The sequence below is a fragment of the Amblyomma americanum genome, chromosome 1 (genome assembly GCF_052857255.1).
Source record: "Amblyomma americanum isolate KBUSLIRL-KWMA chromosome 1, ASM5285725v1, whole genome shotgun sequence".
Taxonomy (NCBI): Eukaryota; Metazoa; Arthropoda; class Arachnida; order Ixodida; family Ixodidae; genus Amblyomma; species Amblyomma americanum.
In genome coordinates, this window is record NC_135497.1 from 528,280,033 (window position 1) to 528,340,980 (window position 60,948).

Below are 60,948 nucleotides of genomic sequence, written 5' to 3' on the forward strand. Positions count from 1 at the left end.
CGTAACGCAGGAAAAGTAGAGGGGGGGGGGGGGTCGGAGGAACCTTGGCGTGAGCATGACATCGCTCGCTCCGGTGTGTCGTTCGATCTTGCATCTACAATACAACAACGTGCCGACGAGGTAAACCTTTACTATGTGTTTCACGGGATCTTACGCCCCCTCGTACATTCCTGAAAACCCCGGATCAGCCACCAATACCATGGAACCAGTGGAAGGCACTGTTTTCTACCTACTTAGAGGCGTCTGGCGCCTGAGTTTCCTGCATCCCGGCGCAAAGCTATAGATGCTTCTGCATTCGCGCGGCGTCGGAGGTCGGCGTCGTTCCGGAACGCCTCCCGCCACGAGCGCAATTTTAAAACGAAGGAGACCTCAATTAAGTGAAGTTACGAAACGCGAAGATGCGTCGAAGGTGCCTCCGCCCGCCTTCCGTCGCGGAGACAAAAAGAGGGCTTCTTCCTAAAAACTGAGAGAGAGGGGAGAGTAACAGAAAGAAAATGGGGAACGAAGGCGCGAAATCGCCCAAGTGTGCGTTATTGCAATGGGTTACTGTCCTATATGGAGCATCACGCTCTAATATCTGCAAAGCAGGAAAAAGAAATAAATAAAATATATAAAAAGTTGAGGGGGGAATAGGCAATATGCTTTGCTCTCAGAACTGTTTTCTCTGGTCATGAGCAAGAAAGAATGGCAGGGGGAGGAGAAGGGCGGCATGTGGAAGCAAGCACGCAAATTGGCATGACCTCAGGCGATGCAGTCGGGGTGCTGTGAATTTCAGTAGGGCTAGGACTATGATCGCTGAAGTGTGGAGAGAGTACCAGAGTTTTCATTTATACCGGCCTGCACAGTATTAAATTGATATATAAAGTATGACTTTCGTTGCTCACGCTCACGGGTATTTTCGAAGCCGCTCTGTAGCAGCGTAACTTTTAGTTTGTGAAACTCGTGACCTTCCTGGGAAAGATGTTTCGACAGGGGGAGGAGAGAAAGAGATCTGGTGTGCGCGCGGTGGTTGTTGAATCTAATCCGGAAGTAATTCTCTGTTTGGCCAATGTATTGCATCTGACAATCGCCACACTCGAGCATGCATACTACGTTACTACTGTCACAGTTCACGTTTTCACGGATGGAGTGTTTGAAGTTAGAGTGTATGCTTTGAGCTAGTGTTGTTGTCCGCATGTGCTGGCAAACTTGACAGCGATTCTTCCTGCAAGGTAGGCAAACCACAGGGTTTTACTTATTGACAGTAGAGTGAACTACATAATTCTGCATGTTTTTTGGTAGTCTATAGGTAACCTGTAGAACTGTTGGAAAAATTTTCGACAGTCGATCGTTTTGTTCGATTATGTTGAAATGTTTTTTTTAGAGTTTTTTTGACATTAGGAAGGTTGTTTGCGAAGGTTAAGACGAGATTAGAGCGGTGTTCATTTGCTGTTGCTAATGGGGGATCCCCAAACATTTCATTACGATCTGTTGCTTCCGCTTTCGTAACGGCCTCATCAATAATGGAGGCCGGAAAGCATTGGTCCCTCAGAACCTCCCGCATACGGCTAGAATTTTCTTCGAAGTCTTCTGGTCGTGAGCAGATCCGTTTGAATCTGATGGCTTGGGAATATGGAATTGAAGTTCTGCAGTGGCGTGGGTGGCAGCTCTTCTAATGAAGGTACTGTTGACTATCCGTGGGCTTTCTATAGACACTGGGGATTAAGGTACCCTTCTCCATTCGAATTGAGACGTCCAAGAAATTAATTTGACTGGTGGAGTAAGGGTGTGTGAAACAGATGTTTGGATGTACGTTGTTAAATGCTGAAATAAACTGGATGAATTGGTCCTCTGTTTTCATCCATACCAATGAATATGTTGTCTAGGAAGCGTTTCTAAAAAGCCGTTTTTGTTGGGTATGAGCGGATAAACTCCGATTCAATGCTATGCATATATATGTTGGCATAGTTTGGGGACATTTTCGTTCCCATAGCGGTGCCACTCGTTTGTAGGTAAAAGGAGTTGTTGAATTCAAAAAAGTGGAGCTTGAGGACCAGATCAGTAAGTGCCGCGATGGTACCTAATTTGGCTAGGAGCATCATCGTTTTTGTGTTTTCCATAGGATGCGACCAGAGCTCGGATGCCATCATCATGCGGTATGTTTGTGTACAGAGACACTACATCAAGGGTAACTAAATATATATATATGCAAAGTTGAGAGACGCTTCATTTAGACAGATTTATTTTGAGTCGTCGTTTCGGACAGAGCCTGTCCTTTCTCAAGACTGAAGTTACAGCGATCTTCCTCCCGTTCTTGAGGAGTTGTAATTGGCACACATGTACGCCACATGAAAATAGCAACAAGCAGTCGGGTGCTGGAAAGAAGATGGACAGAAAACAAAAATACTAGAAAAGGGAGAAAGAGTAATAAATAGAAAGAGAATACGCGCTGTCGCACCCTGTCCCCCGAAAAGCCGCTGGGAGCGTGCAGAAAAAAAAGAGAAAGAAAAAAAGGAAAACGAGGTGCGGGAGGGGAGAATGGTCGCCCCTCAAGGCAGAGCGGCGGCGAGTACAGAAACAGACGGTGGCGGATTCGCGGAGATGCGTGTACTCGCGTGCCCCTGGCCAAAACGAGCAAAAAAAAAACAGAATAAAGCGCAGACATGGCAGTACACTTCCCTGGAGCCTCTTCGGCAGGAATAGTCTATGCGCGGAATCAGCGGCGCAGTTAGCTTAAGTAGAGACACGTGCACTGTGCATGCTAACACAAACACACAAAATATAAATGAAAAAGGCGACAAGACATCCGAGTTCGGGAAAGTGTCGTGGGGGGGAGGTGGGGGTTTGTTGGGAGTAAACGTGAATGGCGGGAGCATTTAGGCAAGGGTTCTTCAACTGCACCCCGCTCGGCAAAGTGGTCGAACTGGGTGGGGTGGAGGTAAAGATGCGCTTCTTTATCCCGCGCACACTGTCACAAACGTGGGGAATTCCGAAAAAACTCTAGGGAGAATGTGTCTTTCCCAACCGGACATGACGTCATTAAAAGTCACGTGACCATGACGTTACATACGTGACGTCACTTTTTTGGGGCCAATCAGCGTTTCCAGCCTACCGATTCGCAATCGCTTGTGATTTAGCGTTTGCGGGTCGGTAGGCTGGAAGCGCCGATTGGTAGGTGGGATGCGTGTCTGCGTGACGTTTTTTCGCTTCGCCCTCGTTCTCAACTGGATGTGGGGTCGCCGCGCCTCTCTCGGCCTGTCCCTAGAGTGCCTAGGGAATCGCTAGGGCCGGCCGACCGGCCGCCGGGCGACAAGCGATTGCGGGTCGGTAGGCTGGAAACGCTGATTGGCCAAAAAAAAGTGAAGTCACGCTTTGAACATCATGGTCATGTGACTTTTAATGACGTCATGTCCGGTTGGGGACTGACACATTTTCCTTAGAGTTTTCTCGGAATTCCCCACGTTTGTGACAGCGTGCGCTGGATAAAGAAGCGCATCTTTACCTACACCCCACCCAGTTCGACCACTTTGCCGAGCGAGGTGCAGTTGAAGAACCCTTGCCTAAATGCTCCCGCCATTCACGTTTACCCCCCGCGTCCCCCCACCCCCCACTACACTTTCCCGAACTCGGATGTTTTGTCGCCTTTTTTATTTTTATTTTGTGTGTTTGTGTTTGCATGCACAATGCACGTGTCTCTACTTAAGCTAACTGCGCCTCTGATTCCGCATTGACTATTCCTGCCGAAGAGGCTCCAGGGAAGTGTCCTGCCATGTCTGCACTTTATTCTGTTCTTTTTTTTACTCGTTTTGGCCAGGCGCACGCGAGTACACGCATCTCCGCGAATCCGCCACCGTCTGTTTCTGTACTCGCCGCCGCTCTGCCTTGAGGGGCGACCATTCTCCCCTCCCGCACCTCGTTTTCCTTTTTTTCTTTCTCTTTTTTTTTCTGCACGCTCCCAGCGGCTTTTCGGTGGACAGGGGTGCGACAGCGCGTATTCTCTTTCTATTCATTACTCTTTCTCCCTTTTCTAGTATTTTTGTTTTCTGTCCATCTTCTTTCCAGCACCCGATTGCTTGTTGCTATTTTCATGTGGCGGACATGTGTGCCAATTACAACTCCTCAAGAACGGGAGGAAGATCGCTGTAACTTCAGTCTTGAGAAAGGACAGGCTCTGTCCGAAACGACGACTCAAAATAAATCTGTCTAAATGAAGCGTCTCTCAACTTTGCATATATATATTTAGTTACCCTTGATGTAGTGTCTCTGTACACAAACATACCGCATGAAGATGCCATCCGAGCTCTGGTCGCATCCTATGGAAAACACAAAAACGCTGATGCTCCTAGCCAAAGTATCATCGCTGTACTTACTGATCTGGTCCTCAAGCTCCACTTTTTTGAATTCAACAACTCCTTTTACCTACAAACGAGTGGCACCGCTATGGGAACGAAAATGGCGCCAAACTATGCCAACATATACATGCATAGCATTGAATCGGAGTTTATCCGCTCATACCCAACAAAAACGGCTTTTTACAAACGCTTCCTAGACAACATATTCATGGTATGGACGAAAACAGAGGACCAATTCATCCAGTTTATTTCAGCATTTAACAACGTACATCCAAACATCTGTTTCACACACCCTTACTCCACCAGTCAAATTAATTTCTTGGACGTCTCAATTCGAATGGAGAAGGGTACCTTAATCACCAGTGTCTATAGAAAGCCCACGGATAGGCAACAGTACCTTCATTAGAATAGCTGCCACCCACGCCACTGCAAAACTTCAATTCCATATTCCCAAGCCATCAGATTCAAACGGATCTGCTCACGACCAGAAGACTTCGAAGAAAATTCTAGCCGTATGCGGGAGGTTCTGAGGGACCAATGCTATCCGGCCTCCATTATTGATGATGCCGTTACGAAAGCGGAAGCAACAGATCGTAATGAAATGTTTGGGGATCCCCCATCGGCAACCGCAAATGAACACCGCTCTAATCTCCTCTTAACCTTTGCAAACAACCTTCCTAATGTCAACAAAACTCTAAAAAAAACATTTCAACATAATCGAACAAAACGATCGACTGTCAAAAATTTTTCCAACCGTTCTACAGGTTACCTACAGACTACCAAAAAACATGCAGAATTATGTAGTTCACTCTACTGTCAATAAGTAAAAGCCTGTGGTTTGCCTACCTTGCAGGAAGAATCGCTGTCAAGTTTGCCAGCACATATGGACAACAACACTAGCTCGAAGCACACACTCTAACTTCAAACACTCCATCCGTGAAAACTTGAACTGTGACAGTAGTAGCGTAGTATGCATCCTCGAGTTTGGAGATTGTCAGATGCAATACATTGGCCAAACAGAGAATTCCTTCCGAATTAGATTCAACAACCACCGCGCGCACACCAGATCTCTTTCTCTCCTCCCCCTGTCGAAACATCTTTCCCAGGAAGGTCACGAGTTTTACAAACTAAAGGTTACGCTGCTACAGAGCGGCTTCCAAAATACCCGTGAGCGTGAGCAACGAGTCATACTTTATATATCAGTTTAATACTGTGCAGGCCGGTATAAATGAAAACCCTGATACTCTCTACACACTTCAGAGATCATAGTCCTAGCCCTACTGAAATTCACAGCACCCCGACTGCATCGCCTGAGGTCATGCCAATTTGCGTGCTTGCTTCCACATGCCGCCCTTCTCCTCCCCCTGCCATTCTTTCTTGCTCATGACCAGAGAAAACAGTTCTGAGAGCAAAGCATATTGCCTATTCCCCCCTCAACTTTTTATATATTTTATTTATTTCTTTTTTCCTGCTTTGCAGATAATAGAGCGTGATGCTCCATATAGGGCAGTAACCCATTGCAATAACGCACACTTGGGCGATTTCGCGCCTTCGTTCCCCATTTTCTTTCTGTTACTCTCCCCCCTCTCTGTTTTTAGGAAGGAGCCCTCTTTTTGTCTCCGCGACGGAAGGCGGGCGGAGGCACCTTCGACGCATCTTCGCGTTTTGTAACTTCACTTAATTGAGGTCTCCTTCGTTTTAAAATTGCGCTCGTGGCGGGAGGCGTTCCGGTACGACGCCGACCTCCGACGCCGCGCGAATGCAGAAGCATATATAGCTTTGCGCCGGGATGCAGGAAACTCAGGCGCCAGACGCCTCTAAGTAGGTAGAAAACAGTGCCTTCCACTGGTTCCATGGTATTGGTGGCTGATCCGGGGTTTTCAGGAATGTACGAGGGGGCGTAAGATCCCGTGAAACTCATAGTAAAGGTTTACCTCGTCGGCACGTTGTTGTATTGTAGATGCAAGATCGAACGACACACCGGAGCGAGCGATGTCATGCTGACGCCAAGTTTCCTCCGACCTCCCCTCCCCTCTACTTTTCCTGCGTCACGTATACGCGGTGTCAAGCAACATGCATGTGACTGAAACTGAAACTCTGAAGAAGAGAAACTGAAAGTAAGAGAATTGAATTTGAAAATAAGAGAAGAGAAACTGAAACTGCCGCACAGTTTATTACCTGATGGACACAACAGTATCACGTATTACTTAACGTCTTCATAAAACCGCTGTTTTTTCATCTATAACATTAGCAGCATTAGCATATGTTTGCTATTAATGACACCCAGGTAATGAACATGATTCACCAACTTAAGTAGTGTTAGTTCTGGTGTAACGCACGAATAATTTATAGACATGCCTTTGTGTATACGCCAGAAATTAAATTGTGAAACAAGCCTTGAAACTGCCTGTGCATTTCTCATAAAAAAGGAAAAACATTAGCTTGCTTTCATAGCATGCGTGTCATCTATATCAGATGTCATTGTAATCTTGAGCTATAACTTGAAATGACCCATGCTGGCTGCCATGAAAAATCACTTTTTTAATTCTTCAACAAACCTCATAACTCATTTATGTCACGAAAGGAATGAAATGCTTCACTTATGTCTCATTGGTTTGGTACAGTCATGGTTCATTATGCAATGTAAAATCTGATTGAGGAATATTTTGTTACTTGTTGCATGGTTTGTTCCTGAAATTCAGCACATCCGCCAGTGTTGCGTTCCCGCGTGGTTTTCTTTTTTGTTAATTGAGTACAGATGAATAGCCACCGGATTCTTCGCCGATCGCCCAGTGTGGGTATGTGCGATCTTTTGATGGGCTAACAACAACAGCAACATTGGCCAAGCTATCAGCTTCCGCAAGTTAGGTTCACGCAAGCTCCGCTTCAGGTTGATCTGATCTCCTTGCAACGAGTTGCTGATACGCAGGCTGACCCCGTCTTCTATTACGACCATATTTACCCGTTCCATGCGAAACATATGCCCGCAAATATCCTAAATGGTCTTCTTTCTGAACACCTACACAATTTTCCTCATCATACTGTTCTCTCCACTGATGCCTCCGGCAGCTGTGAGAAGGCGGTGATTGGGATATATTCGCAGGATCTGGCTTGGAGCTATTCCGTTCGTATCCCTGACTATACTTCTAAATTCTTCGTAGAGTTTTTGGCTATTGGTTTGGTTCTTCTCAAAATTCCCAGACATGTAGCACGGGTTCTTATTCTTGCAGACTGCCTTTCAGTTTTAGGCTCTCTCCAAAACTCCGGAAAATCTTTATTGAATCGGCCGCTTATGTTTTTTTCTTCCGTGCACAGTGCATGAGATCCGCTTTGTCCGGGTACCTGCAGGCATTCGGGTGTCTATTTTAACGAGGTGGCTGATTTATTGGCAAGGTCAGCTCTCAGCGCTCCTGTAATCTTAATCTATCCCGTCCCTCACCTCATTCTGTTGGAAACTTCATGTTTCCAGTGGTTCCAACATATTTAGGCCAGTTTGAGTGATCCGTTGCTCAATACCGTGGATTTTCACCACTTAAAATACCCATGGGATGTCCGGTGGTGTAAATCAAGGCGTTTTGAGGTGTCAATGACGCTTCTGCGATGCAGAATCGCTCACTTAAATTTGTACTTACGCAGATACGCGTTCCCTGCGACAAACCGTGTGTCTCATGTGGGCAAGTTGAAACATTAGACCATTTTCTCCTCTGTTGCCGGCGGTTGTTCAAGGAAATCAGTATTTGGAGGTCCCTCTTCCAGTCTTTTCCAGTTCTTCTTTCGTTCGGTGCGAGCGCCAAGGAATTCCCGCTAAGCAGTGTTTGTGGCTACCTTCATGATTACATAAGTGCAACTGATCGGTTACCTTGTTAGCTGTATACAAAATTCTGTCTCATGTCTGAAATGCTTGGTTTTATTCCTGGTAATTCATATTTCTTAAATTTAATTGAATTTTCCTATCTTTATCTTGATTCAGTCTTCTACGCTGCCGCCTCACGTCTTTTTTTTTTCCCCGTGCAAGTACTTCATTGGCAAATCTCCACCGTACCTTGGCCAATCCCCCAGCGTGGGTATGTGCCATATTTACTGAGTTGAAGAAGAAGAGTGTGGACTACAAACACTATCTGTACTTGTGCTCTGTGTTTTTTTTTTGTCTGTTTGCATTGTAAGCCACAAATAGGTAGAAAGGCATTCACGTGATGGGCATACCCTGTGCACATGAATGCGGAAAGCTGGCCATGGTTGTCCAAGCATTGCCAACAAAGCAACGGGACCTTCAAGAAACAGGATAGGGTTGTGACCATTCACATGCAATGGTTTTCATATAATTTGAAAATGTGGCAATTTACAGCAGTCCCGTGGTTATATTGTTGCAAAACAAGCCAGCTCACTTAGGCGGAAACATTTTTAGAGGCTGCCAAAAAGGAACATGTCAAAAAGTTACACATAGCATCCTGGTTCATTGATGATGTTTATATGTGTGGTAAACGATTTGAACAAGCATCTCTTTGTTGGTTAACTGCTTTGCTATCCACGCACTGTCATGCAGTACATACACAATCACAGTCCAGTGACTGCAGAGCGGTCTGCAACCAGTAACTTGCAACTATACTATGCAGCAAGCTTCTTTGCACGGTATTTGTTACATTTATCGAACGATGAGATGGAATTGGTATGGCTATTTCTACACAGTGCATTTCCTAAAGACTCCCTTCTACCATACTGTACTTTTTACCCAAAAAGCTTCCTACATAGTCATTTAAATTGCTACGTATAAAGATGTTTGTAGCAGGTGTGTGAGCCCGAACAAAAAAAATGTTTTAATTTTCCTTAGTTCTTCAGTATTCCTGATTACCACGACATGGGCATCTATATGTTGGTACAACTTTTTTCAGGCATCACAACTGATGCACCGATGTGTTTGGTACTAATCCATCTTCAGACCTTTCATGTCTGTTGGGTAAAAAAAAAATACGAATTAATAGTTGGCTGCATTAGTTTTCACTGAGATAACTAGCATCACACAGCATCCTCTTGAAATTCCTCTAGCTATTTGTAATTGGCTTCATTGTATAGCTTTATACTTGTTTAATTTAAACTCTGCACACTGCTCTTTTCACCACACATGGCGACATGGCACGCGGAGCCCCGTGAGAATGGGCGAGGAGGATTCAGAGGTGGGCTGCTACTTCTCTGGAATCCAAACACAGCTATAGGCACCTGCAAGTCACGGTTAATTTCGGAAAGGCAGCTTTGCCCGCTTCCTTTCGTCGTCTTGTCCATCGTGCGTCGCGTGTCGCGGCGAACCCGACCAAGGGGAGGCCATCAACCCCCATTCCCCTCCCCCTCCCCTCCTGAAGCAGAGGAAAGATTCCGCAAATAGTTTCCTAGAGAGGTCCTTTTTTTTCCGTGCGGTCAACGAGGGGTCAAACGACAGGCCCAAGCAGTGTGAGGCAACGTTCTCTGTTCATTCTAGAGACGCAAGCTTATACCCCTGTCACACGGGCATTTCGAGGGCCCTCGAACCGATAGTCTATCGACTCAAAGGCGATCGAGCGCTGCCACACGGGCAGTTTCAATGGCGATCGAGTCAATAGCCTATCGAGTCAACGGAGTAGCGCAGAACTCCATCGAGATTTCGAGGGCCTTCGAGCGCTGCCCAAGGTTGCTAGCGTTGCTTCGAGCGGCGCCAAGCGCACTTTCGTACACGACACATTCACGGTGCAAAAACACGAACAAACATTATTCGCATAAAATTTAATGCAAGCAGTCTGTAAAATTATTTTAAAATTATATTAGACTGGTTTTAAGCGCATTAAGCGCATTGATTTTGCGTTGCAGTCTTTGCGTTGCTTGCGTACTTAATGTTGACAACATGGCGGCACCCTGCCCGCCCGCTTCACAGCGATAACAGCTTCGTCGCTAATCCCTCAAAGCAATATCGTGTTCTAAGCTGTTGTATTCGCCTTCGATTTGTCCATTCTTACCCTCGCATAAGGTTTCCAGAGACAAATAGCTCTTGCTTTTCAGATATCATGGCGATTTCCCAGGTCTTAAGCCTGACGAAGCAGCGCTCCGACAAAGTTGGACTGGCCTGGTTTTGGCTCGTCTTGTATTAGAGTGGCTACAGCAGTGTAAGCATATGTCTCTCGCGTACGTGCAATTAAAAGGGTTTTGAACGACTTTCGCGTATGCCTGTATTTCAGCATTTAGTATACATTTATCAAATAATTTTGTTATTTTTGCAAAATCCAAAGTAGCGATTGTGGCGCCACACATCCGTGGTGTAAGACACGAGAACCATTTCAATGGCCATTGAGATTTGCCGTGTAGCAGCGGCGATTTCGATGGCGATTGAGAATCTCGAAGACCCTCGACTCGAGGGTGATTGAAACTGGCCGTGTGACAGGGGTATTACACTGCGAAATGAAACCTTGTCTTTCTCTTCCAAATGCAATTTCATTTCATTTTACAAAATGCAAGTTACATACTACAGAGATGCAAGGGCTAAAAGCTGCTAAAAAGCAGCTTGACTGGGCCCAAGCGCCTCTGAAATGGCAGTACACGACAAACGCACTTCAAGCAAAAAAAAATGTTTACATATACGTATAAAAAAGCATTAAAAATGTTTACGTGCTCTTAACGCAGCGCTATCCACGTTCTTTTATTGATGACGCCATAAGCAGAGCTTCAAATCTGAACCGTAGTCAAATACTCCAGGGGCACCGAAGAGATAACCGAAATGATTACACTACAAACCTTATTCTCACATTTAACAGTAACGCACCGAACATAAACAGAATTCTTAATAAGCACTTTAATATTCTCCAGCAAAGTCAACGACTATCGAAAATATTTACATGCGCACCCCGCGTGATTTACAGGCGTGCCAAAAACATTCAGAACCATCTAGTCCACTCCAAGGAACACAAAACCCCAAAATATGGATGCCAGCTCTGTGGAAAAGGTCGCTGCAAAGTTTGCAAGCACATGAAGACTCCGTGTTCCGCAACTAGTACGAGGTCAGTTTTCCAGCTTTCAATCAACGGCAAGTTTGACTGCGCCTCATCAAACATTATTTACCTTCTTGAATGCACTGTGTGTAACCAGTAATACGTAGGAGAGACAAACACAGCATTCCGCATTCGATTTAACAACCACCGAGCACACACCAAGTCTCTCCCCAATCTTCCCCTATCCAAGCATGTAAACTCAGGACACCCATTTGAACAACTAAAAATAACAATTATTCAAGGGGGCTTCAAAAATAGGCGAGAACGTGAACAACGTGAATTCTATTTTATCCGCAAGTATAATACTATTCAAGAATGTCTTAACGAAAAGCCTGGTATCCTTTCTTTTATTCACGACCTCCAAACAAAATAATACTGCACCTCTCGTTAATTGGCTAACTCAGATATACCCTTTATAACTCCTAGTGTATATCCCAGGCAATCATACGCCTCCTTACACTATCCTGCCTCGTGCAGTATTGATAAGCTTTGACGTTCTTTCCTTACTTTTTCCGACAATTTGAAATCTTTGTACACAGCTAGCCCAGCCCTCCTCCACTACAACCAAGTATTCCCGACGAAGTGGGTTCAACGACCCGCCCAGGGAGAGGGGTGCACCGTTCAGTGAAACCCAGACCCCCTGAGTAAGTTCTTACACATGTGCTCGTTAACGTAGCCCACTCCTTCCTTAACATTCTAGCCCTCGGCTCACCGGAAATTAGTGAGACCCCCCAAAAGGCGCCTGGTTTGGCCTGTTCGCCGCTGCCAGTGTCATTTGCGCAGCGGCGCCTCTTTGGCCACGCATCTGCAGCGGCGCCCCATCTTTGTATTTGTGCATTTTGTTTGTCTTGTTTGCACGTTTTGCTTTCGTACGCCTGTGGTTGGCGCGCTGCCCATGTCCCCCGCACCGTCTTCCTCTCCCTTTCTCTCGTTTCGCCATCTCCTTTTTTTACCCCGTCCTTCCTTACTATAATAGTCCCCCCCCCCTTTTTTTTCTTTTCTTTCTATTTTTTGCTTCCTCCCCCAATTTTGTCCCTGTCTGATCCCCACACCCCTATCTTTATATTTCTTTGCTGTTTTGTTTATTTTTTGAACTGTTGTTGCTATTTGCTTGTTACACTCCTTTTGCCTTCCTCTGCAGCTCACAAACTTAAAACGTTCATTTGACGCGAGGCCACTACAGTCCTGAAGAAGACCGCACCGCGGTATAAACATTGATAAATAAATGTGTCGCTGTAGAAGTGCCCACTTCTCTTAAATCTCTGTCTCTCTCTCTCTCTCTCTCTCTATATATATATATATATATATATATATATATATATATATATATATATATATATATATATATATTAGAACAAACACAGAAACAACGAAGCAAGTGACATAAAGATTAAATGCAATGAAAACAATGAGCATGTATGTTCACTAACAATAGTTTACAGACGCATGAAAATAAAGAGAAGACCCGAGAAAAATAAAGAGAAAAGAAACACTCAATAGGCATACATGGCACCGGCAGACAACAGAGGAACATAAAATGCAACCTGGCTATATATTAACAAAATACATTTTTAACTTGCTTGGTTTAACACTATCCAGAACTTTGTACTTATTGAGAGTGGTCGGTAAATTGTGTTCAAGCGTTTGTAGTTTAGAACTAATTCGAAAATATGGAATATACCAGAGATCGGTATTTCAGGTGTAGAGTCGATTCGAAGCGGTCCTTAAATGTGTAGAACGTATTAAGAAATCTCTATAAGCAGGAGAAGAATGGTAAAAGAACCTCAAAATGCGAAAAACATATATATGTTCAAAACGAATTACATTATAATTTCTAAAAGCAGTTTGCGTTGGAGAGACAGATAAGGAAGGTTTGCAGTGTAGCAGATCATTTTCTTCTGCAGAACCTGTATTTTTATCACTTTTGTTTTTGTGGTGGTTGCCCAAACAGAGTCACGGAACCGAAAAGAGCATGATAAATTTGAATTTTCACGTGAGTGGGAAGGAGCCATCGACATCGTGTTAGAACACCTGCTACTGAAGAGAGCTTTTTGCAAATATTTTCCACATGTCGATCCCACCTGAGATGCGACGAGAAAGTAACTTCAAGGATTTTGTGGCTGTCTACAATTTGAATTTCTTGACCTGCGTATTTAGGAGCGCGTTGTAGTTCGACTGGCTTGTTCCTTGTATGGAAATTTATTACCTTAGTCTTTGTAGGGTTTATTTGGAGGCAATTAGAAGAGGACCAGTTCCCTAGTTTCGTAAGGATTACGTTGCACTCTTCAATTAACTTGTTTATGTCGTGACCAGGGATTAGTAAACTGCTATCATCGGCGTATATAATAAATTTCGCTTTGTCATAAATATGCACAATGTCATTTATATAGATGTTAAAAAGCATCGGGCCCAGAATGCTGCCTTGAGGCACACCATTTCGTACCGCCAGAAAAGAAGACTGATGGTTGGGGATATGGACCTCCTTCACCCCGCGACGTCACGAAGATGCGGTGGCGCTGATGTTAGCAGCGACTTTCACATGGTAGGCAAAACAGGTTCCGCTTGCCCGTGCCTACCGCAGCTGCCGCAGCTACCGGCGGCTGCTTCAAGCCTGTGCACTGCAGAAGCAGAATGTATTGACCAGCTGCATCACTGCTGGATCCGCGTAGTAGCATAAAAATATTAAATTAGCCTCGATAGGTTTCTCGCGCATAAATGCCGCATTCGGAAACTGGCTAACAGGCATTGGGCCACGGTAGTAAAGCGCGAAGTCTGGAAGTCGATAGGCACTGCCGCTCAATGTACTTAATAGCATGCAAGTTACTGCGTTCATTCACCTGAACTTCAGGATAGTAGGCTGATAATTGCTCAAGGAAAAAAAAGACATATGCAGCTGCACAAGTACTTACCATCTTGAGCCGGAGTGCACGGGGCGCCGACAGGTTCACTCGCCCCCAAGGAATGCGTTCTTTTGTTAATAGCACACCATGTTTTAATGGCGCGTTTTATGACATTTAATATTTACTTGAAACTGTTTCTCGATATGACGACGTAATTATTTAATTCGAGTAGAAAGAAGTCTGGTAAGTTGGTCAGTCTTGCGTGGTCGCGTTGGTATGCTTAGAATAGCGTACCTTAAGTGTGCTAAACGCCATATGCTTTTTCACTGCATCATGCATGTGTCATGTTTCATGAGGTAGTACATGATCGTGAAACTTGTTTAGAAAGAAGCAGCCGAAGACGTGCTACTAACAGACACGTGGCGAGATTGAGAGAGGACGCAGCAATGAAAAGTATTTTCGTTATTCATGCATGCGATATGTAACTAAACTTGGTGCAAATATGAAATTCCTACGCTAGTTTCAGTAATTCCTTTTATTTATAGCCATACCTGGTGCAGTTCAGGGTAATTATAATTAACACCGTTGTCAAGTCCCCCAAGGTCTAAATAATTGAGTAGATAGTGCGCAGATTTTTTTATGCCAGCATGTACATAAAGCCCTGTTCTGTAGGATGACGCGATTAGTTCTTTTTCTATATGATCAGTATTTATGCATGCATAGTTACATGAAAACGTTTCTTACAAGAAATAACTAACACAGTACTGCCCGTGTAGGGAAAAAAATCGAGATTTATTACGCTGCTCAACGTCTCAGGAATATTTTGCGACAAATGGTATCATTTTATTTTCATGCGAATTACGAAGGTGAGTGATCCAGTCGCAGAAAATGTGAGAGGTCGCAAAACGAACCTTAAAGTTTATTCCCTCGTTTATGGCATCTTCGCTTTCGCTTTGGTCAAAGAAATGCGGCACTGAAATCAAAGAAATTACGTCACAATTTTTGACGACCACACTTCTAAAAAGCGTAATTTATAAATTTGTACTCAATATTTTGCTATAATTTTTCGTCACGAAACTAGACTTCAGGGCTAGGAAAGAAAATAATTCTAGAAATCAAAAATTTTCACCAAATCGACCAGCTTAACAAGAGGACAAGTCGGCCTGGCTGGTGCGTGGTCATGCGGCTAAAAACAGCGCTAAGCGAGACAGGAGGCCAGGGACACGACGCTGTCCCCACTTTTCGCACAGCGCGACACGTACGTATGTCAGCAGACGATGAGCGCATGTCTGCTCCGACGAAACAAGGTCAGCACTGCCCCTCACTATTGTCCCGAAGTAAAATCATTCCGGCTAGTGCAGAGTGTCAAAACTTGTTATATTCAATGCCTAGCGCATAAATAAACGGCAGGAACGCTTTCTACATGTTTGCTACTAACCATATATACAATACAGTGCGAACTATTTCTCTTCATAGGCCGCACGTGGCCTACGCGAGCTCGTGTACTTCAACAAATTACTAAGTTGGAAGCATCGACCATTGCTATGATTCGCAGAAACTGGAAACGCGCCTACAAGCCTTGAAAACCCGCGCTCAACACTTATCCGCGACGCCACTCCCCGACCTTTTGCCTACCACGAGCTCGCTAGCGACTGCAGCGCAACCTCGTTTGTTTACAAACATGCAGGAGGTCTATAGACAGATTGTTTTCGATTTTGCAGGTATGATTTCATGAGGTCTAAAGGTGTTCCACGAACTCCGTTTTGAGAAAGTTTGAGTTAAAATTTGATGGTTTAGGGAATCGAAAGCCTTACTAAAATCAATGAAGAGTCCGACAGTGAGAATACCTGCTTCAGTGTTTTGCAGGATACATTCCTTAAGTGATAACAAAGCCGTTTCCGTCGACTTTCCCCTTCGGAAGCCAAATTGAGCATCAGACAGGATTTGTTTTGCATTAAAAAAGTTCACTACACGAGAAAAGATTGCTTTTTCCAAGCCCTTTGAAAAGACTGGAATCACAGATATTGGTCTATAATTGGACACTACATCTTTATCTCCCGCTTTAAACACAACTGTCACTCTTGCTTGATTCATTTCTTCCGGTTAAACTCCTGTTTCAGATAACAAATTGAAGATGTATGCAAGCACAGGTGCAATATATGATAGTACATATTTGACTGGTTTTATCTGAATATTGTCAACATCTAAGGCTTTGCTGTTATTCAAATTCATAAAGGTCTCATTGGTGGGCTCAAGGAAAAGGCTTTCGAAAGGGCTACAAGATGAAGGAACTTCAGGTAGATGCATCATAGGTAAATGGGTAGTTAAAAAATCGCTCTTTAAATGGCCAGCAAGAGCCTGACCGGATAATTCAGAGCCCTTATAGATTATTCGTTGAGCTGGCGCATTTTTCGTATTGCCACGTAACAAGTTATTTACAACTTTCCACACAGCGTCTGAATCTTTCATTCTAACATCAGAGAACAGTTTTTGATGATACACAATCTTAGCACGCTTAAGCTCAGCATTTAGATTATTTCTTGTTCTTGTTTAATAAGAGATTCAAGAGAGCGATTATTTAAAAAGGCATGGTATTTGTTTTTGCTCTTTATCATTCTTCTGAGCTCTGGCGTGATCCATGGTTCTCTTATTCGTTTAGACTGCTTTATGTTTTTTATATATTTCTACAAAAACCTTGATAAACGCTGAATATGCATTATTTGAGTCTTATATAGAATAACTAGGACTCCCGCCCAAAACCATATCAGCTTATCTGGGTACCTCCAACCTTTTTTATTTGCGTGTAACTCCAGCCCCTCTTCATCTTTGTTATTGTAGCCGCTATTGTTTCTCAAGTACCATCTTGATATTAGCAGTTTCTAATTCAAGCCTTCTGCAGGGTTTGAAGGACCTATTTAATTGGAAATGAGAACACGTGCGCAGGTTGGAAAGCGTGTGATCTGCCAGGAAACACTGAGGCGGCCCCGAGAAGGGTCTTTATTAAGGTTGACAGCCGTTTTGTGCCTCTTCACTTGGCAGCGACGACACAGCGTGTGCGGTCCCCATGGTTTTGCCCCAGCTGTCGAAGCAATCCTCGGGCACGACCTTCGACATCTGATGTTTTTATTTAAAAAAAACACATGGACCAAAGTCGTGCTGTATGCAGTGCGATCGCCATGTGGTTCCGAACAATCATCCACCTAGCCCGGCTCTTTGGACAGATTCAGGAAACGACTGAAAAGAACAAAAGTAACGAGCAAACAAGTTAGAACGCAAAGAAACGAAGGCGCTCTGCGCTAATGCTGTAGCGAGGTCTAATATGTAAATTTTCACGGCTGGCGTCGATTTCTACAAATCGCGGGTAGTCGCTACGGAAATAAACAAAGGCGCACTGGAGCTGGATAAGTCTGCAGCTACAAGCACGAGTTTTTTGTCTCTACCGTCGATTTCCACACCGCGCGATTGTCATAACTTTTCTTGGACTTGCTGTTGAAGCTTACAGCGATCATAAAAATTAAGGCCGCCGACTGTAGTGACAGAGGCTTGCCATTGAAAGGAACAAAGCCGTGCACTTTGTCAACCAGGCAACGAGGACTAGCGCGAGTTTTAGAGCCGACTTGGACAAAGCGCGAGACGGCGCGCGCTTCTAACGCTTGCCGACGCAAACAAAGGCGCGCTGCGCTGGGATAAAGCCGTAGTGAGGTCTAATATGTAAATTTTCACGGCTGCCGTCGATTTCGACAAAGCGCGAGAAGTCTCTAAGGAATTAAACAAAGCTGCACTGCACTGGGTGAATGCTGGACACTTAGGCCAGGCGCGATTTCCACAATGCGCGAGTCGGAACTTCTGGACTTACCGTTGCAGCTGATAGCGATCCTAAAGGGCAGATTGTAGTGGCAGAATTATCGTGGCCACTTTTACCCTGGACTTGCCACTGCAAAGGAACAAAGGTCGATGCCCCGGCGTCTCGCCACGTGGTATCGGTCCGCGGCAAATAAGGACAGCATCGGCTCGCCAGAAGCATCCAGGAAACGATGCTGCAAAAAAAGTTACGTTACAAGCGCCGCAATTTGGCGAGTTCTGCACGAGAAAACTTTCGAAAACGTTGTTCAACCCTTACCTCGGGACTGAGAACGTGCACGCCCGACAAGCGCTTCATCGTGGCTGTCACGACGGCGGTTCAGATGGCGACGCCGGCGGTCCTCAAACCGCACCTTATTTGGGTCGTCGTAATGGAGTTGCAAAATTCTGAACACCAGCACGACACTAGCCACGTGCTCCTGCAGCAGGAAAACGAGGTCCTGGAATGCGCAAGGCATGTAGGTAAGCGGTACAGCACTTCATGAAGCGAAATTTGAGATAAAATGCGTACCTTTATGTCGCTGGCGATTGCTCACGGGTCAGCGCCTTTTGGGGGTCGTCGCAATGTCGTGGAAGCAAGAACTGTACAGAAATTTCAGCTGGCTGTCGCCGACGAGCGCACCACGCAAAAAAAGCCATACCTGGACAGCTCCCGAAACGCGCGCGTCGCCGCCTACGCTCACGAAGAGAATGCACGCAGACCACGCACGCCCGGCGGCCGGCCGGCCTTAGCGATTCTCTAGACCCTCTAGGGACACAAGCGATTGCGGGTCGGTGGGCTGGAAACGCTGATTGGCCCAAAAAAGTGACGTCACGCCTCTAACGTCATGGTCACGTGACTTTTAATGACGTCATGTCCGGTTGGGGACAGACACATTTTCCTTAGAGTTTTCTCAGAATTCCCCACGTTTGTGACAGCCTGCGCGGGATAAAGAAGCGCATATTTACCTCCACCCCACCCAGTTCGACCACTTTGCCGAGCGGGGTGCAGTTGAAGAACCCTTGCCTAAATGCTCCCGCCATTCACGTTTACCCCCCGCCTCCCCCTGCCCCCCACGACACTTTTCCAAACTTCGATGTTTTGTCGCCTTTTTTATTTTTTGTGTTTGCATGCACAGTGCACATGTCTCTACTTAAGCAAACTGCGCCGCTGATTCCACATTGACTATTCCTGCCGAAGAGGCTCCAGGGAAGTGTCCTGCCATGTCTGCGCTTTATTCTGTTTTTTTTTTACTCGTTTTGGCCAGGGGCACGCGAGTACACGCATCTCCGCGAATCCGCCACCGTCTGTTTCTGTACTCGCCGCCGCTCTGCCTTGAGGGGCGACCATTCTCCCCTCCCGCTCCTCGTTTTCCTTTTTTTCTTTCTCTTTTTTTTTCTGCACGCTCCCAGCGGCTTTTCGGTGGACAGGGGTGCGACAGCGCGTATTCTCTTTCTATTTATTACTCTTTCTCCCTTTTCTAGTATTTTTGTTTTCTGTCCATCTTCTTTCCAGCACCCGATTGCTTGTTGCTATTTTCATGTGGCGGACATGTGTGCCAATTACAACTCCTCAAGAACGGGAGGAAGATCGCTGTAACTTCAGTCTTGAGAAAGGGCAGGCTCTGTCCGAAACGTCGACTCAAAATAAATCTGTCTAAATGAAGCGTCTCTCAACTTTGCATATATGTATATTTAGTTACCCTTGATGTAGTGTCTCTGTACACAAACATACCGCATGATGATGGCATCCGATTCTGGTCGCATCCTTTACCCGAAATTTACCCGAAATTTGATATAAAATGCGTACCTTTATGTCGCTGGCGATTTCTCGCGGGTCAGCGCCTTTTGGGTGTCGTCGGAATGTCGTGGAAGCAAGAACTGTACAGAAATTTCAGCTGGCTGCGCCGACGAGCGCACCACGCAAAAAAAAAAAAAAAGCCATACCTGGACAGCTTCCGAAACGCGCGCGCCGCCGCCTACGCTCACGAAGAGAATGCCCGCAGACCACGCAGCCCGGCTGCCGGCCAGCCGGCCCTAGCGATTCCCTAGGCACTCTAGGGACAGGCCGAGAGAGGCGCGGCGACCCCACATCCGGTTGAGAACGAGGGCGAAGCGAAAAATCGTCACGCAGACACGCATCCCACCGACCAATCGGCGTTTCCAGCCCACCGACCCGCAAACGCTTCTCCCGCTTCACAGCGATAACAGCTTCGTCGCTAATCCCTCAAAGCAATATCGTGTTCTAAGCTGTTGTATTCGCCTTCGATTTGCCCATTCTTACCCTCGCATAAGGTTTCAAGAGACAAATAGCTCTTGTTTTTCAGATATCATGGCGATTTCCTAGGTCTTAAGCCTGACGAAGCAGCGCTCCAACGCAGTTGGATTGGCTGGGTTTTGGCTCGTCTTGTATTAGAGTGGCTACAGCAGTGTCTGCATATGTCCGTCGCGTACGTGCAATTAAAAGGGTTTTGAACGACTTTCGCGTATGCGTGTATTTCAGCATTTAGTATACATTTATCAAATATTTTTGTTATTTTTGCAAAATCCAAAGTAGCGATTCTGGCGCCACACATCCGTGGTGTAAGACACGGGAACCATTTCAATGGCCATTGAGATTTGCCGTGTACCAGCGGCGAGTTCGATGGCGATTGAAAATCTCGAAGACCCTCGACTCGAGGGTGATTGAAACTGGCCGTGTGACAGGGGTATAAGCAACCAAAGAAAGATTTCTTCCGCTCTGCAGCACTCACGCTACCACAGCTGCCATCACGGTCTCTCGCATTCGATCCTCTCGGCGCTGCAATTCTGAATCACCAGCTGGGTAACAGTAGCCACTCTCGCTCAATACTCAACAAGTTCACGATAGCTTCTGCTGTTAACCAGAGGAGTTGATAAAACTCTGCGCCGCTATTACTCCGCCATGTTGGTATTCGTTTACCGGATTTGTGCTAGGCTTGTGGCTAGTCTTGGCCCTCGATGGATGTAACTTTGCAACGAGATAGTGCATTTTTTTCTTTAAAGTAATGCAAAAACGAGCTTTTAGCAACACAACTTCAGGCCCACTGCAAGGTTTTTTTTGCATTTCTCCGATACAATACGCTGGTTACTACCGTTGCCTTTGAATGAGTGATACTTGCGGGTAGACGGAGAAAAAATGAAACATCTTCCCGTGTGATTACATGACAGTCGCAAGACAATTTTGCATGTCTAAATGAACAGCTTCTTTTGCGCACCTCGAATTCTGCAAGTTCTTTCGCCCTGCGACCTCCACGTCATTTGGGTAAAACGACTGCCAAGAAAAGCACATTGATTTATGTAGCAAACGCATGGTGCCGTTCGTACAGCTTTCCAGAAAACCAATGCTGGTTCCTGCGCGACACGCAAGGTCGCTGTGTAAAACGCGATGAACGCGACGTGGCCGACAAGGAGGGAAGAGACGTAGCCTTCACAATGCCATTTACTTTATTAGATGTAACTGTGCAATGCCAGACGAAACAAACAGCACAAATGGGAGTACACAACATGTTTGAAGAAAATGCATGAGATAGGTTTAGTTTGCAGCCATGCATACTTTCGAAGGGCTGCATGTACACCTCACCTTTTTAGGGTAAGTCGAAGACAGACACACAGGCACACACACTCTACAAGGCAGTAAACGTTGTGCAATACTGGCTTCAAGGAGGTAAAAGGAACAGCCGAGACTCCATGGCAGACTAGCAGCTAAAATCTCATGGTTGAGGTGCAGTTCATACTATTCTGTCCTCAAAAGCATCCACTGACTACCTCTCCAAAAGGTCTACTTCCACTAGCTATCTATATATGTTTGGTCATACCCATGCGTATCGTTTTTTTTATTGTTCATATTCGACACCCTGTTTCCAATGTACCCTCCATCCCTCATTACTTAACCAAACCAATGAAGCGGTAACCTCTGCTGCTTCACGCCTGTATTTGCCACCGTAACCATACTCCTTATCATGATCTCAGTTCGTCATAGTCACCCCACAGATCTAGGCATTCGAACCAGACACCTCATATAATATGATAAATACATCAAATTCACAGTACATTGCAAAACTACAATCGCACATTGCACCACCATTTTTCCTTTCAGGAGATGGAGAAAATTATGAGGAGGTACAGTGAATTATCAATTCATTCCAAAAAAAAAACTAGCCGAATTATTGAATTTTGAACTCTTGTCATAAAACAAAGCGACTGCAAACATAAAGCATAGTACAAAAACGAGCATCTTCATGAAGGGGGCACCAACAAAGTCGGCAATTCATGTCACAAGAAATTTCACTTCCATAAATGCAATGCAATACAATACAATACAAGTGCTAAAATTCACACACTGTCCTCACAAGGCACACATTCCGGTTTACCTCCAAGTATAACTATTTTAAAGCATGTAAAGCCATTTAAAGTTTGACTATGCTGACAAAGGCCCAGAACATTTGCTTGATTTATTTGTGTAACACCTCCATCATCTTGCACCCTTTGAAAAGAAGCGAAAACAGAAGTACTGCTCCTGTCAATTTCGGCACATCACACAACGTGACTGGGAGCAGAAATCATAACAAAAATGTGTACATATATGACAGAAAAGCAATACGAGGTTGACAATTCATACCAAGTAAGGGTCTCATTTCTATACACACAAGTTCTAAACCATTTCACATTAGTAGCACCAGGCATACATTTCAGTTTACTGCTAAAAACCTTTTTAAAGGATGTCGAACTGTTCAGGTTTTACTAAGCTTACACAAGTCATGGAACATCTTAACACACCCATTTTTTTTACACAAGCAAGGAAGGCAGTACTGCAGTTCGTCCCTTTTGGGGACACTTTTTCTGCATGCTATGCCCTAGTAAAACAATGGCTACCAGAGTGAGACGTTGCGTCCGTTGAAGCCGTACAGTCGAAAGGCAGAGTTGCATGGTATGCCCTAAAGTCTATGTGATAAGTGTCCACAAGAGAAATCTACGTGGCCTTCAATAAAACATTAAATAGCAACAAAACGGTGGGAGTCATCGAATGGGCAGTCCCATCCCAAGTGGCTTAGCAGTGGCTTCCCGAGCTTTCCAAGCAGAGGAGTCGGTAGCCACGACTACCATGACAAATGTGTAAAAACTGGCACATGCTATAATGGTCTTCGTAGGGCTGGTTATGCAATCCAGCGTCTCGGTACGGTAACGAAGCAGACGTGCTGAGCGGTGTGTTTGCAACATCAGCTAGCCACAGCTGTTTTCCTTGTCGCAGGTGCCTGATGGTGCATGAACTTCGTCCAAGGAGCACTTAGAGAGGCAGTTGGAGGTCCGCTGCTGGCCCACCCTTGTAAACTGAGGAATGTGAAACGAAACCACGTGGGCACACAAAGCGCACAGCCGCGAGGGACCTCAAAACGCACCGAAACTCAGCTGGCCACCTGTTGTGCAACCAAATACAGGCTTTCTTTGGCTTACAACATTCAGGATGTCTTTTTCACCATCTTCCCCGCATGATAAAGGTGCATTAGCGGTTTCAGAACAAAACTTATACACTTCGATATTTATCAAAAACGTAACCTTCACGCATGGTTGTCAGCCTCAGTGATTCGCGACTCCATTTTGCTTATTTCGTCATGACACTTGTACTTGCAAGACTGGCCTCTAAAGAGGATGTAGGCTGTGTAGCTCTACAGGTATCTGCAATTAAAAACGACCTCTGTGTTTTCCCTCTCAAATCACACACTAAGCCAGTTTAAAAAATAATGGGACAGAGCAGCGCCCTGTACAAATGCCTCGCACAACTTCGGGCTCCAACAGAGCTGGTCTGAAAGATTGTAGTCAAGCAAACCGATGATGAAATAATCTCGGAAGAAGCCTATCTTCAGTAGCAGATGGTGCGTACTCTTAGTGCTTAACCACTGTATGGACAGCACTGCAAAAAGAAAAAAAAACAAACGGTCTCGCCCAGCTGCTCCATCCGGCGGTGGAAACAGGCAGATTCATATAGCTTGAATGGATGTACGAAGTGGTCGGTGAATGCCTTCTCGACAACTGATGTGGCCATAAAGTCTACTTCAGCCTGCAATGTCAATGCAAGAACTGTTCTTGCGTGCAGCCCCATGCAGTGGAGCATGGACTTCGAAACCTTTACTGCAGGATATTCGTCGTGTCGACCTTTAACATCCAAGGCATACTGCACCTTTATTGAGAGCACTCTTGTAGAGCCCTTTAAAAACGATAAATGTATATTAGCTTCGTGAGGCATTCATGTCACGAAGTGCTTTACATATGAATACAATAAGCTTTATAAGCCAAGTGTTGCACCAAGCAGAAATGTTATTAATGTCACACTTAAGAAAAATAGTATCGGATGGGGTGCACAGGTCTCAGGCTGTTTGCCAATGATTGCGACATACTAATAGATGATGTTATGACATCACGATGATAATATAGATTATGAAGAGAGGTCCTAATACAGGCCGTTGAGGAACACCTGATGTTATGATGACAGATTAGTTATTGTTATTAGCTGTAGTGCATGCGATCACACAAAAACAAGCCTTTTTAATAGGTCATTCTATACATTTAGTTTAATAATTCTTAAAGGGACATTGAGGAGAAATCGAAGGTGGCTTGCATAGACAGAATACCAGGGTCTGTATTCAGAGTTTGTGTCACAATAAAAAGCGTCATATTCTGCCGCAGCGGCCACACCTGATTAATTGCAATGCCTGCAAGATGTCCACACTCCCTGGCCTGGCAATCCCGCCACCAAAGACTAACCTTCGTCAGCGTCGTCGCAAGGAAGGTGAGGACAACCCTTCCCATCAAGCAGCACTGCCTTGAGTGGCTGAAAGAATCCCAAAAATCAGATTGTGTGTGCTTGTATCTCCGAGAACTCCGCACAAAAGAAAGGCCTTCTCGACGAGATTTACCCCTTGAAGTGAGATCCTTCTACGAGCGTCGTCAACAGCTCACAGTAGAGGACGATCTGCTACTCTACGCAGCCTGTGTTGTTGTCCCACTCACGTGCAGGAAAGAAATTTTGGGCCTTTTGCACGGTCATTTTGGTCACTTTACTGACATGCAAGTTCCAATTCCAATTCTCCACCGGGTTTAAAAAAAAATATCCGCGTGTCGATGGAATTGCATAACCAGGCCTGGGGTGCGGCCTGATCTCGGTGACCAGAACCGACAACGCACTCTCTCACCAGAGCAGGATTTGGCCACCCTGGTGTAGTACTTGGCCACAACCTTCTATGATCAAACCAATTAACCCTCGGCCCTCATTCCCCAGCGGCTGCGGAGCAACTGACCACGGCGGCGGTCAGACCTGTGACGCAGCGGAGGGTGCTAAGAATCTCTGGCTCCGGACAGGCCGCCATTGGAGTCTGAACCTGGCAACGTTTAACGCTAAAACTTTAGCTAGTGAGGCTAGCCTAGCAGTGCTGTTCGAGGAACTAGCGGGAATTAAATGGGATGTGATAGGGCTTAGCGAAGTTAGGAGGACAGGTGAGGCGTATGCAGTACTAAAGGAAGGACACATACTGTGCTATCGCGGGTTAGAGGATAGACGAGAACTAGGTGTGGGATTCCTCATTAATAAGGATATAGCTGGCAACGTAGAGGAGCTCTACAGTATTAACGAGAGGGTAGCGGCTATAGCAATTAGGCTGAATAGGAGGTACAAGCTGAAAGTGGTGCAGGCCTACGCACCCACATCCAGCCATGATGACCAGACCGTTGAAAGTTTCTATGAGGACGTAGAATCAGCAATGAATAAAGTAAAATCGCAGTACACTGTACTGATGGGCGACTTCAATGCGAAGGTGGGCAAGAAGCAGGCTGACGACCACGTGGTAGGTGACTATTGGATAGGCTCTAGAAATAGCAGGGGAGAGTTATTAGTCGAATTCGCGGATAGAAATAATTTACGGATCATGAATACCTTCTTCCGCAAACGAGAAAACAGGAAGTGGACCTGGAAGAGCCCCAATGGTGAGATTAAAAATGAAATCGACTTCATACTATGCGCTAAACCTGGCATCATTCAGGATGTGGCCGTCCTCGGAAAGGTGCGTTGCAGTGACCACAGAATGGTAAGGTCTAGACTTAGCTTAGACTTGAAGAGGGAACGGAAGAAGCTAGTGAAGAAGACCATTAACGAGTTAGCCATAAGAGGGAAAGCACAGGAGTTTAGGATAGCGCTGCAAAACAGATATTCGGCTTTAACTGAGGAAGATGATCTTGATGTTCATTCAATGCACGATAATCTGACATCAATAATTACGGAGTGCGCAGTAGAAGTAGGCGGTAGGACAGTTCGAAAGGATACCGGGAAGTTATCTCAGGTGACGAAAGATCTGATTAAGAAGCGCCAAAACATGAGGGCATCTAACCCTACCGATAGAATATAACTAACGGAGCTATCAAAGTTAATAAATAAGCGCAAGGTAGCCAACATAAGGAAGTTTAATATGGAGAGAATCAAGCATGCTATAAAGAACGGAGGTAGCCTAAAACAGTGAAGAGGAAACTAGGCATAGGTAAAAACCAGATGTATGCATTAAGAGACAAGCAGGGCAATGTCATTAGCAATATGGATAAGATAGTTAATGTAGCCGAAGAGTTCTACACAGACCTGTACAGTAGCCAATGTAATCAGAGCATTAATGAGAAAGACAACAGTGCACAGCAATGCGTCATCCCGCCAGTAACGAAAGATGAAGTAAAGAAAGCCTTAGAAGCAATGAAAAGGGGAAAAGCAGCTGGGGAGGATCAGGTATCAGCAGATCTGTTGAAGGATGGAGGGGACATCGTGCTAGAAAAACTAGCCACCCTGTATACGCAATGCCTTATGACCTCGACTGTACCAGAAGCTTGGAAGAATGCAAACAGTATCTTAATTCATAAGAAGGGAGACGCCAAGGACTTGAAAAATTACAGGCCGATCAGCTTACTATCCGTTGCCTACAAAGTATTTACTAAGGTAATCGCTAATAGAGTCCGGGCAACGTTACGACTTTAATCAACCAAATGATCAGGCAGGCTTTCGTAAAGGATATTCCACAATAGATTATATTCACACTATCAATCAGGTGATAGAGAAATGCGCAGAATATAACCAACCTTTATATATAGCTTTCTTTGATTACGAGAAAGCATTCGACTCAGTGGAAACCTCAGCAGTGATACAGGCATTGCGTAATCAGGGGGTAGAAGAGCCTTATGTCAAAATACTGGAAGGTATATATAGCAACTGCACAGCTACTATAGTCCTCCATAAAGTCAGCAATAAAATTCCAATAAGGAAGGGCGTCAGGCAAGGAGACACGATTTCGCCAATGCTGTTCACCGCGTGTTTACAGGAGGTATTTCGGGGCCTGAATTAGGAACAGTTGGGAATAAGAATAAATGGAGAATACCTAAATAATCTGCGATTTGCTGATGACATTGCCTTGCTGAGTCATTCAGGAGGTGAACTGCAAATCATGATCAATGAGTTAGACAGGCAGAGCAGATCAATGGGTCTAAAAATTAACATGCAGAAAACCAAGGTAATGTTCAACAGCCTAGCAAAGGAACAACAGTTCACAATTGGCAGCGAGAGCCTAGAAATTGTGACGGAATACGTCTACTTAGGGCAGGTAGTGACAGCTGATCCGGATCATGAGAGGGAGATAACTAGAAGGATAAGAATGGGGTGGAGCGCATATGGCAAATTCTCGCAGATCATGAGTGGCAGTTTACCAATTTCCCTCAAGAGGAAAGTGTACAACAGCATAATCTTACCGGTACTCACCTACGGGGCAGAAACGTGGAGGCTAACGAAAAGAGTTCAGCTTAAGTTAAGGACAACGCAGCGAGCAATGGAAAGAAAAATGGTAGGTGTAACGTTAAGAGATCGGAAGCGGGCAGAGTGGGTGAGGGAACAAACACGGGTTAATGACATCCTAGTCGAAATCAAGAGAAAGAAATGGGCTTGGGCAGGGCATGTAATGCGAAGGCAAGATAACCGCTGGTCCTTAAGGGTAACGGAGTGGATTCCAAGAGAAAGTAAGCGTAGCAGGGGGCGGCAGAAGGTTAGGTGGGCGGATGAGATTAAGAAGTTTGCAGGCAAAGGGTGGATGCAGCTGGCAAAGGATAGGGTTAATTGGAGAGACATGGGAGAGGCCTTTGCCCTGCAGTGGGTGTAGTAAGGCTGATGATGATGATGATGAAGTTCCAATTACGCTTCACATGCCAAGTACAGAGCACGCGTTTCAGAGGTGGAATGTGTGAGTACACACAAGTCAAGCAACACTTCACAGCCTATTACAGAAGTTTTCGCTTTCATAAGCACATACGGCAACAACCCGAGAGCATAGACGCATTCTACTTTGCCCTGCGTTCGATGGTAAAGAAGCTGTAACTTTGGGTCTTTAACTGTCGAGGACAGGCTGGAAATTGACGGCTTTGTTGTTGGCCTGCTCGACGCCAAGCTTTCAGAACAGCTGTGTCGCATGCCAGATCTGACTCTTGACAAAGCATTTTTGCATGCTTGCTTGCACAAGGACGCGCAGAAGGAAAGAAAGGAAAGGGCACAAGATGGGTCTCTGACTGTGCACGCAGGCACGTGCATCACAAATCCATTCCAACAGAGACACGTCAAAAAACATAGAAGAAGCTTTGCAACTTTTGTGGACCCGAAACTCATGTGCATGCCTTCTGCCCTGTGCACAATGCTGTATGTAGGTTTTGCAAAAAGAAAGGACCTTATGAGAGCGTCTCTGCAAACCTGTCCGTCTCGCCAAGCAACACTTATCTCCAAGACACTTGCACGCAATGTCTGTCCCACCAAGGCGGAAAAGACTTGACACGAAGTTTGTGCGCATGAAGGTCAACAGACTTCCTCCCAAATTTAAAGTGGACCAAGGTGCAGAAGTGACTGCAGTTCCCGACACCTTTCCAGGCTTTCCGTCGCCGCTGGGTCCATAATCCTCATCCGACGTCGTCTTTACCTTTGCACATCCTTTAAGGCTTTAGGCATATCACCAGCAGCCAGATTCCCACAGTCAAAAGCTGAGGTGGACAGGATGGCGTGGACCGTCAAGGACCTGGTGCACAAGGCGGACAATGTTTTCCTCGCACTGCTTGTCTACCAGAAAATTCCTGGCGTCAGTGAACTAAGCACAGCACAACTTCTCATAGGCAGACGCACACCAGAGTTCCTAAAACATCAAGCAGCTTGAACCAGGCTGGCCCTTGTCTAAGTCTTTTAATCTGAGCGATCAAGCTAATAGGAAAAGGAATTCACCTCAGGTACAGTGCCCACTTCAGACGCGTGGGCAAGTTCGGGTGCATGGCACATAACCCTGCGATGGTTCTGGGACCAGTTCAACATCCCCCAGCCGTATGTAGTGGAGGACCTGAATAACGTTCTTCAATGCTACAGGTTATTCCTCATCCCACTGTTCAATGTCCCAATGTCCGAGGGTCATGCCAAACGTGTTACTGGAATGAACCCGAGAGGAAGCCATCAAGGAGTGAGACTAATACAGCAGGGACGGACGTAGTTCTTTGCCCAACTTCATGGCTTCACCCCTGTCACAACCTTCAAGTTCACCCTTTTGAGTGTCAAGATTTGGACAACTGATTTGGAGACCTATAAGACTGAACTTGTGCTTGTGTAGTGCTGAGCATAGAGCGCATTTTTGTTCCTTTCTTAAACAAGGGGGGATGTAGTGTGTGTTGCACTAGGTGGCCTCACTGCTTTCTCGGCTACATATGCCATGTGCAATAAAGCTTTGGGCCTTTTCCCCGCTAACCAGCATGGTGTGTGGTTCATGTTTGTGGAAGCACATCCCCTACAATCACATCAGAAGATGCAGAAGAGAGAAAGCACAAGTGCTCCAGTCACACAGGGGGCAGGCAAAGCAATGAAGCTGAGTCAAAGCGTCACTGCATCCAAAAATTTGTCCGGGCACTCATTCAACCACTGGAGAGGAACTGGATGTCTGCTTCATCCTTCAGATAGCAAAAAATGCAGTCAAGCCTTGTTAGAACGAAACGATTTATGATGAAATGATGGATTTAATATAGCAATGGCTTTGAACCCTCTTTGAACCAGCCATAGGAATCCACGTATCTGGCGCCAATTTTTTTACTAAGTGAACTTTTCCTACCATTGCACACTGTAGTCCGCTGCGGTTGCCTAGCAGTTATGGTGCTCGACTGCCGACTCGAAAGGCGTGGGTTCGACCCCGGTCGCAACGGTTGAATTTCGATGGAAGCAAAATTCTAGAGGTTCGTGTGCTGTGCGATGTCAGTGCACGTTAATGAAGCCCAGGCGGCAGAAATTTCTGGAGACCTTCACGACGGCAGCCCTCATAGCCTTAGTCGCTTTGGGACAAACCCACAGCAAACCAAACCATTGCACATTGTGTTGAAAAGCATTTGTAATACATACGGAACCTGGTATAGTGGCAACGACATTTGTGAAAACGTATTGCAAAGTTCTGCGCATGCTATGGCTGCATGAAAAGATTCACCTTGTGCTAACACACAGCATTACACGGTTGTGAGGCACTGCTATTTTAGATAAAGATGTGGCCGCACTACACATTTAAAAGCCAGTTTGTCATTCACAGGGACACAGCTTAGAGGTTTCACAGATTCTTCATATCATTACCAACTATTTTTTCCTTTCATATAGTTCTGGCTCACCAATGCCTGGCATAATGAAGTAGGCCAACAGTTTAATGGATGTGAATAATGCCTGCCACGAGGGGTTTGTCACGAAGGTACAAATTGGATATAAGTGATGCCAACGAGGAAAGCTTTCAATTAATTTAAGCCACACCAATGGCAAATTCAATGAAGTCTAAATGGAAAAATGCCTCGGTGCTGGGCAATGTCAATGAACACGCACTTGATGCTGCAGACTCCACAGAGCAGATGCAGCTCAGAAACACATCAGGAACAGGTCTCACTGCCACCAAGTTACTCATCAAAACCTTGCAATCCCTGCACTGCCCATTGCTGTAAGTACTGCAGGCTGTAGTGCAGGTCCTATGGCCTGCAGTACTCATAGCATCCCCCATGCCGGTGGCCCTTGGATCCGCACTGATGGCACTGGTGGACGATATACCTGGCAGGTGCACCTGAGAACGGTGCCAGGATGCCCGCGCCATAGAATTTTGCGAGGCCCCTGACGAAGACCTCCGCCAGCTCCTCGATACCTTCGCCAGCTGACAGGTGATAGCCATCAGCGGCGAAAAGGTGCCTCTTGGGTGCCTTCACTGCATCCAGGAAGCGATGCTGAAAACAAAATGAGATATGTTGATAAATAAGGCAGCTTGAGCAAGCATGACATCCTAACAGCATAGAGCTACAATAAGTATTTCGGCTTTCTGGCACAGCTTTCCAGTAAACAATGCATAAAGAATGTAGAAAGAATGCATACACACAAATGCAGTGCTCAATGAAAACCAAATTACAATGCCGTAATTAATCTATGGCAGGTAACCAGGCACACACACAAGGATAAGAACAGACCCGGATGTCCTCCTGCGCTAGGAGTGCTTTCTGGCAAGACACTGACATATATTGATACCTTTATCGCCTCCTACTGCAGTCTTCTCAGCTTCTATAGTTTCCTACTTATGTTTTTGAGAATGAGTCTGAGCCAAGGCATGAACCCACTGGAGCTACAATGTGCAACCAAGTCCTACATGGCCAGTTTTCATCCTGCTAGCATGCCACGCGAGTCTTTCATTATGACGCTGCCCAGCCTGTCTAACACACTACTTGCTGCAAGAGAAAGGTTTACAACACACCGCACCTTCTACGCAATAAGGGACCTTAAGGCAAGACCCGGCTTTTAAATCAGAAAAAATCGGCTAACCTCCACAATGTGGGCAAGGCTCTGGAGGTTCCCACAACTCAGATAAAGGCCTCCGCCATCTTCTCAGGACTGCGAAAAGTGGCTGAGGTTTCAGTGTATGTAGCGAAGCATAGGGCCAACATTTAGAGTTTATGAAGCATGTTTGCTTCCCTTAAAAAGCTAAAAACATCAGGCATATCGACCAGTGTATCTGCTCCTAAAATCACGGCTGGAGGAAAAGGAATGTGTTCTTTATAAAATGGGGTAGAATATTTTTTCCCAGTCATTAAAATTTTGTGCATGAAAATAAAATGTGGTTTGCTGTAAGCTCATCTCCGCATTTTCTGCAAACAGGTTTGTCTTCGCTTGGCAGTAGGAAGTTATGTGTGAGATGTGCATGTCCTATACGAAGACGGCAGATAGCCACTTCCTCAAAACCTTTCAGGCAGGTGCAAGACTTCCATTCATCTAAAACTGGCATAGCAAAGTGAAGTTTGTTATTTGCTTCATTTTTCATTAAAGGGGATATGTGCGTTTTTATTTCCCTGCCACGAGCTTGAGCAGCGCCGACATCTGCTCTCTCGTTGCCTTTAATAACGACATGGCTCAGCACCCAGCACAGTTTTGTTTTGTCCTTGAGCTGTGGCTATTTTATGTTGTGTATGATGTCGCTAAGAAGCGGAGAGATTACATTTTTAAATTAAAGAGCCGAAAGTACACTCAGAGTGTGTGTGTAAATAATACTGTCTGTGAGGTTATTGTTTATTTTTTCTACAGCTACACAGACGGCTTAACAATCGGCAGTGAAAATCAATGCATAATGTGGAAGTCTTGCTATTTCTTTCCCCATTTCCTTTCACCACTGCGCTTCCAACATAAACAAGTTTTCCAGCCATCCGTATAAAAGTCCGTGAACCACTGTATTTTTCTTTGAGTACAAGAAATTCTTCTATAATCTGTTGTAGGGTGTGCTTCTTACAGAAGTTAGCGTGAAATCGCAGATTGCTGGAAAATTGTACCATGCAGGAAGTGCGTCTCGTCTTTGAGCAATGCCGGGTAGCGAGTCTAATATGCCGAGATTTTTGCATATCTCTTCAAAACATAAGAGCAGTGACCTGCTAGCTTGCAGTGTTGAACAGTGTAGCATTCAAGCGATGCCTTCATCGGTTCGAAGAGGCTGAGAGCTGAGTGTATCTCCACGACATGCAGCCCGATCACGTATTCACGCCTGAAGTGATCAAATTGTGGTTTTAAAATGTTCTTTGAACCTTTAGCCTTATGCTAGTGTCACCTTCCCACTCCTTTACAACCATATCAGCCAAAACACTGGCTATCTGAGCCAAACCTGCCGAAGCAGCAGCCGTTGGGACGAGGCAGGAGCTCAGCGGTCGGGAGGCATGCAATGGCAGCGTGACCACGTGATCAAAGATGGCAGCCTCCATGACATGGCACTGTAAATAGTGTATAGGCAACAAATTTCAAAATGATAAGCAATGTGGTTGGAATGTCACTTTGCTGCTTGCTTAAGAGATTTTTGTTTCCTTCGGTCCAAGCTATAGTCTGCTCTGGACCGCAGCGGCGGCCTAGTGGCTGAGCATCCACCTCGCATGCGGGAGGTACGGGGTTCGATCCCAAGTGTTGCCGGGTACCCACCGGTGATACAATGGGTACAAGCTTTCCCCTGCTTGGTGCTCGGCTTATTCATGGTGAAATGCTTGGGAAATGGGTCTTTGACTCCACCTTGAGCAAACGAAAATATCTTGTGCCATGGCGCTCTTTGGCCGCAGATGCCCTTGCACCATAAACATTCACTCTCATAATGATCAGTCTGCTCTGTCTGCCAGTGCATCAGTCATTGCCACCTTGACTTTGCGAAGGGAAAAAAAACTACGTCACTAGCACATGCAACCCCGCATATTTTGTAACTCGCTCTTTGCTGCTTTCATTAACAACGTGTATAATTTCCCAGCAGCACACACCATGGTGTTTGGATGTCTTTTCTCCTCTGTTTGCACGAGTTGTCACATTCAGTGCCATAGACTTTGCTCTTGGTATGAATGACAGGTATGATTCTGGTGGTCTAGAAGGTCACTCACTCACTTTTGTTCATTCCTTTGATCATGGTCTTTCTCCTTAAAAAAAAAGATGTCGCATTTCTTGCAAGTGTGCGCTGATGTTAGAACTTACAAAGCCGTGGCCAATGCACATGCAAAGCGTTTTTTTTCTGAGCCACCCGCGGCGGTGGCTCAGTGGTTAGGGCGCTCGGCTACTGATCCGGAGTTCCCGGGTTCGAACCCGACCGCGGCGGCAGCGTTTTTATGGAGGCAAAACGCTAAGGCGCTGGTGTGCTGTGCGATGTCAGTGCTCGTTAAAGATCCCCAGGTGCTCGAAATTATTCCGGAGCCCTCCACTACGGCCCCTCTTTCTTCCTTTCCTCTTTCACTCCCTCCTTTATCCCTTCCCTTATATGAGACAGATACTGCGCCATTTCCTTTCCCCAAAAATCAATTATTATTATTATTCTGATATTAGCTTTGAATCGGGACACACAGACACACAACAGCTTGCGTTTTGCCATGCTATGATACTTAGCTAGAATCTGAGCTGCCAAGAGGTGGCCAAGGTAGTTGACCAAACACTGGAGTGTGTGCAGTACATTACAAACAGTGACATGTTACTCGTTCCTCAACCCGGTATGGAAAGCGCACACGTCAATACTATGTACCTGCCTCATTCAATAGTTTGCCACCTAGTGTATTTCGCATGAATACTAAATAGACCCTGAAAAAAATTTTGCAGCCTGTCTCTGCGTTGCTTCCTGCCCCTTATTTCATCTGATGTCATTTTCTTAATTTCAAATTACTGTCATCCCTCTTGATGGCGTAACAGTTGTGTATATATTCGTCTCTCTGTGTTGCTGACTTTTTTTTCCAAATTCATTAAGTCTTTATTTTCCTTTGCTTTACATTTCTCACTGTCTGCCAGGCACTGCCACTCATGCCGTTTGAGGCTTTAGTAGGCATGATTTATGCTGTATGAAAACTGACATGAAAGTGGTGCCCACCCGAAATCAGCTCACAAGACTAGCCAATCACAGCAGCATTTGCGAAGGAAATTTTTTTTAGCATGGTTTCAGCAAAGAAGCTGCTAATGCTCGCTTCATCTGAGCTATAGCTCGGTGAAATAGTTAAGCGAAAACTTGGTGGGCATAATGAAGCAAGGAAGGTCATTTAGGCTATTTACTATTAACTATTATGGTAGTGGGAGACTAAACTCACTTCTTGCCAAATTTTTGCAACACTCACAGCATCCCTTAGAAATACAATATATTACCAGAAGATTTTTCATTAGTACTGTAGTCATACTTTATGCTGCTGAGTCTTAAGAACGGGGAGTTAGTATAATTACACTTCTTCAATGCCGTGAGGCGAACGAACAAGGTGACGAGTGACAGGCGATTGTGTCGCGGGGCACACCACCAAAGAACATTAGTTCATGCTTAAGAGTTTGGCAAGTGTGTCTGGTATACTGCAACCCCTCCAGTGCAGCAAGCAATAATTAGAATGCTTTCAAGAGTATGCCAGCCACCTGGAAATTGGACTTGGAAGGATAGCTGCATTGCAGTATCTGTGGGTACACACCTCAATTCGCGGACGCTCTCTGAAAAACAAAGGTCGATTGACGCAGGAAAGTTCAGGCTCTGAGAATAGCAAGGGGACTGTGTCACTGTCCGCTCGCCTTCACTTCTATCAAAACAGTTCGCAAATTCACGGTAACATGCAGGAGTTAACTTTTTCTACACGACAGTTTGTTTCCCCACGCACAAATATTGTTGCAAGGTACCACACCACTATATTTGTTGCATAATGTACAGTACAGTCGTCAGCACAACTATGTAAAGCGCTACAACGCCACCAAGTACCACAAAGTGAAAGTTTTGAACCTGTACTCGGTTGTCAATATTATGCTGGTGCTAGACCGAAGGCGCACTGGCACACTGTGCGTCCTGTCGACTGCACTGTACCAGTTTAGAACAGCTGAGCCAATATTTCACTTTTATGGTTCTTCGGCAAACCGCTCCAGCGCCCGCCAGGCTTGCTGCGAGGAAACTGCCTGCTGACTGCACTTGCCTCGCACACGGTGAAGAGAAGCATGAATCGGTACTCACGTCTGGGTTCAAGATGCCCACACACGGCATCCGCTTCAGCGCAGCCGTCAACTTGCGGTTAAGCAAGCGAAGACTTGCCTCGGCGTCCGTCGAGGCAAAACACCGCGGCAACACCTTTGCCACAAGCACGACAGGTGCCACGTCGCTCAGCAGAAGCAGGACAAGGGCCTGTGATACGAAAAGATGTACGAGAATTCCGTACTGAAATCGACAGCAATTGGAAGTGCTCAGCAATTACGTACTACCTTGACGTTAACGCATATCGCTTGCGGACTGGCATTAGGCCTCGCAAGGTCATTCCCTCCTACGTAAAGGATCCTGGACTCCATGTACGCGAAAACTCACGCGAAGGCGACGGCGGCGGCGACGGCTGGCGTTCGCTCCGTTACAGTGCTCTAGAATATGGGTAGTGGGCAGTGCTGCCAACCTCGAAAGCCACTTCTCCCCCAAATTTTCACTCAAACTTCCCTAGATTTCCCTAGATGCGAAAAAAATATTCAGGCATGGAAAAAAACGTGCGTAGTTGAATTGTGAACTCTTTTATTTCGCAGAGACCCTCTTACCACACTTTGGTAGCAACTTTGATATAAATAACACATTGATTTCCCATGCAAACTCGCGTACCACGTGATCACGGGTAAAGAAAACATTAGTTAATATCAAAGCCTAATAAATCCTGGCCTAAGCCCTGAAATGAACGAAAATCTCGCAGTGAACACTTACGCTCACCGGCTGCAGTCAAAGAGCGAGGGAAAATCCACTTTGTGCCCAAATGTTGGCGTGAACAAACAAACGCTAAAACATAGGACACGTCATTCGGGTGGCATCCCGACTGAGTTTCACTCCTGCATACACATTTATTTTTTCATGAGGCCAATTAAGCGTTCTTTCACTGCAAAGTCATAAAAGTTGGCCCCTCTTAGAACCCGCTTGGCGTGAAGCGTAGCTGCCAGGGTTTGCGTCATCAAGCTGTTTCTGGTCTTTGTTTTCATCAGGTTGATCTGAGAGAAAACTCTCTCCACTGTTGCACTGGAGTGCGGCAAACAGAGAAGCTTGTAGACGAAGTCGCTCAAGAGAGGGAACATTGGGCTCCCATCTCCTTGCCAGGCGTCTCTCACTCGTTTCCAAAAGCGTTGAACGCTCGCATCTGCCGGCAGGTCCATTTCTCTATTGCGGAGCAGTCTCCATTCTGCTTCAATTTTGTTCATTTCTCTTTCTGGCACCACAGAAGGGAATGATGTGGCAAGTGGGGCTATTGAATAAATCCGCTTTTCGATGACAACTTGCGGGTCGATTGGCTCCAGTCTCTTGATCTGGACGTTGTCCAATGGGAATCTGGTTAATATCTGGCTTGCCGCTTCAATATAAAATTCCAAACATCTGAGGCGGAAGTTATGAGTAATGGTTCGGTCTATGCCGTGAGGTTCCGACAGTGCCGACATCACTTTTCCGCCGAGGTATATCTCCTCAAGAGGTATGAAGTTCTTTGGGTCTCTGTACGGTACACGCTCCAACGGTACATCCCGCAAACAGATCGGCTTTATGTCACGCTAAGTCGAGGGCATCTCCTTTGTGACCGAAGTGGTGACACACGCCTGCGAGACTTCATATGAAGTCGCCTAAGCTGTTGTGAAAGACCAACGACTCTTTCTGCTTGCATCCGGGTCGACTTGGGCCCCAAAAAGACTAACCACTTCACCTTCAACTGGCGAGTCACGGGGACTGGTTCTAAGGAGACTCGTCACGAATTTTTCTACGTAATTTCACCGGAACCCAGCCAAGAGAGTCCAACCTAGACCAGCCCTTCCAACAAGCAGCTCACCCTTAGATTAAAGTGCTGAAACAATTCGTTTGTAATTTCCTCTCTCTGCTCGATTGAATTTTTTTAACTGTTCTAATTGTGTCTCATTTGATGTTACTGCTTGTATCGTTGTCCTAGTTTCCCTCTTTGTATGTTTATATATGTTTTACTAGATCTGTTTTTTTTAAACCTCTTTGGCTTTGTTCTTGTATTTTCCTATGTACGAAGCCCTCCTTATGTAATACCCTGTGAAGGGGCGGGGCCTTAAGGGAAAAATAAATGATGATGATGATGATGACGTGGTGACGAAGAATGTGCGGTGCAGATTGACTGGAGTAGCAAAGTCAATCTGCTCCTCTGAAGCGGAGAAAAAAGCAGAATCCGCCGTTCTCGCCGGCCTACAGAAGAATGGCTACACACGTGGCTTTATTCAGCGCGTTGGTCGCCAGTCAAGCTCAGAGGACAGGGGAACCAGCTAACAATGAGACAACGAAACGCGCGTGTTGTGCTTCTATATGTGAGGGGAACCAGCGAGGCACTCGCACGCATTCTGAGAAAACATGGAATCGACATAGGCTCACAAACCTGTTTCGACAACAAGCCGCTTCTTGCCACGACCGAAAAACCATGCCCCAGAGAAAAACAACCAGGTGTCGTTTACAAAATCTTATGATCAAAGTGCCCGGCACCATACATTGGCGAAACAAAAAACCTCCACCAAAGAATAAGGCAACACAAAAATGACATCCGGCAAATGAATTCAGAATCTAACTCCCTCGCCGAACTCTGCGAGCGCGCCGACCACAGGATAGCCTTCGAGGAGGTGAGCGTCTTGGCCGTGGAGCCAAACCGGTTCAAGAGGCGACTGCGGAGTCATGGCACATCCGGCTGACAAAGGTGTCGATGAATAGCACTCCAGCAACACTCTCCTCCGCGTACGTTAGTGCATGGAGTGCGCCACGCGCTAACAAACGGAGAACGAAGGCAGCAACCCGCTGCTGCTGGCACACTTTAGTCACCCCTGAAGAAGAGACCGCGTTGGTCCAGAAACCTTGGCTAAAGTTAAAAATATTGGTTGGCGTCAGTTTCCTCTAAACACACCCAACTACCTTCAGCCGTGATTTCGAGGAATCGTGCTTCTTGGACAGCGTGCTTCTGGTACTGCTAAAGCTAGACTGTTCCAGGAACCGACCAGGAAATTCGAAGCAAAGGAAGCGTCCCAACTTTTGCCTAGGCAGATGCGCCATCGACTCTGTTCAAGGGCGGTGGCCAGACTTGTTTCTTAACGGGTAAAGAAGGCGGGAACCGGAGGCAAACCCTATTTCAGGGCGCCCGTCCGCCTTACCCATCGAGTCTCTACCAGCGCTTCCCTCATCATCTCTGTACAGTCCGTGCATTTCCTTCACCATGTAAATAGAATGTCTTGTTGTCCCCCCAAAGTCTCTCTGAGTCCCGTCATCCTCGTACCTCCTCCCGGCCCGACCACGCCACCTCGATCCCAACAACGCTTTCCCCTCGTGCACATGGCGCATAGCCAGATTCTCAAAATCAAGGTGGTGAAGAAACAGTGAATAAGGAGCCGATTCACATCGAAAAATAAAAAAGACACATGCGGAAAGTAAAATTTCCCTAGATTACAACAAAAATCCCTTTCCCCCTAAACAAAGCTCAAATTCCCTAGATCTAAGGGAAAATCCTTAGGGTTGGCAGCATTGGTAGTGGGTTCAGGAGCCGGCGCGCTCCATGCGATGCAGTGAGGCGGCGAGTGTCGACAGGTCCCGGATGTAAGCGGTGGCGCTGTTGTAGCGTGGGCTGGATATTAGGGGAGCCTATGACAACGTTACTCAGGAGCATTTGTGGGACATATTGGGCACATTGGATGTGGAAAATGGAGTAATTAATCTTTTAAAAGATATATATAGAGGTAACAGAGTGCTCATAAAATGGGAAAAAAATGTATCAGGGCCTGTAGAGATACAGCGGGGGCTTAGACAAGGATGTCCTCTGTCCCCTTTGTTGTTCATGTTGTACCTGCAAGGTTTGGAGGCCAAGCTAGAGGGGAGCGGACTAGGTTTCAACCTATCTTTTTTCAAGCAAGGGGAATTGATTAAACAGACATTACCGGGACTAATATATGCGGACGATATAGTGATAATGGCTGACAACAAGGAAGACCTGCAGAAGTTGTTAGACATATGCAGTACAGAGGGAGATAGATTAGGCTTCAAGTATAGTAAGGAAAAATCTGCAGTCATGACATTTAATGAAGAGGGCGGCGAGCATAGAATACAGGAGTTCGTGCTAAAGGTAGTGAATGAGTACAAGTATCTTGGGGTGTGGATAAATAACAGTGTTGAGTATCTGACAGAGCATGAAAAATATGTAATGAATAAAGCTAGTAGGAATGCAGCTGTCATGAAAAATAGGGCACTGTGGAATTACAATAGGTATGAGGTGGTAAGAGGGATCTGGAAAGGGGTGATGGTCCCTAGCCTGACCTTCGGGAATGCGGTCCTGTGTATGAGGCCAGATGTTCAAGCAAGGCTGGAAATTAGGCAACGGGGAGTAGGGAGGTTAGCTTTGGGAGCACATGGCAATACACCAAATCAGGGGGTACAGGGTGATATGGGATGGGCGTCTTTCGAGAGCAGAGAGGCTAGCAGTAAGATAGCATTTGAGGAACGATTGAGAAGGATGGAGGAAAAGCGGTGGGCTAGGAAAGTTTTCAGATACCTGTATATAAAGAATGTTGACACGAAATGGAGAAAGCGAACTAGAAAATTGACAAGCAAATATCTGGACAGCAGTAAGGGGGCAAATCAGCAATTATCGGTTAAGAAAAAGGTTAAAGGAACAGAGAGAGCTTTGTGGAAAACAGGGATGCTGACGAAATCGGCACTAGAAACATACCGGACCTTTAAACAGGAAATTGTCAAAGAAAATATCTATGATAATTGTAGGGGAAGTTCTTTGTTGTTTGAGGCCAGGACTGGAGTTTTGCGGACTAAGACGTATAGAGTCAGGTACCAGGAGATAGACACTTTGTGCATTGCGTGCGGAGAGGAGGAGGAAACGGCTGAACACTTGATACTTTTCTGTAAAGGGCTTCACCCTACAGTGGAAGGCAGCGGGGCTGACTTACCCAAGGCATTGGGGTTTAGGGATAGTGAAGGGAAAGTGGATTTTAAGAGGTTAGAAGTAACCAAGCGAAGGTTATCTGATTGGTGGCTAAAAGCAAGACAGGAGTAAAATTTCACAAGACATGGCTAGGTGGCTTGAGCCACCGCCCGATGTAAAGGGTTCAGCCGTATCCATCCATCCATCCATCCATCCATCCATCCTTCTGTAGGCTCGGCGCGCCCGCGCGCGTGGCTAGCAGTCCCGCCAAGCTGCCTGCAGCTGTTTGTTGCTTTTTGTGCGGTGCATTTTTCCTCTTTGTGAGTTCGCGGCGTTAAGACTACGGTCATGCCGAATCGTCGGCGTCAACGGCATTGTTTTGCTCCCGGGTGCAAAACGGGATACCAGTGGACGAAAGGCGATCAGCCGTCGCTCTTCGCTGTCCAAAGGATGAGAACCGACGGAAGCAGTGGGAACGCAACCTTCATCGAAAAGATAAGGTTTTGGACGAAAACTGCTGTGTGTGTGAGCTACATTTCGAGCCATCATGCATTGTGAGGGACTTTATACACATCATTGACGGCAAAGAAGTCCGCATCCCGCGTGGAAAGCCGGAACTTTTACCCGATGCGGTGCCAACTTTGCTGCCCAGCTATCTGTCAAAGAAAACACCGCTACAGAGACCACCTAGAAAGAGGAAAAGCACAAGTACATACCCTAATGAAGCGAAAAGACCACAAAGTAATGCTTCCGACGTTAACAAGGAATCGAGGTGTCCGGGCATTGACACTGAGAGTAGCGTGTTGGCGAACGACCAAGACCCTTGTGAAGTTGACGAAGCATCGGTGCCGGACGATTTTTCTAAACTGGATGTTCCTTCAGAATACTGGAGCTGCCATCGCATACCTGATTACAGTGGTACTGTGTACTGCAAGCTAAGAATGGGCGAAAATCAATGCGTGGAGCCAGAGAGTTTGCAGTGAGTTTACTGCAATTTGTGACAAAGGAGGGTTGCTCTACCCGTCTCGTGTGCTTTTTTTGATGGTGAGAAGGCTGGAAAACTTTTTCATAACTTTTTTTAGTCAGGAAAAGCTGTGCAGTAACAGCATAGTAGATGTTATGGTGCTGGGAAAATCTCAGATTTCATGTGGTGTAGGGTGCAGCCAGCACTCAGAAGCGCTCACAGTCAGCATTCTCAAGTTTTATGTTTTGACAAGGCTGCATTTTTATGTTAAATCAATCAATGAGTCGCGAGAAGCTCGCAGGAAAAAGAAGCTTCATGCTAAGATGGGCAAATAAGTGCTCATAGTCACGCGGCTAAATGTACTGTGCAAACAAGAAAACACGGCATTCCTTTGAGAAATTCAAGAATATGTCTCACACTGTGCATAGTTGGAGCGCTGCAATAAAGGAGTGCTTTGTTTTATAAAAGTTATTTTATCTTGTCTTGCATTCATCAGCGTTTATACATCGGCGGCAATTGACCCTTCGTTTTGATGAAAAAAAATGCATGCATCAAAACAACAATTAAAACAGGGGCATGAAATCTAAAGTTCGACGAAAACTCGTCAGGTAGAAGATTCATGTAAAAAGGAAAGAAACGCCGACCAAAGGTTGTTAGAAAAAAAGACTTTTCGGCTTCCCTACGGAAGCCTTGATCAGAGTTATCAAGGCCTCCATAGGGAAGCCAGAACGTCTTTTTTAACAACAACCTTTGGTCGGCGTTCCTTTCCTTTTTACAAAACAGAGGCATGCATACCACACTTAAAATTATCGCATTCACATATAGTACGCTGTACGCACAACGGTCTCTAAGTGAAGCGTTTTTTTTTATTCCAATTTCTTGTTGCCCCGCCCCTCTACTAAAACACTTCCGATGGCTCAAGCTGGAGTACACTCGGCCACGTTTGCCGACAGCTTCGAGTTGGCCGCTGGATAACCCCGATGATCGATAGAATGTTTGCTCCTCTCCCTGTACTCAGCCTTTCCTATGGGTGGCGATAATACTAGTATGCACTAACGTTGAAATATGGGAGCCGTACCTGCAAAAGAGCACGATCAGCGTTGCGAAGCATTAACGGGGCCGCTCGTCCGCACCACCGCGCTATCGGCTGTTGGCTACTACTACATCTAATTTTCTTTATTCGCCGACAATATCTGTTTACAGCTTCACCTATTTGTAGGACCTGTTTTAAAAGACAGAGCCTTGCTTATTTCAAGACGATTCTATGCACAGCGCGCATCCAAGGCGCGGCGCGCCGCATTTCATACAGCCCATGCTCTGGTGGCGCCATCTGGTATCGTCGACACAAGTCGCCTCACCGCTGGCCGCTCCCTGAACCCACTACCCATATTCTAGAGCACTGTAGCTCTGTCGCCCACCGGCCAAGCTCCATGCGCAACGCGAACGCGAAATGGCGACGACAATCAGTGTTGCTGGCATAATACACCACAACGCTGTTTGCGCCTATAACAAGAGTCACATTATGTGCAAGGTTTAAAATATTGCGCATGAAATTCAAAATAAAATGTGTATACAGCTTTGTGCATTGAGTGTAGACTGTTTAACTGAACACTCACGTAACTTTTTGACACTTGGTTGTGGAGTTTGTTTTCGGCTGTTTTCCCCGCGCGCTTTTCCCCGCGCGCTTTTCCGCGCGCTTTTCCCCGATCGAAATGGAGTGGCAGCAGAAAGTAGCAGCTCTACGTTTGCGCCTAATTTTGAAAAGAAAGAAGCCCTTACACGCAAGTACTGGGTTCGACCAGTCTGGGAGCGGCGCGCTGAGGAAAGCGAATTCTTTACAGCGGTAAGTTGTTCCTGGCGAAGAAATCAAAGCAGCGCAACTGCATATGGTTCAATGCATTCTTGCAGATGAAGGTGATGCAAGACGGGGACGCATCGCTGTTCCACAAGTTTTACCGCATGTCCCCGGAGACATTTAACCTCCTCCACTCAATGGTTGCAAGTCGTCTAACAAAAGAGTGGCTGTGCAGAGAGCCCGTATCGTCTGGCGAGCGCCTCGCCCTGACGCTGCGGTAAGGACGTACTGTTTCTGAAGGGACGCTGTGCGACGAGCGCCTCTGAGCAGACGACGCTTGTTTGGGGACATTGTACAGGAGATTGCTTGCCTGTAATAATTCACAGAGTAGCACAGCGCGCGCGCGTGTGCGTGCGTTTTGGAACTTGATGGAATTCTTGTTATTGTCTATATTTTCAGGTACCTGTCATCAGGAATGTTGATTAAAGATGCCGCAATGGCGTTCAGGGTGGGGATCGAAACAGCCAGACGGGCAATCCATCTGACATGCACAGTGCTCTGGGAGGTGCTTGCTCCAATTTACATGAAGGTGTGTCAATTAATTTTGCCCTCTAGTACAGTACAGCTACGATATAGGCATTTCAGTTTTCATTAACCACTAGTCCTCCGTATTGCAGGCTCCAACAGAGAACGAGTGGAGGGAAATTGCTGCAGACTTCTGGAGTCTGTGGCAATTTCCAAACTGCATGGGAGCCATTGATGCGAAGCACATTGAAATCAAGTGCCCCAAGAATGCTGGAAGCCTTTATTTCAACTACAAGGTATGAAAGCAAAGTATTTGTATGTTGTGATGTAAAAAAGGGAGTAATCCACTTGTTGCACTGCTGTCAAGGCCCAAAGAGCATTGTGGAAAGGGTCACATCTGACTGTGAAACAGTCACACTGAGCTGGTGTTTTGTGTAGCGTGATTGCAAGTGTGTATTCTGAGGAGGCAAAGTCTTTTTTTTTGCGAAAACTACTGCATTGCAATAATAATTGTAACGCACTGCAAGAAACAAAGTTCATGACATTCCAGCAGTAAACTCAGTACGAGGGGAGGGTCAACTGCTGTGAGTGCAGAGCGAGCATCAGGACGTGGTAGAGGGTGGGATGACATGCCAGGTCACCGCACTTGCTACTGCTCACTCTGGTGAAACCTGTGGACCCCCTTTAGTGTTTGTATTCGCACTTATTCGCAGGGTACCCATTCCATTGTTCTGCTGGCCGTGGTGGACAGCAAGTATCTTTTTCGGCTGGTGGACGTGGGCGCACCTGGAAGACTCAGTGATGGGGGCATCTTTAAAGATTCCCTCATTGGGCAACATCTGCATGAGGGCAAGCTCAATCTGCCTCGTGCAGCTCGACTGCCAAAGTCGGAGAAGGTGTGCCCTCATGTTTTCGTTGGCGATGAGGCCTTCCAGTTGCGCCCAGATTTCATGCGGCCACTGCCAGGGAGCCGCACAGACGCCAAAGAGGTGGTGTTCAACTACCGCCTCAGCCGAGCACGGTATGTATCACTCAAGTGAGAACCTAACAGTAAATTTAACTGTGTTTCTGGCCTCACTCAGTCACCAGTTAGCATCGTAGACTTGCAGGCATGCGATATTTTATAAGTGCTAAAACCAGCCTATTGAGTCACAAAAAGGGCTTTGCTTGGTGTGAGAAAAGTGAGACGCATATTAGTTTTGCAAGCAAAATTGTGATTGTTTCTTTTACAGAAGATGTGTTGAAAATGCATTCGGCATCTTGGTGTCTCGGTGGCGCATCTTCGAAAGAAAAATCAAACCTCGAGCCCAAAAATGTGGACAGTGTGGTAAAGGCAACATGTGTGCTCCATAATTTTATTTGTATGGAGAGCAGTTCCGCTAGCTATTACTGCCCTCCTGGCTACGCTGACTGCACCGACACGTTCGGAAATGTTTACGAGGGCTCCTGGCGGGAGGCTGCGTCTACCTCTGCAATGTTCCAGTTGCATAGGACGAGGGCACGCAACTGTACACAGAGTGCCACTGTTGTGCGCAACACATTTTTGGAGTTCTTTGGTACTGAAGGCCAAGTGCCCTGGCAGTGGAGCCTGCCTGGTGTCAGCAAGCCGTAAGGCTTGGGCAGTGGCTCAGCCATGTGTGTGTCGAGTGCAGACTACTAATTGTAGTTGCATGTTTCCTTCTCATCCATTCTCTTAGATGACAGTCTATCATCATCTTGCATTAGCTTTACGCTTTTATGAGGGTTTGATGTCCCAAAGCGACTAGGGCTATGAGGGACGCCGTAGTGAAGGCCTCCTCCTCCGAAGGCCTCCTCCTCCTCCTCCGATTTCGCAGCGGATATCGGCCTTCATGAGTCATACTAAGTAAGTCTGTGACCCTTTGTCTGCTTTGGGACTCGCGAGGGCTCGTGGCAGGAGCCTCTCCTGGCGTTATCTGCGCGGCAACCTCGCGCGCTTCTTCTTCTAGCAATGCATGAAGTAAATCCGGTGGCATTCCGGCCGTCACCTCTGGCGCCTGCCGAACAAATGCAGGAGAGGGCGTTTCTTGCGAACTATCTGCGCGCTCCGGTTCACTTCTGTCCCCATCAAAATCCGCGCTTTCCCTTTCCTCATTTCGTGAATACTGAACCGGTGCCGACTTGAGGCGATTTGCGTGTATCCTTATCAAGCGCCGGTTCACGTCTCGGACTCTGAAGTTTACCGTAGAAAGCTTCTCGACAACCTCGCACGGTCCTCTCCACTTCGTCTGGAACTTACGAGCTAGCCCAATCTGCCTTTGGCAGTTTTCAATGTACACGCTGTCCCCCACATTAAACGGCGCGTCTCTAGCACTGCGATCGTGCACCTCCTTCCTGCGCTTCGCCGCTTTCTTTAAGGCCTCCTTTGCGATGTCCCTCGCCACTTGCAAGCGCGATTCTAGCTCCACCTTATAGTCGTCCAGTGAAGCGTATGGGACACGACGGGGGCACTCTGGCACTTCACTAGGCTGGTCCGGGTCTCGGCCGTAGAGAAGAAAGAATGGCGATTCGCCCGTGCTCTCGTGTGCTGCGGAATTGTAGGCAAACATTGCATACGGGAGCCACAAGTCCCAGTCCCGCTGGTCGCGCGAAACAAAATGCGACAGGAACCCGGCCACGGTTTGGTTCAGTCGCTCCACCGCGCCGTTGCAAGCCGGATGGTACGGTGTTGTCTGCTTCTTAGCGATCTTAAGCAGCTCGCAAACTCTCCTCATTAGCTGCGACACGAAGTTCGTTCCCCGATCTGTCAAGAGTTGCCTCGGGGGTCCATGTCGGAGCACGATCTGTTCGACAAATGCTCTTGCAACCGTGTCTGCCTTCTGATCTAGGAGTGCTACCGCTTCCGCGTATTTTGAAAGGTTATCGACAAATACTAAAATGTACCTGTTTCCGGAAGTGGTCGTGGGCAATGGGCCCATTATGTCCATACCTGTCCGCTCGAAGGGAGCCGAAACCTCAGGGAACGGCTGAATTGGAGCTGGTCTTCGTCCCTTGGGTGTTTTTCTTTCGAGACAGGAATGACACTTCGCACAGTAGTCTCTAACATCCTGTCGCATGCCACTCCAAAAGTACAAACGCTCCACACGCCTGCATGTCTTCGCTACGCCAAAATGACCGGCGCATGGCGCATCGTGAAACGCGCGAAGAACCCTTTCTGTCCACGACCGAGGTATGACGACTCTCTCCCAAGCGGTTTTCTCTGGTCTCCCTTTCCTGGTTGGCCTCGTGCGCCGACACAGGGTGCCGTCTTTGCCAATGAAATAACCTAGCTGTTCGGGGTGAGACGGTGCTCCCTCTAAGCTTTCGATTATTCGCTTCAGGTCAGCATCTTTGCACTGCTCTGTGCGTAATTCGGCGGGGTCGACTACGGGGACAAACTCATCTATAGCTGCCACGGCAGCTGTGCGGCTGAGTGCATCAGCATTCAGATGCGTCTTTCCTGACTTGTGCTCAACTTCAAAGCAGTATTCCTGCAGGTGTAGATTCCATCTAGCGAGTCGCGAGCTAGGGTCCCTGACACTCATCACCCATTTCAGAGGATGGCAGTCTGTGACTAGCTTGAATTTGCGGCCGTAAAGGTAGCATCTGAAGTGCTTTACTGCCCAGACAACGGCGAGGCACTCCCTTTCCGTAGCTCCGTACTTTTGCTCTGTGGGGCTCAGCTGTCGGCTAGCAAAAGCAACGGGATGTTCTTTGCCCTCGATAACCTGAGATAGCACGGCACCAACTGCGAACTTTGACGCATCTGTGGCCATAACGAAGGGCAAATTAAAATCCGGGTGGCGCAACAGCGGTGCACTCATTAGCTTCCTTTTCAGGGCCCCAAAAGCATTCTCCGCGTTTTCGTCCCAGCGAAAGGCGACATTTTTGGCTGTTAAGGCGGTGAGCGGCTTAGCGAGCTTGGCGAACTCCTCTATGTGCCTTCGGTAGTAACCGATCAGGCCGAGAAACTGCCGGACCTGGCGGACGCTAGTCGGGGATGGAAAATCCGAGACACACCTTAGTTTCTCAGGGTCCGGTCGCACGCCGTCAGCTGAAACAACGTGCCCGAGGTATTTCACCTCGTTTTTGAGGAATTGGCACTTAGAGGGCTTCAGCTTGAGACCCGCTCCTCTTAGTCGCACCAAAACCTGCTCAATATCGCGCAAATGGTTCTCAAAACTGTCACTGTATATGATAATGTCATCCATATACACGAAGCACAGCCTCCCCAGAAGACCTGCCAGGATAACATCAGCGGTTCTCTGCCAGACAGCAGGGCTGTTGGCCAGACCCATCGGCATTCTTTTCCATTCATAGTGCCCTGAGGGCGTGTTGAATGCCGTTTTCTCGGCATCTGCCGGATCCATTGCTATCTGCCAGAATCCCGCCGCCATGTCCACTACCGTGAAGTACCTGGCAGAGCCCAGCTGAGAAAGCGTCTCCTGTATATTGGGGATGGGGTATGGATCAATGCGAGTTACGGCATTTAGTTTGCGGTAGTCCACTACCAATCGATACGAGCCATCTGGCTTTTCCACCAATAGTGCTGGTGCTCCCCAGGGTGACTTTGAGTGTTCGACAATGCCGCGATCAATCAGGTCCTGCACCTGCCGCTCCATCTCCTCACGTTGGGAGTAAGGAATCCTGTACGCACGCTGGTAAACGGGCGATGAAGTGCCGGTTTCTATCCTGTGCTTTATAACGCCACAGCAGCCCAAATCCAGGTTGGACGCGGCGAATACCTCCGAGTAGTCGTTCAGCAAACCAGCCAGAGCCTCCCTCTCCCTGGATTTTACGTGAGAAAGATCGAACGACACCTTTGGAGCAGCCGAAGGACTAGCATGCTCTACAGTTGCGAGTACCGTATCGGTGGGCTCACGTTTCTCTATCGCAGAGGTGAAGAAAGCCAATGTTTTGTTCTTGGGAAGGCTCAGTGGCTGTTGGCTACAGTTAACCACCCGTAAGGGCACTCTGTGGGCGTCATTAACTGTCACGAGGCACGCGGCTGCCTTCAGGCCATTGCTGAGAGAGTCGACCGGCTCAAGCACTCCCACGGCGCCGCTCTCTACATCTGAAGGCACAAACGCGTACAAAATGTGCTCCGACCAAGGAAGGACGACCGCCTCCTCGACCAGCCTGACGGCAACCCGCGAATATACCTTCTCCAATGATCCCACTGTTTGACGGGTGTCAATATCGGTAATGCGAATCTCAGCCCCTCTCCTGTTCAAAAACGGAACTTTTGAGCCGCCCGCATTAACCTCTTCCTCAGAGAATGAGACTACTACCTTCCCTTTTCTCAAAAAATCCTGCCCTAATATACCTGACACTCCGTTTGGCAGAGACACCGTGTCCGGGCATACGTAGCAGGGGTGCTCCAATGCAATTCCGCCGAGAGAGAAGTGTAACCGGTAGAGTCCACTTATGCCAAGAGGATCCCCCGTTATGCCTACAAATTTGGTTGCCATACCACCAGACGCTTCCAACACCTCGCGGTCCCCCTTCCTTCGAAGCGTGTTAAAACTGCTCTCCTTAAGCAATGTCACCTTTGACCCCGTATCTATCAACAATTCCATGCAACAACCATTTAGCTTGCAACGCACAACAGGGCATGCCTCGTCGGCCACACAAACTACCACCACCTCATCATCCACTGCTCCCTCCCCACGCTCCTCAGGCTGGGGAGGACTAACTAGTTTTTTGTCTCGGTATCTGGAGCCCCGCTGTAGGCTTGCTTAGGGCGTGTCTCGCCTGCTTCTCTTTGTGGCTCCCCACGGCGCACGTTTTGGCAGAACCTGGCGATGTGTCCGCGACCCTGGCAAGCGAAGCATACGATTTCTTCAAAATCTCGCATACCGCGCCTGTAGCTTTGTGGCGGTCTCCGGTTTCCAGCGAATGAGCGCTGTTGAGCGCGCGCTTCAACCTGGCGTTCTACCTGCTGAGATAGCAGCTGTTCTAAGCGATCTAATCGCTCTGTCAAGAGAGCAACCTCAGGGTTGAGCACCGCTCTCTCTATGACGCGTACTCTCGCTGTGGCTGTCGTTAACGCCTCATTTCGTTCCTCATCCAATGCGGCCTCCACGGCTTGGTCGAAATTGCTCGGCTTGCGCGAGAGCACGAACCGGCGCACGGGGTCTTCCAGACCAGCCACGAACAAAGCGGTCATTTCCTCTTTATGTATATCCTCCGCGTATTTCTTCTTTAGCTGGTCTCCTTCCTCCTCCCTGCTTAACGTATCGCGCGCTAAGCGCTGAAGCCGCGACGCAAACGTTCGCACGTCCTCCCCTACCATCTGTCCGGCGTCACGGAACCTCTGTACCCGCACGTGACGTGGTTCAGTGTCGAAATGCTCAAACGCGAGCTTCTTAAATTCCGCAAATGATTTTGTGGATTTTACTTTTTCGTCTCGCCATGCAAAATCATGAGCAGCTCCTGCCATCTTACACCTCGCCATTCCCAGCATTTGTGCATCGGACCATCCCCCCATTTTTCCAATCTCTTCTAGCATGGAAAAGAAATCGCAGATTGGAACCCCTGTCTTATCTCCTGTAAACGTCGGAATGACGCTTCCTAATGCCAGCATGCTTGCTCCGAGCGACGGCTGTGGAGTGGGAGCTCCCTCAGATAAAGACATCTTTTTTTTTTTCAAGCCCTCCGGTGCCTCAAGCCTCTCAAATGGGGGTAAAAGTCCCACAATCAGTCCCGTGATTCCCTTTTGATTACAATTTTGAAGTCATGAATGTCGCAGCATTCAGAGGACATTTGCTTTTGAGACCCCACTTCTGACACCAGTGTGATGACCCCCATATTGCGCAGGTCCACACGGGACGGAGAGGCAAAGAGACACCGTATGGCTCAGTTTAAACAAACAGGTATATTCAATAATTATACATGATTAAGATTCAGAGGCTGGGGCGTCCGAGCTTACGTGCCGACGACTTCATGGTGGCGATGGAGTGGCTCCGGAGTTGGGCTCGAGCGGTTGCTGGCAGAAGCTGCACGCCGTCGGGCTTCGGCGCTGAAGGCCCTCTTGGCGAACGATGTCGTCCTGAGCGTGCTCTTCCGTACTGCTTGTCGATTTTTATATCCTCTTCTCCACACTCCCTAGGGTGAGGACGCCCACGCCGGAGGGGAAGGAGGGGGGGCTAGGGCTTTCACTTGGGCGCACAAACATACCACCGCACTTAAGGTCTCGCCCCCCTCACGTGTTGAGTCCGAGGGAAAGAAGGTTGTCTTCGAGGTAGCGCATAGCGTCGGCTGTGGTAAGGCGCGCTCTGGCCCGCTGACAGTTCCCGCGGGTCACCGGCCTCCATTCTCCATCCATCAACTGACACTCGCTCCTCAAGGTAAGGCGCGCTCTGGCCCGCTGACAGTTCCCTTGTCCTGGAATGTGCTCGGGAGGGCCGCCCCTGGAACCGCCACGCCAATTGGGGAGGATAAAGCCCGTTTCCCCGCGGCGGCGGCGGCGGGTCCGGTTGGGTCCGGTTGGGCTTAAACCCCTTCGTTCTGGTCGTCACTCAAAGAGCATGGCTGGGTAATTGATGATGCCGCTGTCATCTGGGTCTCCGTCTACGCCGCGCCGTCGAACGCGGAACCTCGTAGCACACACAAGGAATGTCACATTGTGTGCATGCATAGGCTAGTCTTTGTATAATGGCTTCATGTCTTTTTTTACTCTTACTTCTGCTCTTATTTTTGTACATTTATGATAAAATGTGTCTTTTTCGAAGCAGCAGAACATGTAGAACTTTTCTTTTGTATGGCTGTCACTGTTGCCTGCCATATCAAAGGAGTAAAAGTAATATCCGATCTGCTGGGAGAGTTTTTTTGATGCTTGTTGATACGATAGGAAAGTTGCTGCTTTCAATGTTTTCTTTTATTTATGTTTTGACATGTGACCCTTACATGTGTGTGCAAACCGCAATAAACTTCAGTTGACTGTTTGCGCACCAGTGCTTGTGTCGCCCCTGCTGTCCCCAGTCAGTTCAAAAGCGTAATTATGTTTGACCATCTGCATTCTCTGTATTACATTGTCTTTTTTCTTTTTCCCCAGCGAACTTTGTTGGATATCGATAATTTACAGCCTCAAGTGTGTGTGTGTGTGTGTAAATATTGGGAAATTATTTTGTTGCATTTGAAGACTTTCTTTTATTTTGCATGTGAGCCTCTGCATTCAGATTATGTACCTTTACATCTTATGAATATGTCCTTGTGTATTAAATTTTTGTACCATAAAAGCTCTGCACACTTCATTCTTTACATTGCCATGCAAAGAATCCATATGCCATTATGTTTTCCAACCTCTTCAGTAATCAGGGAGTTCGAAAGCAGTAACTTGCTAGGTGCCACGACTAGTCAAGCTGCTGCTGCAGCTTTTTGCTTCGCCCCGTATTTCTGATGGAAAGAAATGAATTTGTAAACACACTGTTCTCTTTGTGATTGTAATAGATCACTGTATCCACACAGTAAATTTAGAAACTTTAAAGACGCCTTTTATTTCACAAAAATGCGGACATGTAAGCATTGAAAATGACCACTGCAACTGCAATGTCTACAGTGGCAAAGCTGACTATAAATAAAAAATGCATAACGGAATGTAACCTTGATTGCACAAAAGTGTAAAAGCTGCTGCATTCACAGTTATTGCAGCATCACTGCAGTCAGATATCACTAAGCGCACAATAAAATGAGAAACTTTAAAGACTCCTTTTACTTCACAGCAATGCAGACATGTAAGCATTCAAAATGACCACTGCAATGTCTACAGTGGCAAAGCTGACTGTGAATGAAAATGCATACAGGAACATAACCTTGATTATTGCACAAAAGTGTAAAAGCTGCAGTATTCAGTTTTCACATCACTATAGTCGGGTATGACTAATCATACACTAAAATGAGAAAACTTGAACTTCACAAAAATGCAGACTCCTAAGTAATCAAACCATTCATTGCAACTGCAATTACAGAGTTGACTTTAAAATAAGAAATAAGTACAGAAACATAACTGATTACTGCGCAAAAGTGTAAAAGCTGCAGTAATCAGAGTTGTCACAGCATCACTATAGTTGGGTATTACTAATCATACACTAAAATGAGAAAACTTGAACTTCACAAAAATGCAGACTCCTAAGTAATCAAACCAATCATTGCAACTGCAATTACAGAGTTGACTTTAAAATAACAAATAAGTACAGAAACGTAACTGATTACTGTGCAAAAGCTGCAGTAATCAGAGTTATCACAGCATCACTATAGTCGGGTATTACTAATCATACACTAAAATGAGAAAACTTGAACTTCACAAAAATGCAGACTCCTAAGTAATCAAACCAATCATTGCAACTGCAATTACAGAGTTGACTTTAAAATAACAAATAAGTACAGAAACGTAACTGATTACTGTGCAAAAGCTGCAGTAATCAGAGTTATCACAGCATCACTATAGTCGGGTATTACTAATCATACACTAAAATGAGAAAACTTGAACTTCACAAAAATGGAGACTCCTAAGTAATCAAACCAATCATTGCAACTGCAATTACAGAGTTGACTTTAAAATAACAAATAAGTACAGAAACGTAACTGATTACTGTGCAAAAGCTGCAGTAATCAGAGTTATCACAGCATCACTATAGTCGGGTATTACTAATCATACACTAAAATGAGAAAACTCGCACTTCACAAAAATGCAGACTCCTAAGTAATCAAACCAATCATTGCTACTGCAATTTAAGAGTTGACTTTAAAATAAAATAAAGAAACCATAAAGGAATATAATTTCGATTATTGCACAAACGTGTAAAAGCTACAGTCTTCAGAGTTATCACAGCATCACTATAGTACAGTTCAAAACGAGTGACACCAACAGTCACCGAAAGCAAGGAAAGCATAGTGAGTTTGTATACATATACTGTTCTCCATTTCTTCGTATTGTGGTACTGCTCGCTTGGAAATAAGTACTGTAATCTCGTTATGCCTGAAAGGTAACTGATTATAAGTCGGATCAAAAACATGAATATGCCAGCAATGGGAACCAAACTCGCGACCGTACACGACATGGAGGTCGTGGGTTCGGATCGCAATGGTGGCAATTGCTTGCCTTTGTTCCAATTTGTAATCCAGCCGCCACGGTGGCTGAGTGGTTATGACCCTCGGCTGCCGGCCCGAAAGATGCGGGTTCGATCCCGGACGCGGCGGTCGAATTTCAATGAAGGCGAAATTCTAGAGGCCCATGTACTGTGCAATGTCAATGCACTGCGCAGTGTCAATGCACGTTAAAGAACCCCTGGTGGTCCTTTTAGGGAGCCCTTCACTATGGCGTCTCTCATAGTCTGAATTGCTTTGGGACGTTAAACCCCCATAAACCAAACCAAACCAATTTGTAATCTGTTATCTTTCAGGCATAACCATATTACAGTAATAATTTCTCAATGAGCAATACCACAATATGAAGAAATGTATATGCATCTAATTCCCTATGCTTTCCTTGCTTTCAGTGACTCTTAGCTTCCTTCATATGATCTCCCATGCATGATGTATAGCTAGAAGCAATATAAGAGGGAACATGGGAGCGTGTGGCCTTCTTGCTTTGCAAAGTACTGTCAGGGACAGAAGGCGAGAATTGTCAGTGTAAAAGGCGCACGCAAAGTAAGCATGGCCGCCTATCCTTCCCGAGCATGACCCTGATGCCACCTGTTGTAGTCTGTTGGTGGCTGCACTTTGCAAATTACGGAGGCCCCATGCTCCTGTGTTCCCCCTCATATTGCTTCCAGCAGTTCACAGGATAAATCAAGTAAATTACTTCTCCGGTATGAATTCAAATGCACACTGCAATAACTTCATCTGCATTTCATTGTGCAGCCTCTTGGGCACTTCCCTCATTTTGTCGACTAAGTATGCTCCGAAATGATCGAGGCTGTCCGGTTTTTTTTTTAGCATTTCTCCAAGCATATCAATCTGACTATCATACTTCTCTATTCTGCTCCTTTTTTTACGTGAGCCTGTGCTGGGCATTTCAGCCACAAGCTCAACACTGGCACTTGGGGAATTTGGTGTTGGTGCTGCGCTTGTCCCAGGACTTGATGGCAAAGAGGCAGACTCGACAAACATTTGTTGAAAAATCGCCTCTGCACTTCCCTGTGGCGTGTCGCTGATGTTTTCTTCGGGCACAATATATACCGCTTCCGCATGCGGCAGCGGTTCCAAGTTGCCCGAGGTCCTACAGTAAGGTAAAAGATAAGTAAGTACCTCCAGTTTCAATCGGGAAAATGAGGCCCTTTAAAGTTTAATGCACTTGAAGACAATGGTCTGCTCGAATTATTTAAGAGGCAGCAAGTACAAATAATTTGCTACAATAATTTTCAACACGGCAGACAGGAAATAATATTGGGCCTTGGTTTTCTTGTTCTGTGCAAAACGGTAAATCAGCGGCGAAACTGCACATAAAACAGCATACATTCAGTGAAATGTAATGATAACCTCCAAATGGACTTACGGTCTGCTGAGCATCGTGTCCCGCAGGAAGAGCAGCCTTTCGAAGAAAGGCCAGGTTGTCTCTTCAACCTCGTCTGCCCCAGTCCCGCTCTTTTTTGATTGGCGGAGCCCTCTAAAAACCCTCCTGAATGTGTCGCGCAGATTTTTCCAACGGTGCTTCACGTCAGGAACTGCGAAGGCATGAAAAGCGCAATAATAATCGGCTATCAGGTGAAAGCCTGTATCGATTTGGCATGCAAATCTGCTGCCCGGCAGAGTGCATTTTCTAGCGAACGATAACGATCGCTCGACGTTACACAACTTGCCACGTCGTAAAACACGGCAATTGCGAAACGCGGCACTCGGCGTACGGTCAGCATTTCGTATAGTCAATGGCACCGACAGAGTGCTTTGTTTACAAAACCTCACCTGTTGCACCGACGGCTTCGGCTACTCGGCGCCACGCCGCTTCCGAAACGTTGCGGGCCTTATAGTTTTTTTGCTGCAGGTCCCAAAGGACCCGCTCGCACTCCACGGCGTCAATGAGTTTTTCATTACATGGAGTCCAAGCCTGGACTCCATGTACGCGAAAACTCACGCGAACGCGAAGGCGACGGCGGCAAGCGAACGAGCGCGACGGCTCCTGGACTCCATGTACGCGAAAACTCACGCGAACGCGAAGGCGACGGCGGCAAGCGAACGAGCGACGCCGTCGCGCGAAGCAAATGCATGTGTCGCTTGCCGTGTCGCTCGGATCTGCACCCACAGAAAATTTCGCTCGTCGCCCGGAAGTTGCTTACGCGATTAGCCAATAGCAGCTAAGGCAGCGTACGTCACTGCCGGTAATTTCGCGCGCTTTCTCGAAAGTGCCGCATTGTTGGCAAGTTTTTTCGAGTGCTCGTAGGTGTATCACATTTGCGCTACCATGGCACACGCTCAAGCACAAGCCTTCAATGAAAAACTCATTGACGCCGTGGAGTGCGAGCGGGTCCTTTGGGACCTGCAGCAAAAAAACTATAAGGCCCGCAACGTTTCGGAAGCGGCGTGGCGCCGAGTAGCCGAAGCCGTCGGTGCAACAGGTGAGGTTTTGTAAACAAAGCACTCTGTCGGTGCCATTGACTATACGAAATGCTGACCGTACGCCGAGTGCCGCGTTTCGCAATTGCCGTGTTTTACGACGTGGCAAGTTGTGTAACGTCGAGCGATCGTTATCGTTCGCTAGAAAATGCACTCTGCCGGGCAGCAGATTTGCATGCCAAATCGATACAGGCTTTCACCTGATAGCCGATTATTATTGCGCTTTTCATGCCTTCGCAGTTCCTGACGTGAAGCACCGTTGGAAAAATCTGCGCGACACATTCAGGAGGGTTTTTAGAGGGCTCCGCCAATCAAAAAAGAGCGGGACTGGGGCAGACGAGGTTGAAGAGACAACCTGGCCTTTCTTCGAAAGGCTGCTCTTCCTGCGGGACACGATGCTCAGCAGACCGTAAGTCCATTTGGAGGTTATCATTACATTTCACTGAATGTATGCTGTTTTATGTGCAGTTTCGCCGCTGATTTACCGTTTTGCACAGAACAAGAAAACCAAGGCCCAATATTATTTCCTGTCTGCCGTGTTGAAAATTATTGTAGCAAATTATTTGTACTTGCTGCCTCTTAAATAATTCGAGCAGACCATTGTCTTCAAGTGCATTAAACTTTAAAGGGCCTCATTTTCCCGATTGAAACTGGAGGTACTTACTTATCTTTTACCTTACTGTAGGACCTCGGGCAACTTGGAACCGCTGCCGCATGCGGAAGCGGTATATATTGTGCCCGAAGAAAACATCAGCGACACGCCACAGGGAAGTGCAGAGGCGATTTTTCAACAAATGTTTGTCGAGTCTGCCTCTTTGCCATCAAGTCCTGGGACAAGCGCAGCACCAACACCAAATTCCCCAAGTGCCAGTGTTGAGCTTGTGGCTGAAATGCCCAGCACAGGCTCACGTAAAAAAAGGAGCAGAATAGAGAAGTATGATAGTCAGATTGATATGCTTGGAGAAATGCTAAAAAAAAAACCGGACAGCCTCGATCATTTCGGAGCATACTTAGTCGACAAAATGAGGGAAGTGCCCAAGAGGCTGCACAATGAAATGCAGATGAAGTTATTGCAGTGTGCATTTGAATTCATACCGGAGAAGTAATTTACTTGATTTATCCTGTGAACTGCTGGAAGCAATATGAGGGGGAACACAGGAGCATGGGGCCTCCGTAATTTGCAAAGTGCAGCCACCAACAGACTACAACAGGTGGCATCAGGGTCATGCTCGGGAAGGATAGGCGGCCATGCTTACTTTGCGTGCGCCTTTTACACTGACAATTCTCGCCTTCTGTCCCTGACAGTACTTTGCAAAGCAAGAAGGCCACACGCTCCCATGTTCCCTCTTATATTGCTTCTAGCTATACATCATGCATGGGAGATCATATGAAGGAAGCTAAGAGTCACTGGAAGCAAGGAAAGCATAGGGAATTAGATGCATATACATTTCTTCATATTGTGGTATTGCTCATTGAGAAATTATTACTGTAATATGGTTATGCCTGAAAGATAACAGATTACAAATTGGTTTGGTTTGGATTATGGGGGTTTAACGTCCCAAAGCAATTCAGACTATGAGAGACGCCATAGTGAAGGGCTCCCTAAAAGGACCACCAGGGGTTCTTTAACGTGCATTGACACTGCGCAGTGCATTGACATTGCACAGTACATGGGCCTCTAGAATTTCGCCTTCATTGAAATTCGACCGCCGCGTCCGGGATCGAACCCGCATCTTTCGGGCCGGCAGCCGAGCGTCATAACCACTCAGCCACCGTGGCGGCTGGATTACAAATTGGAACAAAGGCAAGCAATTGCCACCATTGCGATCCGAACCCACGACCTCCATGTCGTGTACGGTCGCGAGTTTGGTTCCCATTGCTGGCATATTCATGTTTTTGATCCGACTTGTAATCAGTTACCTTTCAGGCATAACGAGATTACAGTACTTATTTCCAAGCGAGCAGTACCACAATACGAAGAAATGGAGAACAGTATATGTATACAAACTCACTATGCTTTCCTTGCTTTCGGTGACTGTTGGTGTCACTCGTTTTGAACTGTACTATAGTGATGCTGTGATAACTCTGAAGACTGTAGCTTTTACACGTTTGTGCAATAATCGAAATTATATTCCTTTATGGTTTCTTTATTTTATTTTAAAGTCAACTCTTAAATTGCAGTAGCAATGATTGGTTTGATTACTTAGGAGTCTGCATTTTTGTGAAGTTCAAGTTTTCTCATTTTAGTGTATGATTAGTAATACCCGACTATAGTGATGCTGTGATAACTCTGATTACTGCAGCTTTTGCACAGTAATCAGTTACGTTTCTGTACTTATTTGTTATTTTAAAGTCAACTCTGTAATTGCAGTTGCAATGATTGGTTTGATTACTTAGGAGTCTCCATTTTTGTGAAGTTCAAGTTTTCTCATTTTAGTGTATGATTAGTAATACCCGACTATAGTGATGCTGTGACAACTCTGATTACTGCAGCTTTTACACTTTTGCGCAGTAATCAGTTATGTTTCTGTACTTATTTGTTATTTTAAAGTCAACTCTGTAATTGCAGTTGCAATGATTGGGTTGATTACTTAGGAGTCTGCATTTTTGTGAAGTGCGAGTTTTCTCATTTTAGTGTATGATTAGTAATACCCGACTATAGTGATGCTGTGATAACTCTGATTACTGCAGCTTTTGCACAGTAATCAGTTACGTTTCTGTACTTATTTGTTATTTTAAAGTCAACTCTGTAATTGCAGTTGCAATGATTGGTTTGATTACTTAGGAGTCTCCATTTTTGTGAAGTTCAAGTTTTCTCATTTTAGTGTATGATTAGTAATACCCAACTATAGTGATGCTGTGACAACTCTGATTACTGCAGCTTTTGCACAGTAATCAGTTACGTTTCTGTACTTATTTGTTATTTTAAAGTCAACTCTGTAATTGCAGTTGCAATGATTGGTTTGATTACTTAGGAGTCTGCATTTTTGTGAAGTGCGAGTTTTCTCATTTTAGTGTATGATTAGTAATACCCGACTATAGTGATGCTGTGATAACTCTGATTACTGCAGCTTTTGCACAGTAATCAGTTACGTTTCTGTACTTATTTGTTATTTTAAAGTCAACTCTGTAATTGCAGTTGCAATGATTGGTTTGATTACTTAGGAGTCTGCATTTTTGTGAAGTTCAAGTTTTCTCATTTTAGTGTATGATTAGTAATACCCGACTATAGTGATGCTGTGATAACTCTGATTACTGCAGCTTTTGCACAGTAATCAGTTACGTTTCTGTACTTATTTGTTATTTTAAAGTCAACTCTGTAATTGCAGTTGCAATGATTGGTTTGATTACTTAGGAGTCTGCATTTTTGTGAAGTTCAAGTTTTCTCATTTTAGTGTATGATTAGTAATACCCGACTATAGTGATGCTGTGATAACTCTGATTACTGCAGCTTTTGCACAGTAATCAGTTACGTTTCTGTACTTATTTGTTATTTTAAAGTCAACTCTGTAATTGCAGTTGCAATGATTGGTTTGATTACTTAGGAGTCTGCATTTTTGTGAAGTTCAAGTTTTCTCATTTTAGTGTATGATTAGTAATACCCGACTATAGTGATGCTGTGATAACTCTGATTACTGCAGCTTTTGCACAGTAATCAGTTACGTTTCTGTACTTATTTGTTATTTTAAAGTCAACTCTGTAATTGCAGTTGCAATGATTGGTTTGATTACTTAGGAGTCTGCATTTTTGTGAAGTTCAAGTTTTCTCATTTTAGTGTATGATTAGTAATACCCGACTATAGTGATGCTGTGATAACTCTGATTACTGCAGCTTTTGCACAGTAATCAGTTACGTTTCTGTACTTATTTGTTATTTTAAAGTCAACTCTGTAATTGCAGTTGCAATGATTGGTTTGATTACTTAGGAGTCTGCATTTTTGTGAAGTGCGAGTTTTCTCATTTTAGTGTATGATTAGTAATACCCGACTATAGTGATGCTGTGATAACTCTGATTACTGCAGCTTTTGCACAGTAATCAGTTACGTTTCTGTACTTATTTGTTATTTTAAAGTCAACTCTGTAATTGCAGTTGCAATGATTGGTTTGATTACTTAGGAGTCTGCATTTTTGTGAAGTTCAAGTTTTCTCAT

At 46.1% G+C, this 60,948-nt stretch overlaps 3 protein-coding genes and 1 long non-coding RNA gene across 4 annotated transcripts; 1 reads left to right on the forward strand and 3 right to left on the reverse strand.

The window, feature by feature from the left end:
- Nucleotides 1-17,257: 17,257 nt before the first annotated feature.
- LOC144107523 (uncharacterized) lies at nt 17,258-18,981 on the reverse strand. Its single transcript, XR_013309294.1, has 3 exons — nt 18,299-18,981; nt 18,035-18,215; nt 17,258-17,412 (listed from the first exon to the last, which is right to left on the reverse strand). It is a non-coding gene; the product is annotated as an uncharacterized LOC144107523 (long non-coding RNA).
- Nucleotides 18,982-22,210: 3,229 nt separating this feature from the next.
- Nucleotides 22,211-36,376, reverse strand: LOC144128959 (uncharacterized). Its single transcript, XM_077662799.1, has 3 exons — nt 36,293-36,376; nt 36,048-36,215; nt 22,211-31,314 (listed from the first exon to the last, which is right to left on the reverse strand). Exons 1-3 carry the CDS (start codon nt 36,374-36,376, stop codon nt 31,066-31,068), a joined length of 501 nt encoding a protein of 166 aa, XP_077518925.1. The 3' UTR covers nt 22,211-31,065.
- A 16,834-nt stretch (nt 36,377-53,210) lies between these two features.
- LOC144107532 (uncharacterized) lies at nt 53,211-56,254 on the reverse strand. Its single transcript, XM_077640583.1, has 3 exons — nt 56,151-56,254; nt 55,744-55,912; nt 53,211-55,467 (listed from the first exon to the last, which is right to left on the reverse strand). The coding sequence occupies exons 2-3, from the start codon at nt 55,755-55,757 to the stop codon at nt 55,047-55,049; spliced, it is 435 nt and encodes a 144-aa protein (XP_077496709.1). The 5' UTR covers nt 55,758-55,912; nt 56,151-56,254; the 3' UTR covers nt 53,211-55,046.
- Nucleotides 56,255-56,383: 129 nt separating this feature from the next.
- LOC144116258 (uncharacterized) lies at nt 56,384-60,017 on the forward strand. The gene is made up of 3 exons (XM_077650974.1): nt 56,384-56,800; nt 57,039-57,207; nt 57,484-60,017. Exons 1-3 carry the CDS (start codon nt 56,647-56,649, stop codon nt 57,902-57,904), a joined length of 744 nt encoding a protein of 247 aa, XP_077507100.1. The 5' UTR covers nt 56,384-56,646; the 3' UTR covers nt 57,905-60,017.
- Nucleotides 60,018-60,948: the final 931 nt, after the last annotated feature.

Coding starts and splice junctions, on each gene's coding strand:
- LOC144116258 (XM_077650974.1), top strand. CDS start 56,647: ATGGCACACGCTCAAGCACAAGCCTTCAATGAAAAACTCATTGACGCC. Junction 56,801..57,038: donor CGAAGCCGTCGGTGCAACAG/GTGAGGTTTTGT, acceptor ATGCCTTCGCAG/TTCCTGACGTGAAGCACCGT. Junction 57,208..57,483: donor GACACGATGCTCAGCAGACC/GTAAGTCCATTT, acceptor ACCTTACTGTAG/GACCTCGGGCAACTTGGAAC.
- LOC144128959 (XM_077662799.1), bottom strand. CDS start 36,376: ATGGAGTCCAGGATCCTTTACGTAGGAGGGAATGACCTTGCGAGGCCT. Junction 36,216..36,292: donor CGATATGCGTTAACGTCAAG/GTAGTACGTAAT, acceptor TTCGTATCACAG/GCCCTTGTCCTGCTTCTGCT. Junction 31,315..36,047: donor TGGGCATCTTGAACCCAGAC/GTGAGTACCGAT, acceptor TTTTGTTTTCAG/CATCGCTTCCTGGATGCAGT.